The 63235-nt window shown below is 39.8% G+C and overlaps 1 protein-coding gene, 1 long non-coding RNA gene and 1 pseudogene across 2 annotated transcripts; all 3 read left to right on the plus strand.

Annotated features, from left to right (window-relative positions):
* Nucleotides 1-7204: 7204 nt before the first annotated feature.
* On the plus strand, nucleotides 7205-9306 carry LOC122043583 (heat shock protein 83-like). Its single transcript, XM_042604199.1, has 6 exons — nucleotides 7205-7342; nucleotides 7424-7624; nucleotides 7690-7763; nucleotides 7868-7874; nucleotides 8348-8427; nucleotides 8739-9306. Exons 1-6 carry the CDS (start codon nucleotides 7205-7207, stop codon nucleotides 9304-9306), a joined length of 1068 nt encoding a protein of 355 aa, XP_042460133.1.
* Nucleotides 9307-19033: 9727 nt separating this feature from the next.
* Nucleotides 19034-20451, plus strand: LOC122043584 (annotated as a pseudogene).
* A 12138-nt stretch (nucleotides 20452-32589) lies between these two features.
* Nucleotides 32590-33783, plus strand: LOC122040936. Its single transcript, XR_006128753.1, has 3 exons — nucleotides 32590-33133; nucleotides 33193-33316; nucleotides 33723-33783. It is a non-coding gene; the product is annotated as an uncharacterized LOC122040936 (long non-coding RNA).
* Nucleotides 33784-63235: the final 29452 nt, after the last annotated feature.

The following is a 63235-nucleotide window of genomic DNA, read 5'->3' on the forward strand; positions in this document are numbered from 1 at the left end:
TAAGGATTTGACTCTAGAGTCTAGGGGTCAAAAACCCAAGTCCAAGGACAAGAAAGGTTTGGGTCACAAACCTAAGTCCCAAGTGGTCAAGCCCACTTATCACAATGTTCCATTAGATTATGGAACAAAATCTAGGGCAAGGAAGACCATCACCAAGGTCACAAGGGGAGTCACCCCTAGAGTTGATCTTGATGAGTCCCAAATGACCAAGGCTTCAAAGCCTAGGAGGGTCATTAGAAGGGTTGCTAGGGAAGTCATCCCTAGTGAATACTTAGTGAACCCAATGAGCTCCAATAGGTATTGGGTTCCTAGGAGCATGATTCCATCACACTAGATGGTTTAGGGTGTGCCAACCTTACTTGAATTGGTAGTTAACCTAATCATGGCAAAAGGTGGCACCTTAGGAATTTTCAAGGTCTAATCAAGCCTTGAAAATGAAAGTGAAAATTATTCCTAAGATAATTAAGATGTGCCAATCACATTTGAGGAATTTTTCTAGAGTCAATCTAGTTGGCACATAGTGATATAAAAGTCTTGAGGATATGATTTTAGGTCTATTACACTTAGGAATATAGAATTTATGGCAAAATGATCAAAACTATCAAAAATGGCAAATAAGGCTAGAATTAGGTATCTTCTATACCTTTACATGTTATTTGCCATATATTGTTTGCCATATGCCATGTCATGACATCATATTTAATTTAGTATCATTTGAAATGTCATGATAATGCTTAGGTTATTTAGATGGCATCCCTTATTTAAGTTTCATACTTTATGCCATGACATCATGACATTGGCACATGTTTTTACTTATGATATCATTATATGCCATGTCATCATCTTTTGCATTTATAATCAATTAATTTGATTTAAGGACAAAAACATAATTTGATACGGAAATCAAATTGTTGTTTAGAAAATGCATGAGAACTTAGCTTAAGATGACCTAAACTCATATCTCACATCAAAATTGACTTGGATGTGTTTGATACACCTTAGATGTGTGTGAGATATTAGGATTATGAGTTAGGATCAAGGTGCATAGTTCTTGTACCTAGATGAGCCTAATTCGAAATTGAGGATCATAGGGAAAGCTTGTGTATAAGTCATGTACATTTAGCCCTAAGATTGTGATCTTAAATTAAAGGGTTTAAAATCATTTTAAAATTGATTTGAAAAACCTTGATGAAGCTTTTCTAGTGATAGCATTCATCATTGAACAAGGTGATACAAAGATGAGTTAACTTTGAGCTATTTCAAAGACTTGTGAACTTTGTATCAAGATTGAAAAATGGAAGCTATTTTCATAGAAAACTATTTTTCCATGATAGTATATGTTATGAGGAATGTATCCTCAAAATTTTACAATTTTTGAAATTTTCTGTGATTTTCTAGAGGTTTCTGAATTTCGGGAGAAGAAAAATTCAGAAATCAGAAATCAGAGGTCGTGGACCGATCAGGAGGTTCCCTGATCGGTCCAGGTCTATGTGGATCGGTCACTGGACCGATCCAGAGGGAGCCTGATCGGTCTGGTGACCGATCAGGGCGTGCCAAATTGCTAAAATTCGACTGGTTGTCTGAAATTTCAGCTCGGGAGTTGGTATTTTGAAGGTTTGAAACTCTCCAAGACATTGTTGGTGCAATGGTCAAGGGGGAGTTGACTTTTAGGGGGAGTTGACTTTTAGGGGGAGTTTTTACTCCTAAAGACTTGAGTGATATGGGATTATCACTAAGTTAATTGTTGACCTTAGTATCAAGGGAGAAATTAAGGGTTTCAATGAAAGGTATGAGACCTTCATTAGAAAGAAACTCTTGACCTTGATTCACTCTTTTTGATGTGTGTCAAAAAGGGGGAGAGTGTAGGTTTGGGGAGAATGTTCAAGGAAGAACATTAGAAAACCTAAGTTTGATTATGAGTTTTGTCAAACATCAAAAAGGGGGAGATTGTTGGTGCAACCTTAGGTCAAGGTTGACCTAGTTGACCAGACTCGAGTTGTGTTTTGATGTTTGACGAGTTATGTTTGACAATGTTTGACGTGAACAGAAAAGTTGTATCTTGATGTTTTACAAGGATACAAGCTTGGGAGATTGTGGGTGCAACCCGTGGTCAAGGTTGACCTGGTTGACCCGAGGTGAGTTGACCTGACTCGGAAAAGTCCAAGCAGGGAGCTTGGCACGGGAAAAGTCCAAGCAGGGAGTTTGGCATGGTGAAAAGTCCAAGCAGGGAGTTTTGGCATGGTGAAAAGTCCAAGCAGGGAGCTTGGCACGGGAAAAGTCCAAGTATGGAGACTTGGCACAGAGAAGTCCAAGTATGGAAGCTTGGCACATGGGAAGTCGGAGAGGGCTCGGTAGCTCGTTCTCCGGACTGTGGTCAGAGAGGGCTCGGGAGCTCGTTCTCTGGACCGGATGGAAGTCGGAGAGGGCTCGGTAGCTCGTTCTCCGAACTGTGGTCAGAGAGGGCTCGGTAGCTCGTTCTCTGGACCGGATGTGGAAAGTCCTGGTGAGTGAAGCCAGGCAGACGGATAAGTCCTGGTGAGTGAAGCCAGGCAGTGGGAAAGTGTTGGTGAGTGAAGCCAAAGGAAAAGTCCCGGTGAGTGAAGCCAAGTGAGAAACCCTAGTGAGTGAAGCTAGGTGAAAGTCCCGTGAGTGAAGCTAGGCGGTGGGAAAGTCACGGTGAGTGAAGCTGGGGGAAAGTCCGGTGAGTGAAGCCGGGCATTGGAAAGTCCCGTGAGTGAAGCCAAGAATCCATGTGAGTGAAGTCAGGTGAAAACCCTAGTGAGTGAAGCTAGGTGAAAGTCCTGGTGAGTGAAGCCGGGCAAGGGAAAATCCAGATGGATCAAGGGTGATCGGACATCTGGTGTTGAGAAGGTCAAGTAGGTCAAGGGAGTGACCGGATACTTGACACGAAGAGAAAAGTCCAAGTGGGTCAAAGGGATTGACCGGACACTTGGTGGGGAGTCTTAGCAGGTCAAGGGAGTGACCGGATGCTAAGCATGATGTACCAAGAGGTCAAGGTTGACCGGATATTGGTTTAGACTTGGTTTGGGCAAAAACTAAGACCTGGATCGGTCTGGTGACCGATCCACTGATACTGTGGTTTCCTGATCGGTCTGGAGACCGATCAGAAAGCGATCAGTGTGCCTCTGTGAGCTTACTGATCGGTCTGGGGACCGATCAGCAGGAAGCCTGATCGGTCCATGCAACTCTCTCTGAAAGCATTCTGATCGGTCTGGGGATCGATCAGCATAGAGCCTGATCAGTCTCCATGACCGATCAGAAGAACCCTGGACCGATCAGGGTGGAGCCTGATCGGTCCAGGACTAGCCATTGCGACTCAACGGCTAGGTTATTTCGGGCTTCTGTGTTCTGGCCTTTTTGCTTGCAGGTTCGCAGATTGGCTCAGGATATCAGAGGTTATAAAAGGAGATCGAGGGCTGCTACAATTATCTTCTTCTGCTTCTCCGAAGCTTCTGCTTCTTCTTGTTCCTGCCTCTTCTTCTTGATGCTTCAAGTTCTTCTGCGAGCTTTGCTGAGCTCTTCGTTCCTGAAGCTTTTTGTGAGCTTCCACTCGGCTGGGACCAACTGATCAGTTGCTGTTGTGGTTGGATCCGAGAAGCTGCTGCTTCATCCAGTCGAAGAGAAGGCAAGTAAGCGAAGGTGTTTCATACATTTGTATTGTATTTTGCTTCTTGCTGCTTTCTACTCCTGTATTGCTTTTGCAAAACATTGTGGCGAGGTTTCTCCACCCAGAAGGAGTGATTATTAGCCGGGTTTCTGGGGACTCATCCACCGACGGATTGATAGGCTTCGTCCACCTTACGGACACGCCGAGGAGTAGGAGTATATCTCCGAACCTCGTTACATCGACACGTTTTGAGGTTTGATTTCTCCGCTTTCGTTTCTATTATTTTTATTTCTGCTGCGCTAACCTAGATTTGTAGAAAGAAACGAAGATTTGGGGTCGGCTATTCACACCCCCCCTCTCTAGCCGAGTACGACGATCCTAACTGTATCCTCCCCATCAGAGTCACTGCTATTATTTGTGTGACCGAAGGAAAACCAACTATTAATTTGTCAAAAAGATAAGTTGACAGGATAATAAAATTAAAACCCCCTCTTACAAATGTTTGGTTTTGTATACGTCTACACTATCGTGGCATACAAAATTCACGGTGTATGAGGTAATTTTATTTGTCAGGTTGACAAGAAAATAAAATTAATGGAAAAAACCCCTCTTACAAATGTTTGGTTTTGTATACGTTCACACTATCGTGGCATACAAAATTCACGGTGTTTGAGGTAATTTTATTTGTCATAATGATTTATTGACAAGAAATTAATGGGTAAAACACTCCTCTTACAAATGTTTAAATTTGTATACGTCCACACTATCGTGGCATGCATAATTCCCGGTGTTTGAGGTGTTGGTGAATTTAAATAATATTATTTGAGAAATCAATATTATTTTAAATTTAAATATTTGACCAAATATTTGATCAAAGATAGACCAACTATTAATTTTATTTGTCATAAAGTTAGGTTGACAAGATAATAAAATTAATGGATAAAATCTCCTCTTTGTTTTTGTATACATCCACACTATCGTGGCATACAAAATTCATGGGGATTTTAAGGTGTTAGGTATTGACCAAATATTTTTATGATTCATAGGATTCATATGTTTGTCAATCCCCTAATTGTTATACTATAGAATAGACTTAGTAGTCCCAATTATAATGATTGAAATTGGACTTGGACATTAAGGTAGACTGTTCTCTTAGAATTTAGAACAATATAGGTGTATTTTATTCATTAGTTGATACAAGATTAGTGGTGTTATCTACCGGTACCTGGTGTGTAGATATGAGAGCCACTGATCATGTCTGCAATTCATTGTAGGGGTTCCAGGAAACCCGACAACTATATGAAGGGAAAATACCGTCTGCATGGGCACTGCTGCAAAAGTAACAGCTGTTGCAGTGGGAGATGTTTATCCTTTTGATAGGAATAAAATATGGATTTTCAGAAATTGTCTTTATGTATAAGTTTAGAAAGAACCTTATTTCAGTTTCTAAACTATTAAAGAATTGATGTTGCGTCTATTTTGATAACAAAGTTGTTATCGAGAAAATAGAAAAAAATATCTATTCTGATACGTTGGTTGGCAATTTATAAATCCAATAACTCCCACGATGCAATAAATGGAAATTAATAACACATCTTCTAACTTTAATAAAAGAAAGCAACCTTCGAAAATGAACCAATCACATCTTTGGCAGTCTAAGGCTAGGTTATATTAGCTTGAGTTTGATTCAAAGGATAATAACCAATGAACTCTTGGGTTCATTGGTAGTGGAAATTTTTTCAACCTGCGGGTCTTACTTGGGAGAAAAAATAACCAAGAAGCTTTTAAATCTAAGGGGTATAGAGCCGAAGATGTGTTGGAATTGGTTCATTCTGATTTGTGTGGTCCTATGACTATCTAGACAAGAGGTAGTTTCGAATATTTCGTCTATTTTATAGACAACTATTCGAGATATAGATAGATTTACTTGATGCACCGCAAGTCTAAGTGCTTTGATTAGTTCAAAGAGTACGAGGCTGATGCGGAGAAACGTCAAAGTAATAGTATCAAGACACTATGGTGAGATCGTAGTGACGAGCACCTCTTAGGAGAGTTTAGAAATTGCTTATCAGAAGTTGGGATTCAATCCCAACTAACTGCACCTAGTACACCACAACAGATGGTATAGTAGAACGAAGGAATATGACTCTTATGGAAATAGTTAGATCAATGATGAGTTATTCAGAATTACCAAAAATTTATTTTGAGGATATACATTGGAAACAGAAGTGAACATAGTACCTTCTAAGTCAGAACTCTCTACTCCCATAGAATTGCAGAATGGGTGTAAGCCTAGTCTGAAGCATATTCGGATTTGGGGTGGTCTAGCACATGAGAGACATTGATAAGTTGGACAGGAGTTTACTTATTTGCAGGTTATCCTAGAGAAACGAAAGGAAGTTTATAGTACTTAAAATCAGAAGGTCATTGTTAGCACCAATGTCCAATTTTAGAAGAGGACTATACTATGAACCACAAGCCTATGAGTAAAAAATTGTTCTTAAGAAATAATAAAGGACACGTCTAATCTAGTACCAACTGTACAAGATAAAATATCACAAGAAACTGCAACATGTATCACAAATGATACACAATTACAGACAGTGCCTCATTGTAGTGGGAGGGTTGTTAGGCAACCTGAAAAATTCATATTTTGTGAGAGTCTTTGGACTTAATCCCTAGCGAACATGAACCTGATCTCCGGACATATGATGAAGCGCTCCAAGATAAGGATGCAGCATCTTGGCAAAGAGCAATGAATACAAAATTAGAATATATGTATTCTAATAAAGTCTAGGAGCTTGTAGAACCACCAGATGGTGCAAAAGTCATTGGGTGTTAAAAGGTCTTCAATAGGAAAAGAGGGATAGACGGGAAGGCGGAAAGTTTCAAAGCATGGCTTGTTGAAAAAGGAAACTTTTTCACCGATAGTCATGCTTAAGTCTATCCGGATTCTTTCACTACAAGAAAAACCCTCATAGACATCTGTGGAACAACAACAGTTTTAAGCAAAAACTGATATTTTTGAGTATTTTACATCGATTTTTTCAAAAATCGGTGTCTATGAGCGCAAATTTTCGCTCATAGACATCGGTTGTTTAGCCGATGTCTATGAGCGCCTTTTTTTGTTAATAGACACCGATTTTAACAGCGGTTTTTAAAACCCTGTGTTAATGAACCAAAAAATAATAATTTAATTTTTCCACCAGCCAAAATTTACAACACTTCACAAAGTTCCCTCCAAACCTAAACCAATATCGCGCCCCTTCTCTCACCCTAAACCTAAACCTTAACCTAAACCTCCGACCATCTCTCTCAGCCTCATCTCCCTCTTCCCCTTCCTGGATCGACGCCCCTTTCTCTCCCGATTAGGATCAAAACCACCTGCTTCAGTCCTAAGCAAAATCGCAGCATAAATCGTTCCATTCTGCCTCCTCGTCCGATCCTCTCTTCCTTCTCCTCCTTCCTCTCTTCGCTCTTCCCGGCTAAGGTAGGGGCCGACGAGATCACATCAAAGCACTTGATTCATTCGATTCCGGTTCCCGTTCGCGAAACCAGTTTCTTTCGATCAAGGTGATGGGGGATGTGCAGATGGGGGAGACGGAGACCTTCGCGTTCCAGGCGGAGATCAACCAGTTGCTGAGTCTCATCATCAACACCTTCTACTCCAACAAGGAGATCTTCCTGCGCAAGCTGATTAGCAACGCCTCGGATGTGAGACATCGCTGCTTTCCATGTTGCTGCTCTCGTTTTTTTCCCGTGTTGTCGTTGCTGAAGCAAATCGTGTGACTGCAGGCACTCGATAAGATCCGGTTCGAGGGTCTCACCGACAAGAGCAAGCTGGATGCCCAGCCGGAGCTCTTCATCCGCCTCGTGCCTGACAAGGCGAACAAGACACTTTCCATCATCGACAGCGGCATCAGCATGACCAAAGCTAGTAATTTCTCTTCTCTGCACCTTGTCGGGATGACGCCGCCGTCCCGACGAACGCTCAAGGTAATGTAGTCCGAGAAATGCCCTAATTTTTGGCTCCTCACGCTTACAATCACTTTTCCTGGCAGCCCATAGGCGGCATTAGCCCCGTGATGTTTGGAGCGCAGCTGTCGGCAGAAGAGGCGGAGAGCTTGAGCGAGAGGTAGGGAATGGCTTATATAGTGACGTCTGTTCTTTCTTCTTCTTATTTTCTTGTTAAGGTTTATTTCTGATCTTGTTTTCGCCTCTCACTCGGTTTGATTCAAGTTCCATGGTGAGAAAATTGTTGTTTTGTTTTCCTCCCATTATCGACTTCCTTGATATGATGAGAAGAAAGGGTTTTTTTTCTTAACAGTAGGAAGCATGTAGTAGTGTAATAGTTCCGAATGTTGCTGATCTCCTTGCTTTATAACCCACAGCTTCATTTTCCCCTGTTTTCCTCCAGTTCTTGTGTTCTTCTATTTTATTTATCAATTTTTCTAAATTTTGTTTATGCCACCTCAGTTGACCTAGATTCTCCTTTGTATCACAGACTCGAGTTCTGCATATATCTTCAAGATTGTTACTCTGCCTTGTGTGTATCATCATTATCATATGTTCTGCACATGCTGTGTTTGTCAAAATTCCACACTCGTCGGTAACTTTGATTTGCTCTTCAGTTAAATCGGATGGATTGTTCATTTAGTCGATGGATTCTTCCCCTTTTTGCCTCATTGGATTGCTAAGGCTTGTAATGTTGTTTTGCAGCATGGGCATTTAGGATTTATGCTCTCATGTTATGATGCTGAAGTTAGCTACGATGACTGCACTGACACTTTTCTGGCAAGGTATGCGGACAATTTCTCTCATTTGAATTCAAAATATGTTCTCCTTTTGTTGAAAAGTTAAGTTGTGTCTGTCAAAGTTATCGCACTGGCTTCATATAACATGGCGTGCGTATTCATTCTTCTCGACTTGTAGATATCCACCACATGGAAGAAGAACTGTGGTCATAGAAGAAGTTGACCAAAATATATATATACTCTATGATCATATGTATAAGAGACTTTCTTTAATGTATATGAAAATGCATATTATAAACGTTACAGTCTTTGTTCAAATTAGTGCCTCTTTTACATTCTCAAAAAGACTCTTTCAGGCACAAGGAAGAAGAAGAGCTTCTGAATCTTTGTTCCTTCGAGGTTCAGACAGCTATGGAATCAGCTTTGGTAACTGCTATGGCTCGCATCATGGGCGAGAAGGTGGCAATTCTCATCCGACGCAACAAGAACGTCAAGGAAATAACTGATATTGAAGAGAAGATGGAGAAGCTCAAGGAGTTGTTGCTAATTGTTAACATGGTGATCCAAGATGTCGAGTCCCGCCCTTTCACTTATGATATGAAGATCTTGTCAAGGAAGCTCAGGTACTTGGTCTACGATCTCGAGGATGTTGTGGATTGCTATGACACTGAAGTCTTGCGCAAGCAGAGATCAAGAGCTTCTTTTAGGTCGGTGAATGATTTCTTCTCTTCTAATAACCAAATTTTGTTTAAGAGTAGGCTAGGCAGCATGATAAAAGCTGTAACAGATAGTCTGGATTCAATTTTACTGCAAAAGTCAAAGCTTTTGAATTTGTCACAAGGCAATTTTGTGATGGAAAATCGACATTTCTGTTGTTGTCATCTTAGTGGTAAGTATTTTGTTCTTCATTTAGTGGATATGTGAAAAGGTAGTAGGGCTTGTAAAATGCATTGTTTGAGCATCATCAAGTCATGAGGTGCAATGAAATGTTGCATGTTCATATCTAACTAAAGGTGAACTAAATGTGTTTATTATATTTTGCAGGATGGTGGTATGGAGGAATAGGTCAATTGGAATCTTGTGATGGAAATCGACATTTCTGTTGTTGTCATCTTAGTGGTAAGTATTTTGTTCTTCGTTTAGTGGATATGTGAAAAGGTAGTAGGGCTTGTAAAATGCATTGTTTGAGCATCATCAAGTCATGAGGTGCAATGAAATGTTGCATAGCATACTAGAGTTCATTTTCCTGGTACGTTCATTATGTTATAACTGATTTCTTTGTGTCATTTTGGCGAGGCAAAGTAACCATATCGTGGCATTGAAAGTTCTTTTCAAGAGCCAGCTCAAACAATCTCAAGTTGAGCATCAACTGTGACGTGAAGTTGAGATACAAAGCCACCTCCGACATCCAAACATATTACGCCTATATGGTTACTTCTATGATCAGGTTCGGCTCTATCTTGACTTATAAAGATTGTAGGCATATTGAACCTGAATTTTGTTTATGCCACCTTAGTTGACCTAGATTTTGTATCACAGACTCGAGTTTACTTGATACTGGAATATGCAGCTAAAGGTGAACTCTACAAGGAACTATAGAAGTCCAAATGCTTCAATGAGAGGCGAACTGCTACAGTGAGTTCTTTGCAAACACACACTAACGGTTATCAGTGTGTGAGCTTTTATCTATTATTGCCAATGAAGGACTAACACTCTAATCATGTACCCATAGAATTTGCAGTTCCTTTCTCACTGTATGTACAAGTGTTGTGCATTTGCAAATTTAATGAGGCTAGTGTGTCTGCAAACTTGAACAAACGTTCTGATAATTTATAAGCTTTATGTGTTTTTTTAGAAATGCCTTAAGATACTTCTTAATGAATTTTCCCATGTTGTCCAGGTACTTCTATAGATTCTTCCTCATGATATTTTTGTTTATCATGGCAACGTCCAGAAGTCTATGGCAGCCGCTTCTGCTGAGGGTGGCCTCGATCCCATACTTGCCTACACTGTCGGAGTAGAGATCGAGCAACTGCAGTGGTCTTCCTCCCAGCCCGACTGGATTGCCAATGCCTACTCCACTAAGCTTCAGATTCTGAGAGTTTAATGGAAAGCAAATGGATATTAGAGCAGTAAACAATGAACAATAAGATTTTGTTCAGAATTCAAGTCTATGAACCCAAATTATTCAGAATTCAAATTTCCATGCATGAAAGGTCACCCTTGGCATAAGGTAGCTAAACCTGTAATATAATGATGATCCTCCTAGTAATCCACACAATAACACACCATGTCTACAACATGCAGTTTTTTTGCAAATTTTGTACCCCCTGAGGCAATTGATCTTGTGTCAACACTACTTCAATACTCACCTAATTTGCGTCTTACAACGGTAAGTATATGATACATCCAAATAAAAATAAAGTTTTTCTGTTTCACTTTCATAATGTCTTCTCTACATCTTGCTAGTTTCTATTTTGATCATTAATGGTTTGCCATTGGTATGTATTCCAAGTGACATAAACATGTTTGTCATCATTGATACAGTTGGAGGCCTGCTCTCATCCATTCTTTGATGAATTGAGAGATCCTAACACATGTTTGCTTAGTGGCAAACCTCTTCCTCCTTTATTCAACTTCACATCTAAAGGTAATGCCTTGTTCACCTTCCTGTCTAATCGTCGTCCGTCCGTCGATGGTCCTTTAAATGAGATTTAAACATGTTTGCAGAGCTTGAAAGCGCTTCTCCTGAACTAGTTCGACGCCTCCTACCCGAGCATTGAACTAAACTCGAGGTCAAGAAGTTTAGGCTGAGTTTGGTAGAGAGCTTCTTTTTCCAGTTTTCCTGATGTGGTCAATGGTTGGAATTCAAGATGATAAACAAGAACCATTTCAGTTTTAAGGTTGCTGTGTGTGCTTGAAGTGTAAGATTTTGCGGAGACTTGAAGAGATAGGGAAAGAGAAAGGATTCCTTCTGCAGCAAACAATCTTGAATTATATCTGACACTACTGATGGACATCTTATAATTGATCGGAGACATGAGGGGGCAGAGTAAGAGAAAGGTTCCTTCTTCAGCAGTCAGTTTTCTGTTGCATTACCATTGACCATTTCTTGAACGTACGTAGCCTCGTTGTACAACCCCAACAAAATCTTATTATTCATTGTATTATTGTAAGAAGAATATTTATGTAATTTGTGAATATTTGTGTATTTTATGGATACTGTTGAATGAAGAATATTTGTGTATTTTTTTTGTTACTGTTTCAAAAATCAAATTTGTATTGTTACAAAATACTGATATTACATTGGTTTTCCACCGTTGTAAAACTGGTGTTATTAACTAATATTACATCGATCGTATACCGCTGCCAAAACAAGTGTTATTAACATACAATATTACATCGGTTTTACACCGTTGATGAAATAGTGTGGTTAAGTGATACTACACCGGTTAATAACCAATTCGAACACCGGTGTCGTTAAGTGATACTACACCGGTTTTAAACCGATGTCTAAAATGGTAGACTTTTTACATCGCCTTCAAAGACATCGGTCGAAAATGTAATAGACACCGGTGGAAAACCGATGTCTATGAGGGTTTTTGTTGTAGTGTTTTATCTATTGCTGCTCATATGGACTATGAGATTTGGCAAGTGGATGTCAAGACAACATCCCTTAATAAAAGTCTTGAAGAAAACATCCATATAAAGCAACCAGAAGGGTTCATTGCAAAGGGCAAAGAGCATCTTGTGTGCAAGCTCAATCAGTCTATGGACTGAAGCAAAGCTTCAAGGTCTTGGACATCTGGTCTAATGAAGTAATCCAGACCTATGGATTTATTCAGTGACCTGATGAGTATTGTATATACAAGAAGTGTGATGGAAACGTGGTGGTATTTCTTGTACCATACGTAGATGACATTTTTGGTAGTTGGAAACAATATCAAAGTGTTGTCGGAAGTAAGGGTATGGTTGTCCAAACAATTCGATATGAAGGACTTAGGAGAATGTGCACACATTCTTAGGATCAAATTCATAAGGGATCACAAGAAAAAAAAGGATGTTGTGCCTATCTCAAGCTTCATATATAAATACAATCCTTGCTCGTTTTAGCATGCAAAACTCCAAGAAAGGTTTCTTACCTTTTAGGCATGGAGTAGCTTTATCTAAAGAGATGTCTCCGAACATCAAAGGAGATAGAGGACATGAAGGCAGTTCTTTACGCTTCGGCTGTCGGAAGCCTAATGTATGTTATGTTGTGAACGAGACCAGATATTTATTTTGCCCAGGGCATAGTTAACAGATATTGAAGTAACCCAGGATCTGGATGTTAGACTACCGTAATGCATATATTAAAGTACCTTAGAGGGACTAGAGATTATATGCTAGTTTACAAGGTAGATAATTTGCTTCCTGTGGGTTACACGGATTTTGACTTCAAATTAGAAGGGACAATAGTAAACCAACCTCGGGGTTTTGTGTTTACTTTAGGAGGTGAAGTCATAACTAAGGAGGAGTGTTAAGCATAGGTGTTTTTCGTACTCCACCATAGAAGCTGAGAATATGGCAGCCTCTGAGGTATCCATAGAAGTTGGATGACTCAAAAACTTCATGATGGGCTTAGACATGATTTTTGGTTTGCCCAAAGATTATTACAATTTATTGTAATAATAGTGGCGCAGTAGCAAACTCGAAGAAATCATAAGTTCATAAGGCAAGTAAACACAATAGAGTGCAAGTACCACCCAATACGAGACATCATATAACGAGGAGAAGTTGTTGCCGCCTAGATTGCATCAAGTGATAACCTGGAATATCCATTCACAAAAGCCCTTCCAGCGAAAGCTTTTGATCGGCATGTGGAGGGGATGAGAATCAGATGTATGGCAGCAGATATGGTAGCTTAGTCTTTTAGTATAAGTGGGAGATTGTTAGAGTGTATACTAAAAGCCTAGCTTTTGTAAACATTTATTTTTGAAATAAAAGAATCACATTGGTTAAATGTCTACATTTTATTTGTTAAGTGTAGTTGTTCAATTAATTTATATTGTAGATAACATGGTGTGTGGTGTCACACACAAAAGATCATGTTATCAATTCTTTATAAATTATAAACAGTTGCTCACGACTAAGATGGAAAGGAACAAACCATTGGAATAGTCGTAGTGTAATTAGGTATTAGTTTATCTTGACTAATAAATTACGCTAGTACACTCTAAGTGTATTGAGTAGGACCATTTTAGGTAAGTTCTTTTTGTTGGTGCAACCTTAGGTCAAGGTTGACCTGGGTGACCCGACTCGAGTTGACTGACTCGAGGTATATTTTGATGTTTGACAAGAATAGAGAAGTTATATTTTGATGTTTGACAAGAATAGGAACTTGGGGATTGTGGGTGCAACCTTTGGTCAAGGTTGACCTGGTTGACCCGACTTATGTTGACCTGATTCGGGAAAAGTCCAAGTATGGAGACTTGGCACGGAAAGGTCTAAGCAGGGAGCTTGGCACGGGAAAAGTCCAAGTATGGAGACTTGGCACGGGAAAAGTCCAAGCAGGGAGCTTGGCACGGGAAAAGTCCAAGGATGGAGACTTGGCACGGAAAAATCCAAGCAGGGAGCTTGGCACGGGAAAAGTCCAAGCAGGGAGCTTGGCACGGGGAAAAGTCCAAGTATGGAAGCTTGGCATGGGAGGTCGGAGAGGGCTCGGTAGCTCGTTCTCTGGACTAGGTCAGAGAGGGCTCAGTAGCTCGTTCTCTGGACCGGACGTGGAAGTCGGAGAGGGCTCGGTAGCTCGTTCTCCGGACTAGGTCAGAGAGGGCTCGGTAGCTCGTTCTCTAGATCAGGAAGGCTTTAGGTTTAAGGCTGGGAAATTGGATCGGTCTGCTGACCGATCCAGTGATACACTGGGTCATCTGATCGATCTGGTGACCGATCAGAAACCAAATAGATTGGGAAAAGGAATGACATGATCGGTCCCGACCGATCAGGCTCGCAACCAACTCTCGTGAGAGTTGGGATCGCCTGGGGACCGATCATCTAGGGCCTGATCGGTCCACCGTCGGGCACAACCAACTCTGTGAGTTGGGATCCTGAGGACCGATCGATCGGTCCTGGGTGGACGATCAGATCATCGGACCGATGGGGTGGGCCCATCGGTCCAGTCCGCAGCACCTAGATCTCTATCGTGTCTTCTTCTTCGCAGTTCATATAAGAGGGCTACAGGGAAGAGCGACTTCTTCTTCTTCCTTGCGATCCGAGCTTTGCTTCTCCATTCACAAGCTTCGTGTGAGCTTCCTCTCGGTTTCAAGCGATCGATTCTTCTTTGTGGTTGGCACCCGTGAAGTTTCTGCTTCATCAACGAGAAGGCAAGCAAGGTGTTTTACATTCATATTGTTCTTGGCTTCTTCTTTTATTTTGTACTCCGATCTCTTTTGCAAGAGAGATTGTGCGAGGTTTCTCCACCTAGAAGGAGTTTTTATTAGCGGTTTTCCGGGTCTCATCCACTGATGGATTGATAGGATTCGTCCACCTTACGGACACACCGAGGAGTAGGAGTATCATCTCCGAACCTCGTTATATCATCGCGTTTGAGGTTTGATATTCTCCTGTTTCGTTTCTATCTTTTATTTCCGCTGCGCTAACTCAAATTGTAGGAAGAAACGAGTATTTGGGGTCGGTTATTCACACCCCCCCTCTCTAGCCGCGATCCAAAGATCCTAACAAGTGGTATCAGAGCGAGGTCGCTCTTCGTCGGATTAACACCCGGGGGAGCACGAGCTAGAGAATGGATCAACTTGTAGAAGACGTCATGATAACACCCTTCTACGATCGCGACGACTTAGCGTATTGGAAGGTAAGAATAAAGTATTTTCTTATGACTAACCTAGTAAATTGGAATTGTGTACAAGTAGGTTTTATTCCTCCGGTGGATAAAGAAGGAGAACCTCTCGAGAAGAAGTAGTGGACGAAGGAACAAATCCACCAATCCATAATCAACGACGAGGTAACGAAAATCTTTGAATTTTCATTACCTAATGATATCTTGTGTAAGATAGGTGGATACAACAATGCCAAGGAGTTGTGGAACAACTTGGCTAAGTTCCATGAGGAGAGCTCCAATTCAAGTCGTGAAAAGGAGTCAAGTGAGCCAAGTAGCTCACATCATGGAGATATGGAATTAGAAGTTGAGGGCTACTCAACATCTAAGGAAGAAGAGGAGGAGAGTTCTTCTTCAAGATTGGAGCAAGAAGAAGAAGCCTCTACCTCCGGAAGGGATGAAGGAGAGAGCTTATATCCATCCTCAACCCTAGGTAACTCAAGCAACTTAATTTCAAGTAAATTACATATAATGTGCTTTGAGTGTAGGGAATATGGGCATTACAAAAGTAAATGTCCAAAGAGGATTAGGAAGACTCCACCGGCACCAAAAGTCAAGGAAGCCGGAGTCCCGATACGCAAGGGCAAGGAGCACGTGGTGTGCTTCCAATGCAAGCAAAGGGGACATTATAGGAGTCAATGTCCAAGGGGGAGGCAACCTCACAAGGACAAGAGACCAAGCACATCTATGGGGGGAGCTAAGGCAAACCCTAAGGTATCCTTTAAGGCACATTCTTGCAATTCTAATAAGACACATGCTAGTAGTTTTATTGCAATTGTCAATAATGATAAGCATGATAACCATAGAAACCGATACATGTGCTTAGGTGCCAAACATGTTAGCCTAGATAAGGACAATACTAGAAATGCCAACCCTAGAGTTAACTCATCTAAGGTTAAGGAAAACCTAGATAGGAATCCCAAAACAACTTGACATATGCCTAGGAATACCTCAAAGAAAAATGGAAAATTAAAGCTTGAGGTACTAAAGAAGGAAAATCAAGTCTTGAGGTCAAGACTTGACACTTTAGAAAAGGCTCTTAAGAATTTGGAGAAGTCAACTCTAGGGTCTAAGGGTCAAAAATCAAAGCCCAAGGACATGAGAGGTTTGGGTCACAAACCTAAGTCTCAAGTGGTCAAGCCCGCTTATCATAATGTTCCATTCGATTATGGAACAAGACCTAGGGCTAAGAAGACCATCACCAAGGTCACAAGGGGAGTCATCCCTAGAGTTGATCTTGATGAGTCCCAAATGACCAAGGCTTTAAAGCCTAGGAGGGTCATTAGGAGGGTTGCTAGGGAAGTCATCCCTAGTGAATATTTAGTGAACCCAATGAGCTCAAATAAGTATTGGGTTCCTAGGAGCGTGATTCCTTCACGCTAGATGGTTTAGGGTGTGCCAACCTTAATTGGATAGGTAGTTAACCTACTCATGGCAAAAGGTGGCATTTTAGGAATTTTCAAGGTGTAATCAAGCCTTGAAAATGAAATTAAAAATTATTCCTAAGGTGATTAGGATGTGCCAACCACATTTGAGGAGTTTTCTAGGGTCAATCTAATTGGCACATAGTGATCTAAAAATCTTTAGTATATGATTTAGGTCTATTATACTTAGAAATATAGAATTTATGGTAAAATGATCAAAATTATCAAAAATGGCAACTAAGGCTAGAATTAGGTATTTTCTATATATGTTATTTGCCATACATTGTTTGTCATATGCCATGTCATGACATCATATTTATTTTATTATCATTTGAAATGTCATGATAATGCTTAGGTTAGTTATATGTCATGCCTTATTTAAGTTTCATACTTGAAATTAATCATCAAACATAGAATCCATCATCAAATTGTAATCACATGTAATCCAAGAATCTAATCATGACAATAAATCATCAAACTTGACAATCAAATTTAACTAACTTTCACAATTTCTAAGATGGTAAAAAGAATGCATAGAGAATTTTATTATGAAAGCTGACTAGACAAGCTAAAAATAAACTATCAAGCAGCAAACAAAGCAAAGACATATATACAAGCAGAAAGAAAAAGTAAAGTGAGATAGAACCAACTCCCCTGAATTTCTGGTGGTCGGAGTCGATTCCACTTCCAGAATCCCAAAATTTGATAAGATGATTCTGTCACATCCGCTAATCAAATTGTACAAATATATTTTCCACTGAACCCCTTAATTAAACAATAATGTTGTAGTAACGAGCCCAGGATCGATCCGAGGAACCAACGGTAGAATGTAATTTAGGATTGTCTTTTATTCCTATTTTTTGGGGGTTTTCGATATAAAAATGGAGTTGGGGGTTTAAAAGCTTTAAATCTAAATCTAACAGAGGAAAACACAACAATTAAGAAATTAATCTAAAGCAAGAGTGAAACATAACTATGTGCCAATGAACAAATCATTACGCATTGTCACACTACGTTTATGATAAATCCATCAACACACATCAAACTAAGGATGAAATTACGAGACTCAAATAAATCTGATCTAAAGCAAGATGTAAACCTAATTTAGCACCAAACACTAAACAATTAACCAAGCATAATAAAACTTAAAATTATATATAAAGAGTTTTATTACTTTCACATACACAATAAAAAACATAAACTAATAAAATATTTTATGGAGATGCGGGATATCGATCCCCATACCTCTCGCATGCTAAGCGAGCGCTGTACCATCTGAGCTACATCCCCATTAATAGATTTTAATGTATATTCTCAAATATCATTACAAAATTAGTTCGTCTCGTAGATTGATGCATTTAGTGAACGACACCTCGGACTCTCACTGTTATGGCGATTCTTCGGTTCCAACGGCACCTCGTCATATAACTCTTCCTCATCTCTGCCGCTGCCCTCGCGCTCCTCTGGGTTGCCTTCTCCTCTGCGATCCCTGCTTCCTCCGCGTCGTCGAGGGAAGCCGCCAAGGCGGTGGTGGAGAGCAAGTACTTGTATTGGGGCGACCGCATTGATTGCCCCGGAAAGCACTGCGACACCAAGAGTCCAGCCTCCGATGCACCCTCCAAGAAGCCCTCTTCCTCGGAAGGTCCCATCAATTTCTCTTCTGGTCTACTACCTTGATTTAATATTCCATCACTATTGTGGATGATCTTCTTTGATTCGTTGAATTGGAATTAAGAACACTCCAAGTTTCTGGGATTATGAAGATTTGCCTTTGAGCATTTGATTTGGGTGTTAAAGTTCACTCCTTGCGTATAAAAAATTTGTAGGAAGAATTCTAGATGGAGGAATTAATTAATAGTTGTTTTGTACTGACATTATGCTTGTTTAAAAAATTTGCAGAGTATTTGTGATGCCTTCTAGAATGTGCCTCAATCCAACACATAACAAGAAGGGGATCCTGCACCAAAGCGGAAATCCAAATACAGATGGAATGTACAATTACTCAACTCCTGTTACATTATTTGAAGTCAATAGAAACTAATTTACTTCATGATTGAATCTCAACTCATTTTTAGCAAACTCGTTGAATTTGGTGCCTTGTTGTTCCATGTATAGGGCATTCTTTTTTGTGATTATGTGAATTTAAATGTTTGATGTTGATTAAAGATTTTCATCTCAATCAAATTCATTGAAACAAATCAAGACATTCAACCTCTTGAGTATAATGAAGTAATCCACACATGAAATTTTCTTTATTTCCCACGATGTCGCCATGGTTAAATGGTCTGTTACTTTGCTAGGTGATCTTTGAATCTTCAAGCTCTAGTCTTGACCATGATGAACATCCAGGTCTATGGAGTGCAAGGATCGAACCAATCACAGCTCTGTTTTGCTACCACATGATTTTCTTCCTATGATGGCTGCCAAAAGACTAAGGAATGTAGCAGATAAGGTATTGGTTCTCCAAATGTGTTATTTGACTTGCAAAATAGCTATGATAACTATCTCATAATACAAGTAAAATATCTTTCAAGAGAAATTCACTTTTTGTGAGGGTTGTGATGTTTCTATGACACAAACCCTTCAAGAGAAATTCACTTTTTTTCATGAGCTCTGATGTTTCTATGACATTCAAATGAATAATTGGTGTTGGACTCGTGTGACTCTTTCTTAGTTTCATTGCTCTACTTGCACAAAAGTCTTGCAAACGTGTGACATGAGAACATTTGATGAATTTGTTCTTGTGACAGACAAAGGATGCATATTGAGATACCACTGGAGAATTTCTCCAACGCAATAAGATTTAGTAGATTCATAAAATATGACAAGAATGAACTTTGTAGGTTATTCGCGTAAGAGGCCTGCCTGGCTTATAATGCTTCTTATGTTTCTATGCAGTCTTTTTATTTGGGAATATTTCTTGGCTTAGTCTTGAAAGTTTCTCATAATTCTGATATTGGTTTTAAATACAAATGCTTTTGCAGATCAAACACCTACTTGGTGATTATGATGCTATTCACGTGCGACGAGGGGATATTTTAAAGACTAGAAAAGACCGATTTGGAATTGAGAGGAGCCTTCATCCCCATCTTGACAAAGATACCCATCTTGAATTCATCTAGCGGAGGATCGCGAAGTGGATCCCCCCAGGATGAACACTTTTTATCGCTTCAAATGAGATAACGCCTGGTTTTTTTGCACCATTATCATCTAGGTATATCTACAACATCCACTTGTTGTGCACGTGCAAAAGTCGTTCTCCTAGATGACTTATTCAGAACCTCAATGAACATCTCCTAGATGACTTTTATAGTTTAGCAATTTGATTACGACCCTCCTACTTCATGTGTCTATCAATCTCTTAATCTATTTTCAAAGTGTTGTTTCTGTCATTCATAAGTATCTCTCTGTTCTTTAAATTTAGAGTTTGTGGAATTTATGCTTTGTCTATCGAAACAAATAAACTTCTTTGCTTCATCTATTCGTGCGCTTTTGCACTGGATAATATTGGTTTTTGTATTTAAATGAAAACTTTGTAACAGGTACAAATTGGCATGCTCATTGAACTTTACAAACATATTCGACTCAGTGGTCAAGAACAATTATCAGCTTTTTATGGTAGAAAATTTGATTTTGGCAGGTGTCAGAACATATGTGAAAATTTACAAGGAAGATGCAGATAATCTGAATCCTAGAGATGACCCAAAGAGGAACATTAAGAACAGTCAAATCCCTGTTTATACCATGGACAATGAGGGAACTAATCGATAGATTCAAAATTTGGCAAATATTCAGATATATGGTCAACAATAAGCGCATGGAAATGGAGCTGCTTCGAACATCTATCAAATTGAGTTTGCATGTAGATTTCTTATCATTTTTATGCGGTTAGAGAAGATTTCTTGCGATTGACTTGTATCCAAAATGTTTTTGTTTTAGGGTGATATTGATCGGGCGGCTACGAAGATGCCGACCAAGCGACCGAAAGAATGTTGAGCGGGAGACCGAGCTAATGCCGCGTGGATGGAAAGAGGAAGGGTAAGCAGAGCCGAGCGCGTGAATGAGAAAGTGCCATCTAGGCAACAGAGACAATGTCAATCTAAACCAAGAGGTCAATGGCGAATGGGAGCGAAACCCGTGAGGTGAGTGGGAGCGAATCTCGTGAATGGAGCGGGCGTGGAGCCCGTGAGATCGAAGGTGAATGAGAGTAGAGCCCTTGATCCGAGCAGTGAGTGGGCGAGTGTTGACTGAACGACGAGTGAGATGAGTTTCAACCGAGCCACGAAAAATAATGTCGAGCGGATGACAAGCTGGCGATCGAGTGAATGCCGAGGGAGACCGAGTGATATCGAGAAGACGGTCGGACGATACTTGATAAGCCGAAAAATTGAGTGTCACGAATAGGCTTATCAACTTAACAAATGATTTTCACTAAATCCCTTAACTACACAATGATGTTGTAATAACGAGCTCAGGATCGATCTCTCGAGGAACTATGGGTAGGATGTAATCTTAGGATTGTATGTTATTTCTATTTTTGGGGTTTTAATATAAAAATGGGGGGGGGGGGGGGGGTTTAAGCTTTGAATCTAAATCTAAATAAATGAAAAGCAAGCGGATAAGAAACTAATCTAAAGCAATAGTAAAATCTAACTAAGTATGTCCGATTAATCCATACGCATCATCACACTACATCATGAATTCATCATTAATACCGTTAACTCTAAATATGAAATAGCAAGACAGAAATAAATTTAACCTACAGCATACTTTAAACCCTAACTTAATTCTAACCAACTTAACAATTAACCAAGCACAAATTAAACACAAATTAAGCTTCAACAAGGTAATGAAATGCTAAATTACTTGCATAAAAATATAACAAACATAAAAGGAATCTGTTCTAAGCTATAAAACAGTAACAAAATGAAATAAAATGGAAAACTGATCCAATTTCACAACCAATCTAACAATCTTCACTCTCTTGCCATCACACAAGAGGCCGAAGATGAGAACGCCCAACTCCGGTCATCAGTGAAGAATCTCAGCGGTAAATCAGCTCTAGGGATGCTCAACATCGTCGGATGAACGCCCCCGACAAGCTGGAACCAATAATCGGCCCGAAATCTGGATTTCTGTAGCCCACAAACTCTAAATCTGGAATGAAGCTGTGAATGATGGATTGCCGTCGGATGTGGTTTAGTAACAATGGAGGAACGCCGCCAATGCTCTCTAGTCGGAAGGGAATCACAAATCTGAGGGAACGCCCAACAGATCCGTGGAAGCAGAGTATCGCTGGAAGCAAAATCGCGCCGGAGGGAACGCCCACCGAAGGCTCCAGATGATCGGAATCCAGTTGCCGTGAAGCTCTTCACTGATGTCGAAGCTTGAGAGATCATCGAAGAAGGAATCGGGGTCGGAACTCGCTGGAGAAGAACAGACGATGCAAAGCTGTGTGGAGGAGTCGACGAAGCACGAAGCTACTGTAGCTTCCCTTTTAAATCTGATCTAGATCTGAACAGACGGCTGAAATTGATTTGTAGCTTGATCAACGGTGGAAAGTCACTTAAAATCCGATCTGAAGGTGTTGATCTTAATCTAGCGTCTGGATCTACTCTCTCTTAGGTCGGATAGACAAGATATTCAATGGATGACTCAGATCTCTCTGATCTTTGATGAACGGTCCATAATGCTCCGCAGCTTAATCTTCTCGTTTAAACTCCGATTCGAGCACAAATTCGGTTCGAATAGATCCACATTCAAGATCCTTTGATGCATACAAAATAAGAATAAAATATTAGTATCAAATAACACAAAAATAAGATAATTTACAATTAAGTCCAAGTATAAAAACAATGCATGAAATGTGATGCATATATAGGTTTCATCTATGAATATATCATCAAACCATGCATGTATGAATCAAAATGATACAGTAAAATTATGGTTATCAAATCCCCCACATTTAATCTTGAACGTCCCGTGCAAGTAAAGAAAACCAAAAAAATCATCTCCACACAAATTCCCTAGTAATATCTTAAAGATAGTAAAAGGAATTTAACTAAGACCATCTAAAGATCGCAAACAATCATGAATATAATCCAAACAAAAATCAGTAGGTATAGTAGTTTCAATCCAATTCAAAAATTAAGCAAGATGCAATCTCACAAGGGATTTACCTATTCTATCTCTCACACTCAAACATGTATAAGTGGAGCTCACTCAATGCAACTCACAACATTTCACTACCATAAGTTTGCTTATTTTCTAATTCTCCACCACTATAAGACATAGCATACATGAATCAAAAGGATTTATCAACAAGAATTGAAATGAAAGCAAGAAGAACAATTAAAGTGAATGAAATAGGCAAAAGAAAAGAATTCAATGAAAAATTGAGAAGATAAGAGTATTGGAGGAATATACTTGATGAGTTGATCCATTTTGATGTTAAAAGAGATGAATATCATTTGTCATTACCACTTCAAAGTATCAAGCTAACCTCTCCTTCAATTTGATGAGAATTCAAGATTCTTGATACTCTATCTCCACACTTGATACTCTCTTGATTTGCCAAAATAAAAATTTCTTCACTATTTTTTTTTTCACTTGAATTCCATCACTTTTAAACTCAAAAATAATCTCAAATCACCTCATGGAGAAGAGCTTCCTCCCCCACACTTAAAGTATTGTCCGTCTCGGACAATTAAACATAACATGTACCCATGCTATTGCCACTTTTCCATCTTCTTCTTTACTGTTTTGCTATCCTAACAGCCAATGTACCATATCCAATTGACCTCCCAAAGATTTACTTCTGTTTTTAGCAAAAGTATCAAATCAGATAACTGACTTTAAGGTTTCAATTTCAGCATTTAAGAAATATACTTTTTATACACTCTAATTCAATCTATCCTCCGAAAGACAATCCATTTGAATCCCTACTAAACAATCCAACATACTGATTTCAGCACTGTAATGCAGCTGGAAAAATCAGCAACTTCAACAATCTACAGTTCCAGTAAAATCAGATTTAAAGCAATTAAAAAATCTTCACCATTGCACCAATTCAGTCACTCCCAGCAGTTGCAAGAAAGCTTTTAGGTCTGAATTCATCCTTATAATTCCTAATTCAAAAACAAAATCGGAAATCTATATTGTTAAAACTCATTACTGAAATTCTCAAGTTACAGAATTGAAGCTTTAAAGTCACTTCAATATGAAATAAGGCATCCTTTAACACAAACTTGATATTAGAAAAGATTCAAACTGTTTCTGGTTAGAAATGGCTTGAATGTTTGGCACAACAACAAAGTCACAGTTTTGAACATTCAAAGTTACAATGAATTCTGTTTCATTGCAATTCAGTTCTGAACATTCAATTAGTTTGCTAAATAAGCTTGGATTCTGAAATTACTGCACATATGCAAGAAGCAAAGCACATTTTATGTCACAATGTAGCTCCGAAAATCAAAGTTCTGCACAACATTGATACCATCAACAGCAACAATCAGAATTCCAGCCTCTCAATTCTATTCATGAAGATTTCCAGAATTAAGCAATCTGAAATTGTGCTAAAGATTTCATCTCACAAAGAAGTATAGTGCTAATTGCTGTATAGGACTTTCAGTTTGATTCATCAAGAATTCAGCCTCTCCTGCAGCTTGATTACAGAATTTAACCTTCAATCAACACATCTCCAAAACCAGTAATTCAAATCTTTATCTGCATTCACAATTTTTCGGAGTTTATCTACTGCAGAAACCAGCTGAAACATTTCAAAAATTCAGACCCTAGTCTTAAGTTTCGGAATTGTTACATAATTAGTTTGGAAAAAGGAATCATTTGGCACTGACTTGCTCATTTCCTGAATATTTCTCACTATAGCAACTAATAGCATTCTTCAGTCCCAGAAATAATTTCTACTTCAGGATTCTATACTACATCAGCAGTCAATGATTTAAACACTCATCACAAATAGATTTAAAATTTCCATACAGGCTTTAGAATCTAATTCAAAATATTGCAGGTTCTGAATTTTGTTCCTCAGCATTATGTATTACTGATCCAGCTCTTCAGGTTCTTTGCAACTTATGAATTCATATCTCAATTAAAATTCATATTTCGGTCAGAAGTAACATGAACATTTGCTTCAAACAAATTTAAGATGCCAAGTTGCAGAATTTCCTGAATTTTTGTCAATTTCTGTTTCCTACTTATGCTCCATATTTCTTCTTTGTCTCCACAATAGCTCACTGATGACAACTATACTTCTATGACCCGCTAATTTCGAGATGCATCTCAAATATAAAAATTCTCATATGACACAAAAACAATGTTGTTAGTCTGAAATCATAATACAGTTTGTGGCCAACAGATTGTTTCAGATTCTTGTTTCTTTCATACCTCTACTTTTCCAATTCAAGCAGCCTGAATCAATGGAGTTTCCACTTCTTACAATGGTCGGAACCCCTCTGTTTTTGTTTTCTCTTTTCCTTTTCCTATTCTTTCATAACTGAAACAACCAAGAAACTTGATTAAGAACCTTAAATCCAGCAAGAACTCAGATCATTACAACTTTTCCTGATCAACAAATGAATTTAAAGGTTGGCACAAATTCATTACTGCACTTCATTAATTCCAGAAATAACAAAGGATTCACTTCTCCATCTGTAATTCAACAACAATATTTCAGAACACCATTTGATCCAACTATAGCTTTTGATATCAGATTCCAGCTTATCAAGTAAACAATTCTGATACCATTCAGCATTTGATTGTTTAGTATATCAATCCTATGAGGTAACAACTTAGATGGAATTCAAAGTAATCCCAACTTGTATCAGAATTTCAGGACAATTGCAAAATTTAATGTCTGATGATACCTTCCTAATTGGTGAAGTTCCAAATCAAACTTCATACACTTGCAAAAAGTTATTTAGATAAAGAAATCACCATTTCTTGCTTGATTTGCAATGATATTCAGTTGCAGCTTCTGAATTTCAGCTCCAGCACTTCAATTCAGTTGTATTTTTCATATTTTCAGGATTTTGATTGATTCAAGAAAAACCATTTGTCAATGAGTGAGCAAGAATTTAGCTTGAATCTTTCACTAATTAGGGAATTGCACAAGAACTTGGCACAAACTGCACTGACACTCATTTTGTAGACTTCTTGCTGCTGTAAAAGTCCACTGCTGTAACTTCAACAACTTCCATAATCCAGTTCTTGGTCAGCTTCTAGAGATTCAATTCTTGGTCAGCTTCTAGGGATTCAATTTTCATCTCAAAACTTCTTCAACTGCAAGGATAAAAATAGAATTCCATAGCTTAGTTTGATGAGAAGGCTGTCCAGAGATTTTGATACCAACTTGACAAACTGCAGACTTGGTTTCCAGTTTCATTTCCTACACAGAACAAGACTGTACTTGAGCTCATGACTCTGGTTTGCTCTTGGATACTAATGGGTAGACAACCAAGATTATTTCAGCTATCCAGCAACTCCAAGAATTCAACCAATTCAGAAACCAAATCTGTATTCGGAAATCAGAATGCTAAAGCTGAAAACAACAACTCCACAAACTAAATTCAGAATACATGGTTGGATTCAGGAATTTGTAGCTCAGTTCTTAGTTTTAGAGTCAGAAATGTAGAGAGATCCTAGCTGGATTCATGAAAATTTAGGCTTGAAAACAAAATTAATCTTGGTTAGCTAGGATAGCACACTCATTTCGTGTGTTTTCAAATCCATACAAAATCTATGTCCAGCAGTTTTCATTTCTATTACAGTTTCAGATCTTTAGATCTTCTAAATTTAAATTCCTAAGAACTTCAAGACTTTTGAGTGAATGAAGGATGGTTTGCTGAAGGATTTAACAAAATTTCAGCAGCTTCTAGCTCCTTACAGATTTGCAACAGCACAATTTCAGAATTCTGAAATTACTAGTTTCAGTTTCTGCATTTCAGCAATTTTTTAGTCATTTCTATCCTTCTGAACTAACTCCCTATAATAGCTTCTAAAATTGTTTCTTCATCTGTAGATAGAACACATTACTAGTTAAACTAGAAAACCCCTTTAGTTATGATTCAGATCCCATGAATTAATTCCAAAAGTATTTGCACCAATCTGATTCCAGCTTCTTTCTCTATACTGCTTTTAGTATCAATTACTACCCTTTCTTTCCTTATTTTCAGATTCAATGATACTGTCTTCAAGTGCTTAATAAGTAAAATGGTGCTCACTAATTCAATTCTGAATTTTAACCGTAATGGTCAAATAACTAGCAAATCAGCATCACTGTTTTCCAGTTTTCCTCATTGTTTGAGCAACTTGATACTTCAAGACTCTGTAAAATTCAGTTTGAAAAGAAACATGGAATGAGATGAGAAACATTTTTCACATAAAGTGCAGGATCTTCACTAACTTTCTCAATAAATTGAGAACTGGTTATAATAGATTGATACAACTCTCAAGCTAAATCCTATTGTTTTGCTGTTGTCTTTACTACATTTACTCCTATCCTGGCAGCAATCATTCTCCTTGTCTTCATTTGTTCCATTTCAAAGTTTAGATTACAATCCTTGAATTAAGTATCACTTCACAACTTGAAATTCATCACCGTCTGCCTTCATTTCTGCCTCTACAACTTGAAATCAGAATCTGATTTGTTAAGACATTTCATCTAAAATCTCAGCTTTTGTGAATCTAATCATGACAACTTAGTATCTGATTTCCCACATAATAATGATGCATTACACTACTTCTTCCAAAGCTTTGAATCAATTGAAAATAGACTTCATAGAGAAAATTGGAATATCAAATGATCAATTAAAGAACAAATTCTGCACTCAAAATGCCCACTGATCAGTTTCTGAAATTTCAGAACTTGTATTCCTGCACCTCAAAGCAATGTTTAAATTTCTGCAATTCTGTTCCAGATTTTTTTAAGGATTAATGATAAACAAATTCCCTAAAAGCTATAGCACAGCTCTTGGACAGCAACACCATCAGAATAGTCAGATTCTAGTTTCTTCAACATATGTCTCCTAGAGTCTTGAATGTATCAACATAGTATCATGTCTCAAAATTCAAAACCATTGGAGCTTACTCTTTGACATTATAAACTCAAGATATGGATACATTTAGCATACAATCTAAAGAGTACTTAATTCATAACAGCATTCTTCCAAAACTCCATCATTGGCTTGAATTTTCCCAACCATTAACAAGTGCATCTAAAAATTCAAAAACACTACACACCTCCCCCACACTTAATCCTTTATCATCTTGTAAAATCTAACTCATCAAATATTTCAACCAAAGCTCTCAATTAAAGAATGACAAGAAAAGATGATCAAGGATTAAAGTGCTAGATGAGAATGTTTAAAGAAAATTGTGAGGAAAGAAATTAGAATTTATGAAGGAACAAAAAAAAAAGACAAATATCCTTCATCTCCATGCACACATATGCTATTATGACTTTGAAAAGAAACTAAGCAAGTTCTAGAGTTTCAATTGCTATGAGTGCATGTCACACAAAAATATAATAGTGATTAGGCTTAGCGTGGTCCTCTCTAGGTAATTTTTTAATGCAATCAAGCTCAATTAATCAAAATGGAATTTACCACCATTTTAACCAATATCATGTAAGTAGAAATCCAATCATGTCACATGACCTAAAATTGATGATCAAATTTAAGACACTTTTACCATCTTAAAAATATTACTAGAAAAATTCATGGAGAATTTTATTCGAAATTGAAATGCTATGTATACTAAACAAAATGCAATGTATGGAAACAAAATGCAAATGTAAAATATGAAACTATGGACAGTAGCACACAAAGAATTTATTAACAAAGCATGAATTAAAATGCAAAAGAAACAAAATTGAAACCAACTCCCCTTTCATTTCCCGGTGGTTGAAGAAGGTTCAAAAGGAGTATCCATGCCGGTAGTGGAGTAATCATGGTTCCACTCAAATTCTTCTTATTAATCATTTTTCCTTTCACCATTCTTTATGGAGGTCGAAGGCGGTTCAGTGTAAGCATTCACTCCGGAAGCTTATGTTCTCCTACAACATCAATCAAAGAAAACACCTCCTACACGCATGTGGGAAAAGAAGAAAATAGGAGAATATTAGTGTGGGTAGAAAATATATCGAGAAATGAATCACATCTAATAAAATCAATGAATGGTACCTCTATTAAATTTTCTAAAAAATCACAAAAAATACTCACCTTGTCATCTTGAAAGGTACCTAAAGTGGTGATTGTTACCTCTTTCCACCAAGTAAATGCTCAGACTCTAGTTATGATAAGTGTATAACTTCATGTAGTGATTCTTGGGTGCTTGGCTCCATAGCACAAGTCCCTACACTTACATCCTCTATTCTTGGTGATTCTTGGGGTAATGCTTCCAGTAAGCAATCCCCTACACTTAAATTATCTTCAATAACAATACCTATCTAAAGCAACACTATTAGTAGAATCAGAAATTTGAACAACTACATCATCATCACAAATAATACTAGAAAATTCTTGTGAAGAAATGGAAGTAGGGTCAGGCCCGACAGAATCTCTACTATCCATCTCCTCGTTGGAGTTTTGTGTTTGCAAATGATTGATGGATAATGAAATTTGATCTAACTAACTCTATATGTTCTATATCCTTGCAAATTGTTGCTCTTGATGCTCTCTCATTTGTTGCATAAGTTCATTGAATTTCCAAATTGACTTTGCAAATTGTCCTTGTACATCCTCATATTCCGCTGCTCCATAGGTAGGTAGTACTGAGATTCAAACTGATAGAACTGAGTCTGAGGCTGATCGTAATAACTCTCCCTCTAATCTCCAAAATGCTGATAATATGGATCCATGAAAGGAATTTCCTATTCTTACACTGACAATTAGCAAATAAAATTAGAAGACTCAGGAACATATAAAATCAAATACATGGATATATGAACATAAAAGCAATCAAAACAACAAAATTTTAAAGTTTTCCAAAATAATGAACAATCCTAAGATTATCAAACACCGTATCCCCGGCAACGGCGCCAAAATTTGATAAGCCAAAAAATTGAGTGTCACGAATAGGCTTATCAAATTAACAAATGATTTCCACCGAACCCCTTAACTACACAATGATGTTGTAATAACAAGCCCAGGATCAATCTCTCGAGGAACTACGGGTATGATGTAATCTTAGGATCATATGTTATTTCTATTTTTGGGGTTTTAATATAAAAATGGGGGGGGGGGGGGGTTAAGCTTTGAATCTAAATCTAAATAAATGAAAAGCAAGCGGATAAGAAACTAATCTAAATCAATAGTAAAATCTAACTAAGTATCTCCGATTAATCCATACGCATCGTCACACTACATAATGAATTCATCATTAATACCGTTAACTCTAAATATGAAATAGCGAGACAGAAATAAATCCAACCTATAGCATACTTTAAACCCTAACTTAATTCTAACCAACTTAACAATTAACCAAGCACAAATTAAACACAAATTAAGATTCAACAAGGTAATGAAATGCTAAATTACTTGCATAAAAACATAACAAACATAAAAGGAATCTGTTCTAAGCTATAAAACAGTAACAAAATGAAATAAAATGGTAAACCGATCCAATTTCACAACCAATCTAACAATCTTCACACTCTTGCCGTCACACAAGAGGCCGGAGACGAGAACGCCCAACTCCGGTTATCAACGAAGAATCTCAGCGGCAAATCAGCTCCAGGTATGCTCAATATCGCCGGAGGAATGCCCCCGACAAGCTGGAAACACCCCAAAACCAATACCTGGCCTGAAAGATGGATTTCTGCAGCCCACAAACTCTGAATCTGGAATGAAGCTATGGATGATGGATTGTCGTCGGATGCGGTTTAGTAGCAATGGAGGAACGCCGCCAATGCTCTCTAGTCGGAAGGGAATCACAAATCTGAGGGAATGCCCAACAGATCCGTGGAAGCAGAGTATCGTCGGAAGCAAAATCGTGTCGGAGGGAATGCCCACCGAAGGCTCCAGATGATCGGAATCCACTTGCCGTGAAGCTCTTCACTGATGTCGAAGCTTGAGAGATGATCAGAGAAGGGGTCGGAACTCACTAGAGAAGAACGCGTGACACAAAGTTGTGCGGAGGAGTCGACGAAGCACGAAGCTACTGTAGCTTCTCTTTTAAATCTGATACAGATCTGAACGGACGCCTAAAATTGAATTGGAGCTTGATCAACGGTGGAAAGTCACTTAAAATCTTATCTGAAGGTGCTGATCTTAAGCTAGGGTCTGGATCTACTCTCCCTTAGGTCGGATGGACTAGATCTTTAACGGATGGCTCAGATCTGTAACACCCATGAAATCTAGTAGTTATATATATGTGAGTATCCTTTTTTTTTTGTAGAATAAAAAAGGGAGATAGAACCAAAAAGATATAAAAAGAAAAGAGGTGAGGTCAAGGATTGAACCTTGAACCTTTTAATTAAATGGCAAACTTTAGGAGTTATGGAATGACCAATAGGCCATCATGAATTATTGTTGAAAGGGGGATGGAAATTTTAGATAAAGTAAGAGTATGGTTAAGAGAAGGAAACAAGAAAATATCATGTAGCTTTCTTCCTCCTTCTCTTGATTAAGAAAAGAACAAGCAAAAGACAAATTGTCTTTCCCTTCTTTCTTCCTTTCATTTTTCGTGAGGATGAAGGAGGAGATGGGATTAGAAGAATTAAGGGGATGAATGGGGACATGTTTCTCATTAGGGAAAAATATAAATGAGTTAAGGAGAAAGGGAAGGCAAAGTTCATCTTTGCTTCTTCCTCCCACTTAGCATAAGGAGGAAAGAAAGAAAGGGATTTCATTTTTCTTCCTTCTTTTTCCTCTTCCTCACCATTGCCGAAACCTAAAGCTCTCCCTCTCCTAATTCCGAAATCCACCTAAGGTTTTTCTTCCTAAGAATACTAATCCACAAGAAGGAGACTTCAAGATCTACCCCTTCCAAGCAAGAGAAGAAAAAGGGAGTGCTAGAAGGAGAAGCTCTCTTCTTCCTCCTCACAAGGGTACCATTTTCTTTAGGAACCACAAGCGAAAGGATGTGAGTATTCCCTCACCTGTGGCACAAGTAGCTCATGGTTTTCCATAAATTTAAATGGCTTAAAATCCTAGGAAGGTTCTTGCAACTTTCGGCCATGCCAAGTTTAAAAGCTTAGGAAAGTTTAAACTCAAATCTAACATGTTTATGATCTTTCTTATGACATGATATGAATATTTCCTTGGTGTTTCATGCTTGTATGTTACTTAGAATGAGATGAACCCCACCTTAGGGTTTCGACCATGAGGAGACTAAATGCCTAGGAAAGCTTAAACTCAAATCTAACATGTTTATGATCTTTCTTATGACATGATATGAATATTTCCTTGGTGTTTCATGCTTGTATGTTACTTAGAATGAGATGAACCCCACCTTAGGGTTTTGGCCATGAGGAGACTAAATGCCTAGGAAAGCTTAAACTCAAATCTAACATGTTTAAGATCTTTCTTATGACATGATATGAATATTTCCTTGGTGTTTCATGCTTGTATGTTACTTAGAATGAGATGAACCCCACCTTAGGGTTTCGGCCATGAGGAGACTAAATGCCTAGGAAAGCTTAAACTCAAATCTAACATGTTTATGATCTTTCTTATGACATGATATGAATATTTCCTGTAAAATACCGAAAAATAGAGAATAATAATAAGGGAATTTTTCAGAATTTTTGGAAATTTTTCAGGAATTTTTCGGAGCTCGTACGGACGAGTTAACGGAGATAAAAATGGGGCCCGGAAAAGCCTGTTTAGGCTACCCCATTTTAACGAGGAAAAGTTTTCTTTTCCTTTTTATTTCTTTTTCTTCTTTTCTTATTTCTTTTCTTTATTTTCCTCGCCGTTTCCCTCTTCCCCGAGACCTTCTCCTCCCTCGCGCCCACAAACCTTCTGCCCTAACCGGCCACGGCGGCTTTCCTCCTCTCCCTCGCGTGCATAAGGCCGGGATCAAGAGAAGACGGTGTTCTCTTCTCCCTCTCCGCAGCCGACGCCTTCTTCTTACTATTTTCCCCAGCGCCGGCGACGATCTGTCACTGCCGATCCACTGTCGCCTTCCATCTTCCTCGTGTCTTCCTCGCCGACCGCGGCCATGCCCTAATTGGCTGAGCCGTTTCTCCTCAGCCCTAGTTCTTCGGCCGATTCCTCCTCCCCTCTGGGCTCACGACACCGCCGACCTTCCTTTTTGCCCTAGCCGACGCTGTGCTCTAGTTTGTGTTCACCGCCGAGACTCCTCTCTGCCCTAGCCGAGCCCTAGGTACCGAGTTCTTTCTTCCCTTGTCACGCTGCCCTCTTCATCTTCTGCCGACGCCATCTGTGCCTAAATCCCCTCTGCCCTAGTTCCTTACTGCTGAGCCAACAAGGTGAGTGGGTTGTAACACTTGGTTGCACTCTTGATTTCCCCTTCTGACCTAATCTGCAGGTGTAGGGTTTAGCGGATCACTGATTACGAGGGTAATCTTGTGCTGTTGATTGTTCTTGGGTCCGGCAGCCACTTTCCAGCAGCTATTTCTTTTGGCAGCAACCAGTTTTAGCTATGATTTGAGGTAAGGATTAGGTGTATTTGAATACTTGTTGCAGAGCATGTTTTGAATTGGAGGATTTGGTTAGATGATCATGCGAATCTAGGTAAGGAACATGATTATGATACATGTTGTTTTAGGTACGTTTTGATACATGGTAAATTATAGTTCATGTTTCAAATTTGATATTAGTTAGGTATGATTATTTTGTTGTAAATAAATTATACTCGATGGTTGTGTTGATTAGGGTTAAGGAACTATCCCTAGGGGACCCACTGATTTTATTTAATTAGGGTTCGTTAATTGTGTTGGGTTGATTAGGTTTATGTGTTTTTGGAATTAGGGTTTTTGCCCTAATTTAGGGTTAAAGAACTTATTTAGCTATTTATAGGAATTTAGCTAAATAATTGTATATATGTTGGTGACACAGGACTTGACGCGAGACGAGTATCTCGGAGTCAGATTTGGACCAGTTTGGACTTTTCGATTGGAGGCGGGTACTTTTGAGTTATTGTCTTTGATATGCATAGTAATGAAATTAACAAGTTGCATTAATTATGTTCCTCATTTGTTTCGATTAATCACTACCCGATTACCTGTTACCTGCTTGATTGATTGTTTGTTTTGCATTTCGTGTGGTTATGTACCTGATTACACATGCTCATAGGGGTAGTGATATAACCATGTTTCACCATGTTCAGGACCTAAGTTTGATACCTTATTTGATCAGTGTACTTTGATATGATTTGTTCACTATGGTGCACATCATTATATGTCCATAGATTTGGTTCAGTATATTACCATGCTTAGTGTCATGCACCATTCGCATGATTGCATGTTGTGTGATAGATTGCTCCATTATTGTCGATCACATTACCAGTTTCATTACTGTTCGGTGCTCCGTTGTGACGCTCATGGGTAGCATGACGTAGCGTGGTAGCACGTCAGTTTGCTCTTCCGGTGCTCCGTTGGTCCGCTCAGGGGTAGTGTGACGCAGCATGTAGCACGTTAGAGATCCCTCCCCGTCATAGTGTACCGGGAGATGAGAGCATTGCGCTCCCCCATTTATGATTTGGGGTAGGAGTATGTGTGTACTCCGACAGCATCCCGTCCACTCGGTCACTCATCAGGAGTAATGATGCAGAGTGCACGGTCGTCACAGCCCTACCCACTCGGTCCCACTTTTGGTTGTGAGTTGGCTGACTGGCGTCAGGGGTGACCATGACATGGGCATCATATGCATGATGTATTTATTGCTTGTGTTTGTGTTTGCTGCATTTATATGCTGCATATTGTTTGGATACCTATGTTTGACATGCATACAGGTCTTCTATACCTTTCGGACTGTTTGTCCTTATATCCAGGTCCTGGTTAGTACAGTTTCTCTCCTGTTTACTTCGGTTTGCATTTACCTTTATTTTTATCAGGAGACTGTATGCATGATTAGTGCTAGGTGTTATTTCCTTACTTTGCATATCAGTTGTACCTGCTGAGTGTTGGACTCACCCCGCCTTCATTGTTGTATTTTTTCCAGGTTGATGCTGTCAGAAGAGAGTTCCAGTCGCTAGTCCCCTACTGACCACGAGGGCTTAGTAATCTTTTGGTTTTCTTCTTATTTAGTCTATGTTCAGACTTATTCTATTTTTGATACTATGGATTTTTGATACTATGGATCTGGTGTGAATTTTATGTGTTGATGGATTTTATTTCGATATGTTTTACTACATGCCTGCCTGGATGGCAGAAGAGGTGAGTAAATCGGATTTGAGTTTTACGAGTGTAGTGGAGTAGGGTGGATTTCGAGTCATGGTATTATTCTTTGTTTGCATGTTTTATATACTGCGTGGTTGTGTCAGCCAGAGGCTGAAATTTATATTAACTGCGTGTGATGATTATGTATATGTTTGTTTTATTTCTGTTATTATTCCAGCCGCATGTGGCTGAGGTATATGGGATGTAGAAAGTTTCAGATTGTCCGCCGTACAGGGGAGATGCTGTCGAAATTTCTTCTGATAGGGACTCCTCCGGGGTGTGACATTTCCTAGGTGTTTCATGCTTGTATGTTACTTAGAATGAAATGAACCCCACATTAGGGTTTCGGCCATGAGGAGACTAAATGCCTAGGAAAGCTTAAACTCAAATCTAACATGTTTATGATCTTTCTTATGACATGATATGAATATTTCCTTGGTGTTTCATGCTTGTATGTTACTTAGAATTAGATGAACCCCACCTTAGGGTTTCGGCCATGACAAGTTTAAAAAGCCTAGGAAAACTTAAACAGAAATCCAACTACTTATGATCTTCCTCATGATATGGTATGAAGATAACTTGATGTACTTATGATTTCATGTTGGTTAGAACTAGGTACTCATGCTTTGAACTTTCGGCCAAGATAGAATTAAAAAGGGCTAGGCAAGCTTAAACTCAACCTAACATGCTCATGTTTTTCCCTATGATATGATATGAAGTTAACATGATATTCTTATGCTTGTCTTTGGTTTAGAACTTAGTTTCACACTTCATGACTTTCGGCCACATCATGATTTGTAGACCTAGGAAGCTTAGAACCTAAACTAAATATGCCCATGATGTTCCTTATGATAAATGATATGAAATTGGTTTGGGGTTCACATGTTTATATGCTATTTGTAACCTAGGTTTAGGCTTTGCATGTTTCGGCTACAACATGATTTGTAGACCTAGGAAGCTTAGAACCTAAACTAAATATATGCTCATAATGTTCCTTATGATAAATGTCATGAAATTGGTTTAGGGTTCATATGCTTGTATGTTGCTTTCAACCTAGGTGATCCCTTGCATGTTTCGGCCACCTATGATAGGTTGATGATTGAGACCCAATTATGACTCTTTATGTGCTTCACATGCCATGATATGAATTAGGAGATGTTAACTTATGTTCCATGCATGATTATGTTCCCATGATATGATATATGTTCATTTATGTATGCTTATGAATCATGCATTTAAAATGTCTCCTATGATGTGCTATATGCTCAAGTACGTATGCTTATGAAATGACAAGTAAAGGCCTAAGAGTTGCTTCCCTATTTGTTGGGACTAAGAGCACTTTTTATGATATGCTAAGTGAAAGGCCTAAGAGTTGCTTCCCTATCAAGTGGGACTAAGAGCACTCTTCATGCTAAGTTAAGTTATGAATGACATGAACATGATGAATTATGAATGACATGAACATTATATGCTATGAATGACATGAACATGATATACTATGATTATATGACATGTTATTTTACTTTGTATGACTTGTACCAACGGTGGGCTCCATAAGCGCCCCTAGGCCGACGGACTATGAACGGGTCTAGTAAAAAGGGATGGGCTCCTTAGTACGCCCCTAGGTCGACGGTCGTAGTACGGACCTAGTTCCCTAGTAGGTTTGGGGCTAGCTACCTTATCCTAGGGATTGCATGCATTTATGTATGTATGTGGTACAAGCCGGACCCTCATGATGATATTATGTTCAAGTATTATATGATATGTTTTTTTTAAAGCATCTTGCACATGATATTACCCATGTTTTAAAGGACATCTTGCATATATGTTTATGCTATGATATGATGTTCTTTATACTATGATATGATGTTTTTTTTATGCTATGATATGATATGTCATGATGCTTACTTTTACGTTATGATATGTTATGACATGATGCTTTCTTTTATGTTATGATATGATATGACATGATGTTATTTTATGCTATGATATGGTATGATATGATGTTCTCTTTTATGCTATGTTAAAATGTGATATGATACTCTTGCATGATATGTTGTTTAGATGTTTTATGTGTCCATGCTATATGTTGTATGATTTTGTAATGACATGTGTTTTTTTGTGTGAGTAGGAAAGAATCTCACTAAGCCTTGTGTGCTTATAGTTACTTCCTTGTACCACAGATAAAGGTAAAGGATGGATAAACTAAAGGAGCAGTAGGAGGGGCAGGAGATGTGTGTGGTGATGGCTTGGCTAAGAAAGAAAGACCTGCTTACGTTGATTTAGGATTGATATGAACTATGCCTAATTTATATTGATGACTTGCATGATCACTTTACTTATGCTTATGTTAGAAATGGATATTATGACTCTTTAAGTTCATAACTATGGTAAGCATGCTCGTATGATTAGTTGTGATTTAAATGAAAGTAAAAGAAAAAAAAATTATTACTTCCGCTGTTTTTGAAATTCATGTACGTATGTTATGTATGTAGAAAGTAACCCCGCCTCCACTAGCAGGAGGGGCGAGCGATACAGGTTGGTATCAGAGCCAAGTTAGCCTTCCCGCTACACACACACCAAGCCTCCATCCTTCCGCTCCAAGTAATACTTTCTGTACTTACTCTATGTTATTTATGCATGATAAGAAATGTTATAGTGTCCATAAACCTAAGTATGACTAATATGTATTTCCTTTATGTATGATAAGCGACATTTAATATGCACGAATATAAGTAGGGATGACTCTAGACTTATGTTAGCCTTATTGTTATTTATGAAAATAGATATGGCTAGAAGACGCGGTAACAGGGCCGATGAGACAGTGACCCCAATAGATCTGACCCAGGTAGTCACAGATCTCCAGCGTCAGATCACGGAACAACAACAAGTAATCACTGCTCTAATGAATCAGCAAGGAAATCAGAATGCAGTGCCCGTCACACCAATAGCTGCACCAGTACCCCCAGTAGCCCCTGCCCCAGTGGTCCGACAGGAGACCTACTTGATACAGTGGCTAAGGCTGAAGCCGGAGAACTTCTCGGGTACTTGTGAGCCATGGGACGCCCAGGCCTGGTTCAAGACGATGGAAAGTATAGTGGAATTGCTGGACTGACCCATATCGGAAAAGATCAAATGCGTGTCTTTCTATTTTTCCGGAGACGCAAGAATGTGGTGGGAAAGAGTTAAGGCTAAGAGACAAGTTAATCTGATGAATTGGACAGACTTCGAGACAGAGTTCTTCGAAGAATTCTTCCATATGCAAGTGACGAACCGGCATTACGACGAGTTCACCGAGTTCCGGCAAGGTGACTTATCAGTAAACGAAGCAGTGAAGTGCTTCAATCGTCTTGCACGCCTCTGCCCAGAGTTAGTCAGCACGGAAAGAGAAAGGGTTAGACTGATGCTGAAGATGCTCCGACTCGAGATAGCACTGGATGTGGCCGGTGGAATTAATGGACCGCAGACTACAGAAGAACTGGTCAGCAGTGCCCTGATCACCGAGCATTATCAGAAGGCGATGAATGAGAATAAGAATCAGGCACAGACGGAAGGACAGAAATCTCAGGGTACCAAAATGAGCTGGAAAGGAAACTCTAATGGAAAAAGGAAACAATGGAACAACACTAAAGGAGGACCAACAAATAAGCAACCTAAGTACCCTCAGTGTACCATTTATGGGAAGCAGCATTCCGGAGTATGCCACAAGGGTACGAGAAAGTGTTACAGCTACGGACGGGAAGGACATATGGCCAGAGACTGCACTACCCAGTCCCAGACACCATCTCAGCAGAATAACCAGAGCAGGAGTACCCCCTCACAGCTACACCTGATGCAGGCTGCCATTGAAGGAACTCCGATTAGCCAAGGGAGATTGGAAGCCCCACCAGCTACGACGAACGCCAGGGTTTTCTCTCTTACAAAAGATGATGTGGCGAGTGCCTCTACAGTTGTCACAGGTCAACTGTCTATTTTCAGTAAATATGCTAATGTGTTATTTGATACTGGGGCGACGCACTCGTTTGTCTCTACACCCTTTATGAAGAAGTTAGAGATACCACCACAAGCTTTAAATGGCAAATTCTTAACATCCTTACCCTCGGGGGAAGTAATGCCATCTACTCATATGTTGCGAGCCGCACCTATCAGAATCGCAGACAGAGAACTCTACTGTGACTTGATAGTGCTTGACATGCAAGATTATGACAGTATATTGGGCATGGATTTCCTGAGCAAGTACGGCGCTTCAATCGAGTGCTGTCAAAGAAAAGTGATTTTCCGACCTGAAGCTGAACCAATATTTGAGTTCATTGGAGAACCCAGAGAAAATTGGTGCTACGGGGTTGAAGATGTGACCGGATAACTCTCGACCTTGACTATAGCACTGACGCTATTCGATGATGTATTGGAGAAGCAAACTCGTGACCTAAGCATCCAGCGGATAAAGCAAGAAGTATTAGAGGGAAAGAATGACGGATTCTGCATCGCTGACAGTGGAATATTATACCTCAAGGATCATTTATGTGTTCCCGACGACCCGGAATTGCGAAGGAAGATACTAGAAGAAGCTCACTCAACGCCCTATGCAATGCATCCGGGATCCACCAAAATGTACTGAGATTTGAAAAAGAAATTCTGGTGGTTCGGTATGAAAAGAGATGTGGCTCAGTACGTCAGTACCTGCCTAACCTATCAGAGGGTTAAAGCAGAACACCAGAGGCCTGGAGGATTACTACAGCCTGTCCAAATTCCAGAATGGAAATGGGAAGATATCTCTATGGACTTTATTTCAGGATTACCCAAGACAACAAACGGCTATGACGCTATATGGGTAATCGTGGATAGATTAACCAAATCCGCCCATTTTCTAGCAATCAGGATGACTTATTCAATTGAGCAACTGACTCAATTATATGTCAAGGAAATTATTAGACTACATGGGATTCCTAAGACCATCATTTCAAACAGAGATGGTCGCTTTGTTTCACACTTTTGGGAATGTGTTCAGAAGGCTCTTGGCACAAAACTACTATTCAGTACTGCTTTCCACCCTCAGACCGACGGACAAACAGAAAGGGTGAACCAAGTACTAGAAGACATGCTACGGGCTTGCGCCTTAGATTTCAAGGGAAGCTGGTGCCGATACTTATGCTTAGAGGAATTTGCTTACAACAATAGTTACTAGGCTACTATTGGAATGGCGCCCTACGAGGCCATGTATGGGAGAAAATGTAGATCCCCTATATGCTGGTACGAAGGCGGTGAAAAGAAAGAGATGGGATTCCAAACAGAGTTCATCGATAACACCACCCGTGCTATACAGAACATCCGCCAAAGAATATAAACTACTCCGAGTCGACAGAAGAATTACACGGATAAGTGACGAAGGCCATTGGAATTTAGTGTCGGAGACTCAGTATTTCTCAAGGTAGCTCCTATGAAAGGAGTAATGCGGTTTAGTAAGAAGGGAAAGCTAAGCCCGCGCTATGTGGGGCCATATCAAGTTCTGAAAAGAATCGACAAAGTAGTTTATGAAATAGAGCTGCCTCAGGAAATGTCAGCCATTCACAACGTGTTCCATGTTTCGATGCTAAAGAAACATATTCCGAGTACAGACCAAGTGATCGAACCACGGACAGTACAAGTGCAAGAGGACCTAACCTACGAGAGCCGACCGGTTCAGATATTGGATCGAGATGTCAAAAGGCTAAGGAACAAAGAAGTGCCCTTAGTAAAGATCCTGTGGCAAAATCAACGGTTCGAAGAAGCCACTTGGGAACGAGAGGATGATATGAAACGGAAGTATCCGGAGCTAATTTAGGTTCGAGGATGAACTTTCTATGAGGTATGGGGTACTGTAACACCCACGAAATCTAGTAGTTATATATATGTGAGTATCATTTTTTTTTGTAGAATAAAAAAGGGAGATAAAACCAAAAATATATAAAAAGAAAAGAGGTGAGGTCAAGGATTGAACCTTGAACCTTTTAATTAAATGGCAAACTTTAGGAGTTATGGAATGACCAATAGGCCATCATGAATTATTGTTGAAAGGGGGATGGAAATTTTAGATAAAGTAAGAGTATGGTTAAGAGAAGGAAACAAGAAAATATCAAGTAGCTTTCTTCCTCCTTCTCTTGATTAAGAAAAGAACAAGCAAAAGACAAATTGTCTTTCCCTTCTTTCTTCCTTTCATTTTCGTGAGGATGAAGGAGGAGATGGGATTAGAAGAATTAAGGGGATGAATGGGGACATGTTTCTCATTAGGGAAAAATATAAATGAGTTAAGGAGAAAGGGAAGGCAAAGTTCATCTTTGCTTCTTCTTCCCACTTAGCATAAGGAGGAAAGAAAGAAAGGGATTTCATTTTTCTTCCTTCTTTTTCCTCTTTCTCACCATTGCCAAAACCTAAAGTTCTCCCTCTCCTAATTCCGAAATCCACCTAAGGTTTTTCTTCCTAAAAATAATAATCCACAAGAAGGAGCCTTCAAGATCTACCCCTTCCAAGCAAGAGAAGAAAAAGGGAGTGCTAGAAGGAGAAGGTCTCTTCTTCCTCCTCACAAGGGTACCATTTTCTTTAGGAACCACAAGCGAAAGGATGTGAGTATTCCCTCACCTGTGGTACAAGTAGCTCATGGTTTTCCATAAATTTAAATGGCTTAAAATCCTAGGAAGGTTCTTGCAACTTTAGGCCATGCCAAGTTTAAAAGCCTAGGAAAGTTTAAACTCAAATCTAACATGTTTATGATCTTTCTTATGGCATGATATGAATATTTCCTTGGTGTTTCATGCTTGTATGTTACTTAGAATAAGATGAACCCCACCTTAGGGTTTTGTCCATGAGGAGACTAAATGCCTAGGAAAGCTTAAAACTCAAATCTAACATGTTTATGATCTTTCTTATGACATGATATGAATATTTCCTTGGTGTTTCATGCTTGTATGTTACTTAGAATGAGATGAACCCCACCTTAGGGTTTCGGCCATGAGGAGACTAAATGCCTAGGAAAGCTTAAACTCAAATCTAACATGTTTATGATCTTTCTTATGACATGATATGAATATTTCCTTGGTGTTTCATGCTTGTATGTTACTTAGAATGAGATGAACCCCACCTTAGGGTTTCGGCCATGAGGAGACTAAATGCCTAGGAAAGCTTAAACTCAAATCTAACATGTTTATGATCTTTCTTATGACATGATATGAATATTTCCTTGGTGTTTCATGCTTGTATGTTACTTAGAATGAAATGAACCCCACCTTAGGGTTTCGTCCATGAGGAGACTAAACGCCTAGGAAAGCTTAAACTCAAATCTAACATGTTTATGATCTTTCTTATGACATGATATGAATATTTCCTTGGTGTTTCATGCTTGTATGTTACTTAGAATTAGATGAACCCCACCTTAGGGTTTCGTCCATGACAAGTTTAAAAAGCCTAGGAAAACTTAAACACAAATCCAACTACTTATGATCTTCCTCATGATATGGTATGAAGATAACTTGATGTACTTATGATTTCATGTTGGTTAGAACTAGGTACTCATGCTTTGAACTTTCGGCCAAGATAGGATTAAAAAGGGCTAGGCAAGCTTAAACTCAACCCTAACATGCTCATGTTTTTCTCTATGATATGATATGAAGTTAACATGATATTCTTATGCTTGTCTTTGGTTTAGAACTTAGTTTCACACTTCATGACTTTCGGCCACATCATGATTTGTAGACCTAGGAAGCTTAGAACCTAAACTAAATATGCTCATGATATTCCTTATGATAAATGATATGAAATTGGTTTAGGGTTCACATGTTTATATGCTATTTGTAACCTAGGTTTAGGCTTTGCATGTTTCGGCTACAACATGATTTGTAGACCTAGGAAGCTTAGAACCTAAACTAAATATATGCTCATAATGTTCCTTATGATAAATGTCATGAAATTGGTTTAGGGTTCATATGCTTGTATGTTGCTTTCAACCTAGGTGATCCCTTGCATGTTTCGGCCACCTATGATAGGTTGATGATTGAGACCCAATTATGACTCTTTATGTGCTTCACATGCCATGATACGAATTAGGAGATATTAACTTATGTTCCATGCATGATTATGTTCCCATGATATGATATATGCTCATTTATGTATGCTTATGAATCATGCATTTAAAATGTCTCCTATGATGTGTTATATGCTCAAGTATGTATGCTTATGAAATGACAAGTAAAGGCCTTAGAGTTGCTTCGCTTGTAAAATACCGGAAAATAGGCGAATATTAATAAGGAAATTTTCCGGAATTTTTGGAAATTTTTCGGGAATTTTTCGGAGCTCGTATGGACGAGTTAACGGGGACAAAAACGAGGCCCGGAAAAGCCTGTTTAGGCTACCCCATTTAAGTGAGGAAAAGTTGAATTTATTTATTCATTTTCCTATTTTCTTTTTCTTTCTCCCTACACGCCGTTTCCCTTTTCCCCCACAAACCTGCGCGTGCCCAGCTTCTTCTCTTTCCCTCACTCGATCCCTAACCGGCGCCGCAAACCGCCGGTTACTCCTCTCCTCTGCCGACGCCGACGACGCCAGGGACCAGAGAGCCGCCTCTCCTCTTCGCTGGCCGACGCAGACCCGGACTCCTATCTTCTGCCTTAGCATCGTCTGGCATTCTCCCATCTCTGCCGACGACGCCACTTCCGCTGAGCACCGCCGGTTGCCGCTGTCTGTGAGCCCTAGCCTGTGTCCAGGCACGACCATCCCGCGGCCACTACAGCCTGTCCTCGTGCGCTGCCCTGTTGATCACCGCCGACACCTTGTTCTTGAGCCGTGCCCTAGACCCGAGCCAACAAGGTGAGATTGTGCCGAAGGATTTGGATTGGTGGAGCACCCGATTGTTTGATCTCAGGCTGTGGTGTTGTTTCTTGTTTCCAGCAGGACCTCTAGCTTGTTCCGGCAGCCAACATCTTTGACTTTGGATCAACAGTGATACATTCACATTGAGGTGAGGTTTGTTTTGTTTTCGGGTTGATGCAGAGTGATAATATTGTAGTAATGGATTGTTTTAATTTGTTGAGGAGAAGGAGGTTGGATGTTTGTTTGGGTAAGGAACTGAATCCGATTAGACATCTAGTTAATAATCTTTAATTGATTTTTGAATTCATTAATCTGTTGAGATTGGAGATTTGATTTCATTTCCAGTTGTGGATTTAACTAGAGTTTAGTTACAGATTTAGATTCATTAGCAATCATTTATTTGAGGAATTGTTAAGGTGGATTATGTTAATAGAAAATGATTATCAGGTGTTGGACGAGTTTTGGAAGAAAAGGGTGAGGTCATAAGATTGGATTTATTGAGGTTTCGGCTTGCATTATCCTATCTACGATAAACCTAAGTGTTGATTGTATATTTATTTCAGGGTTTTGATTTGAGACAAGAGCTCTGATTAGAGGACATACAACACGATCTACATTGGAGGCGGGTACCTCTTGACTTATCTTTTATGATATTGTCATTGGATATGCATAGTATTTTATAACTACAAGCAATGAATATGTTTGCCTTTGGTATGTCACTGTTTGATATCCATAGCATGTTAGATTTGTCACATGTGAAGTATCCGTACTTATATCTCATGATTTGTTGCCATGAGTACCTTATTGCCATGAGTATCTTAGTTTCTAGAGTGACATACCATGCTTTACTGAGGTTAGGGTTAGACTCTGGATTTTTGTTTCTGACATGTATATCCAAATTATCTGATACTTAGGTTTTTATGTCATGCTTGGATTGTGTATTTCTATTGGTATATCATATATGATTCGTGTACCTAGATCTTGTGGTTTTGATCTGTGCATATTGTAGGTACATATGCTATGGAAGGGGAATATGTTTAGGATCTAGGTTGTTATACCATAGAGGACCAGTATACCCTAGATCCGTGGATTTGACATACTGATACTGTGGTACCCATATTATGTATATATGGATTTTTCTTTATGCTGATCAGGACATTCCATACTTATTATGTTCAGGACATAGGTTTTTGATATTCTATCTGACCTGTGTACTCTAGATCTTGGTATGTGACCATCGATTTTACCGTACTCATTTTATACATATGGATATGGTTATGTTGATCAGTTTATGACCATGCTTAGTGTCATGCATCATGATTGCATGCTGCGCGATTGTCGGCTCTACTATGGTTGAGCACATCGCCAGTTACATGTACTGCACACACCACCACTCATGGATTAATGGTATATCAGACAGGTGTGTGGCGGTTCTGCTGTTTGGCTCCGTTGGTCTGAGAACTCAGCGTGGTAGCCGGCCGCCAGTTCCGCTCTGTTTGGCTCCGCTGACATTTAGTGTAGCAGCGTAGTAGCCGGCAGACGGTGGACTCTGTTTGGCTCCGTTGGTCGCGCAGCGTGGTAGCCGGCAGAGATACCTCCTCGATCGTCTCGGAGATGAGAGCATTGAGCTCCCATTTATGATTTGGGGTCAGGAGGAAGGAGTACTCCGACAGCATCCCGTCCACTCGGTCACTCATCGGGAGTAGTGACGACAGAGTGCACGGTTGTCACCGCCCTACCCACTCGGTCTCACCGTGTGAGATGACTGACTGGCGTCAGGGGTGACCAGGACGCATCATTAGCATCATATGCATTGATGCATTTATATTTTTATGATTGTGTTTGCTGCATTTGGTTGCTGCATTTTGGTTGGATACATACTTTTGACCTGCATACAGGATTATTGACACTTTCGGTTTGACGACCCTTTTGTCTGGATAAGAGTTCCTGGTGAGTATAGCTTCCTAAGTTACCTTTCAGTTTTGCGTATTTCCCTATATATGATTAGGAAGCTGTATTTCATGTTTGTTGCTGTTAGATATATCTTACTACTTATGTCCATTGGTATTCGCTGAGTTGTTGAACTCACCCCCGTTGATACTATCTTTGTCAGGTACCAGGTTGGTTTTGGTGTCGTTTGGAATATCCTGTCTGCTGGTCTCCACGTCACATCAGAAGACTTATCAGTTTCACGTATGTTTTGTTTGTTTATGTATCAGTTTGTTTAGCTCTGTACTCCGGTTTTATTTTTGGAGTGTTGATGTTGATATGTGGTATTTTGTATTTGTTATTGGTTGTGTAAGCCTAGCCGGCTAGCAGTCTTTGTGTTTTGGTTTTGTTCCAGCCGAGTGGGCTGATGATATATATATAACTGCGTGGTTGTGTGTATATATTCCAGCCGCCTGTGGCTGATGTATATTGTGTATGTAGAAAGTTTCAGATGGTCCGCCGTACAGGGGAGGTACTGCCGAAATTTTTTCGGACAGGGACTCCTCCGGGGCGTGACATCCCTATTTGTTGGGACTAAGAGCACTCTTTATGATATGCTAAGTGAAAGGCCTAAGAGTTGCTTCCCTATCAAGTGGGACTAAGAGCACTCTTCATGCTAAGTTAAGTTATGAATGACATGAACATGATGAATTATGAATGACATGAACATTATATGCTATGAATGACATGAACATGATATACTATGATTATATGACATGTTATTTTACTTTGTATGACTTGTACCAAGGGTGGGCTCCATAAGCACCCCTAGGCCGACGAACTATGAACGAGTCTAGTAAAAAGGGATGAGCTCCTTAGTACATCCCTAGGTCGATGGTCGTAGTATGAACCTAGTTCCCTAGTAGGTTCGGGGCTAGCTACCCTGTCCTAGGGATTGCGCGCATTTATGTATGTATGTGGTACAAGTCGGGCCCTCATGATGATATTATGTTCAAGTATTATATGATATGTTTTTTCTAAAGCATCTTGCACATGATATTACCCATGTTTTAAAGGACATCTTGCATATATGTTTATGCTATGATATGATGTTCTTTATGATATGATATGATGTTTTTTTTATGCTATGATATGATATGTCATGATGCTTACTTTTACGTTATGATATGTTATGACATGATGCTTTATTTTATGTTATGATATGATATGACATGATGTTCTTTTATGCTATGATATGGTATGATATGATGTTCTCTTTTATGCTATGTTAAAATGTGATATGATACTCTTGCATGATATGTTGTTTAGATGTTTTATGTGTCCATGCTATATGTTGTATGATTTTGCTATGACATGTGTTTTTTTGTGTGAGTAGGAAAGAATCTCACTAAGCCTTGTGTGCTTATAGTTACTTTCCTTTTACCACAAATAAAGGTAAAGGATGGATAAACTAAAGGAGCAGCAGGATGGGCAGGAGATGGTTGTGGTGGTGGCTTGGCTAAGAAAGAAAGACCTGCTTACGTTGATTTAAGATTGATATGAACTATGCCTAATTTATGTTGATGACTTGCATGATCACTTTACTTATGCTTATATTAGAAATGGATATTATAACTCTTTAAGTTCATAACTATGCTAAGCATGCTCGTATGATTAGCTGTGATTTAAATGAAAGTAAAAGAAAAAAAAATGATTACTTCCGCTGTTTTTGAAATTCATGTACGTATGTTATGTATGTAGAAAGTAACCCCGCCTCCACTAGGAGGAGGGGTGGGCATTACAAGATCTCTCCGATCTTTGATGAACGATCCATAATGCTCTGTTACTTGATCTTCTCATTTAAACTCCGATTTGAGCACAAATTCAGTTCGAATAGATCTAAATCCAAGATCCTTTGATGCCTACAAAATAAGAATCAAATATTAGCATCAAATAACACATAAATAATATAATTTGCAATTAAGTCCAAGTATAAAGACAATGCATGAAATGTGATGCATATATAGGTTTCATCTATGAATATATCATCAAACCATGCATGTATGAATCAAAATGATACAGTAAAATCATGGTTATCAATACTGAGCAGAGTGATTGGGCGATTATGCAAATGCCAAGCAAGAAGTAAAAACATGTGTCGATAGGGCGGCGAATGAGGGGCAGAGCGACGAGTGAGATGCGAGCGGTGATTGAGACGGGAGTGCTGAGTGAGACGCGAATGGTGAGTGTTGGGCAGAGCGACGAGTGAGGTGTGAGTGATGACTGAGATGAATGTCGACTGGGCGATGAGTATCGAATAGAGCGGCAAGTGTGACCAACACCTGATCATGGAGAGAACCCGACCGACTAGTTGTTATGCCCGATCGAGAGGTCACTGGCCATGAGAGTTTTGCTCGCTTATAACTCGCTCTCAGGTGAGTGTCTGGAAAGCCAACCAAGAGAATTCGATCAAACGACTGAATGGTACCCATCTAATGCCAAGCGAATGGAAAATGCTGAACGTGCGTATAAATGAGACAAAGAGAAAGATCGAGTAGTGCCGAGCGAGAAATTGAAGAAATGCCGACCGAGAACTCGAGAGAATGCCAAGTGGGTGGAAAGATGATGGGCGAGTGGTGTCAAGCGCGCGAACGAGAAAATGTCGATTGAGCGACAATAAACTGCGTTCGAGCGACCAAAAATGGCGACAGGGCAATATGAAGAATGTCGAGCGGGTGGATAGATGACGGACGAGCGATTCCGACCAGTCGCTAAGAGAATGCTGACTGGGCACCCGAAAGAATGTCGAGTGGGCATGAAGCCTGTGTGCTCTGTGAGCTGAGTTAGGAACGGATCCCGAGAGATCGAAAGGCGAATGTGAGTGGGGGCAAAGATGGGGAGTCGAGTGGGTGCGAAGCTCGTGAACCTAGTGTAGAGTGGGACGAGTGCCAACTAAGAGACAAGTGTCAGGCAGAGCGGCGAGTGAAACATGAACGATGAGTGCCAAGCAGAATGGCGAGTGAAACAAGTGTGAGTGTCGGGCTGAGCGGCTAATGAGACTAGACTAGTGAGTGTCAAGCAGAGAGGCGAGTGAAACGAGTGTGACTGTCAGGCAGAGTGGCAAGTAAAATGTGAATGGTGAGTGCTGGGTAGAGCTGCGAGTGAAACGAGTGTGAGTGTCGGGCAAAGTGGCGAGTTAAACGAGTGTGAGTGTCGGGCAGAGGAGCAAACCTGACCGACTAGTCATTGTGCCCCGACCGAGAGGCAGTTCATCACGAGAGCCTGACTGAGTCGTTGGTCATGAGAGCCCGACCGAGAGATAGTTGGTCGCGAGAGTTATGCTCGCTTATAACTCGCACAAGAGCGAAAGTCTGTAAAGCCGACCAGGAGGTCATTGGTCGTGAGATTCATACTTGCTTATAACTCGCAATGGGGCAAGACTCTGGAAGCTAACCGGGAGGTCATTGGTTGCGAGAGCCATGCTTGTTTATAACTCGCACTGGGGCTAGAGTCTGGAAAGCCGACTGGAAGGTTGTTAGTTGCGAGAGTCATGCTTGCTTATAACTTGATGTGCGTAGATTATATACTCTTTTATGCATGTTTTTACGCACATTTACATATTTTGAGCATGCTTGATCTATGCATTTTTATACTTCCAGCTTTCCTTTTAGCATATTTACTCTTTTGGTTCGGAGATCTGCTTTTTGTGCATTTTCTGTACACAGGAGTCGATTTGGTGAAGAATCTACATCTTTGGGCATGCATTGGAGGAAACAAAGGGAGAAAGCACCGGGCCGTGTGCCTCACACGGCCATGCACTGGTATGGAGCTCGGGCCGTGTGGAGTTTGGCACCAACAGAAGAGGAAGATGACATGGCCGTGTCAAGATTTGAAGCCAACCAGAGAAGAAGCCTTACATGGCCGTGTGGATCTACACGGCCGTGTGAAATTTCCAGAGACCAAGCAGGCTTCGGCCGTGTGCACCACACGGCCGTGTAGCATTTCCAGAGACTAAGCAGGCTGTGGCCGTGTGCACCACACAGCCGTGTAGCATTTCCAGAGAGCAGAAGAGTTCTGGCCGTGTGGAGTCACACAGCCGTGCAGCTTTGGCAGAGAGGGAACTGGACATGGCCGTGTGAATCTCACACGGCCGTGTCACGGGGCCGTGTGGCGCCCGATTCCCTCCTCTATTTAAACCCTTCTTCATGAATTGAAAGGGGATCTCTCCCCCTTTGGGAGAAGGCAAGATTTGGTGGTTTCCTCCCATTCTTGGGAGGATTTCTGGGCGATTCTAAGGGAGATCTCGACGATTTCGACTCCGGAGCGAGGATTGGATCCGAAGACGAGGCTTCTTCGTAGATAAGTTTTCTCTTTCCCCCTCTTCTTGATTTCTTGGATTGGGGATTTAAGAAATGCTTGTAATCTCTATTTCTTCGGGTTTTCTTCCTCGATTCATGGAGTAGATCTTGTATTCTAGGATTAAGGGAGTATTTGTATGGTGGATTGATGTAATCTCTTATGGATTTGCCATTTTCTTGTTTCAATGACATTGTCTTGCTTGTATCAATTAGATCTTGAATGATTAATGGTGATTTGTGCTTAATTCTCATTCTTGATTGATTGTTTGAATTTCTTGTGGACTTTGTAAAGATAAACTCTCACTCGATCATCCGAGGGATCCACGTGACAGGTGCAAGCCCGTGTAAGGACGTTTGAGAGATAATCTTGAAGAGGAAATGGGAATATTCAAGAGAGTAGGATGGATCTTGTGATTAGTTTCTTGTATCTTGATAGATTAATAAGTTGTGGGCTTCTATGTTGATATCCGAGGAAGGCATAGTAATAGGTGCGCTTCTGTGTAAGGACAACGTAGGTTCATGTCTAATTAATCCTATTTAGATACATTTCTCAGTCCTTAGCCGGTTGTCTATTGCAAGAGAGAACCGGCAACTTTCTACATGTTTGGCAATTGAGGGATAAGAATTGGTGAACCATTTACATTCAAGAAATCTTACAAAGAAACCGAAACTCCTAGAATCTCCCTTTATCATAACCCAAAACACTAAACTCTTGTTTGTTGATCTTTAAGATTAGATTTGTTTACCTTTACTTTGCTTTTGAAACGATTGGATAGTTGTTTAGCTAATTCGCATTGAGACATTTCTAGTGCTTATTCCAGTCCCTGTGGATACGATAATCTTTTATATTACTTGCGACATTTCCGTACACTTGCGGAGCGTAACATAACTCGCACTGAGGCGAGAGTTTGGAAAGCTGACCGGGAGATCGATAGTCGTGAGAGCCCTACCTGCTTATAACTTGGGCTGAGCCGAGAGTCTGGAAAGCCAACCGGAAGGTTGATGGTGATACTCCGATCTGAGATCGATGTCGATACTCAGGTCCATGACCAGTGGTGATACTCCGATTTGAGACCAGTGGCGATAGTCTGGTCTGAGACAAGTGGCAATACTCCGATCTAAGACCAGTGGTGATACTCCGATCTGAACCCGGTGGCGATACTCTAGTCCAAGACTAGTGGTGATACTCCAGTCTGAAACTAGTGACAATACTCTGATCCAAGACTGGTGGTGATACTCTTGTCCGAGACTAGTGGCGTTACTTCCAACGTCATCCATTTTCACGTTCCAAAATAGGCGGAGGAGATTCCCAGATATGGTGCCAAATTGATCCTGTCCGGAAGCTGAATCGGATGAAGGTCGACCAAGGTGGCGTCGGAGTTGAAGGAGCGGCGACTTTGACACACCCTATATGTGTGCGTTAGAAACTTGGACCCCCACATGAAATCAGGGGCCAGTGATAACGAAACTGGTGGTACTTGGGTCCTACACACACCCAGACAAGCACACGGAGTGTTAGAGACCCAAAAACTAAGGAAGGGGTCTCTGGCATAATCCCTTCGATGCTCAAGTTAGGTCCTTTTTCCGACGAAGCATTGTACGAAGGAAGGAAGAAAAAGGAACTACTAAAGTTGCGTGCGGATGTGCGCGTACCTAGCCAATGAAGAGGACCCCATTTTTACACAACTTTGCCTGCCTTTTAAGCCTGTACGTTGCCAAAGAATGTAGGGTGTCAGGATGTGTCGAGTGAGGGAGGATGTCTTGTAGCCTCCCACTGGTAGGAGGAAGGTTCCGCTCTTAGTGTGTGGCAAAACACTAGAATATTTCCTAACTCACGGTAGTTATTCTTTGATAGGAGGTTATGATTCTCTGACACTGTTGTCGCTTAGTGTTATCCGTCCTACATAGGTTTTGCAACGACCCGACCCCTCGGCCCCTTGGGAGGCCCAACTGGCAGCCCATTTGGCGGCCCTTGGGCGGCCCAACTGGCGACCCCTTATGTCGTCGACCGACGACCCTCGGCTCGGCCGTGTCGTTACTCACTAGGACTTTCCACCCCTGGCCAGTGGATTTTTGCCTTCTCCATGATTCAAACTCTAGTCCTCCAGGCTAAGTACTAGAGTTTATGAATCCTGGTAGCCAAGTGAGCGGTAGATAGCTTGAGATGATTGCTCAAATGCGGTGCAAGGACAGAGTCTTGATGCCCTAGCTTGTGTACAACCGGCCTGGGGCTATCAAGGGACTACGCCTGATCGAGATGAAGAGAATGAGCTGTGCAGAATCGGCCAAGAATCATCTGAGACTATAACTGAGGACTAAGCCTGCATGACCCGATTGGCGCAGAATTGGTCGGGGATTATATTGTCTGGTATATGTGCTAAGGCCATATGTAGAAACTGAGCTTGGATAACCTGAGCAGTAGGTAGCCGGCCGAGAATTAGTTAAAACCCCAGCCCGGGTCTTAACCCTGAGGACCCGACCTGTCTATGACCAACTGGGAATTATACGGAGGGTGAAGCGGGGAAGTTGAACCGCCACCTCCCCTTGCCCGTTGACTGCCATGTCCTCTTGACCATTGACTTTTTGACATTATCGGGCCCCTCATTTACACACCGTATCACCGATCATGAGAGTAATTATGGTCCTTCATTTGAGGGGAGGATTGTTCGGTATTTAATCAAAGTCCTACATTGGAAAAATTTGAAAAAGATCATGAGTTTAAAAGGATAAAAGATATCTTTATTGACATGAAGCCTTTTGAAGACAACCTAAAAGTAAAGTCATGAGGGCTTAGGCCTAAAGTGGATAATATCACACTATTATATAGATATATGAACATCTTATCGGCACAACAGTTGCTTTGCAAGTAATGGCCCATCAGGTAATTCAATATTGATCGGGAATTTGTGTGTGTGTGATTTTATTTTTGTTGTTATATGCTTGTGTTTATCTCATGTCTATAAGCACACATTTTCTACCACCTCTCAACTGGTCAGTAGTCATCATCTCTATGTTATCTTACTAATTTAGTAATGAGTGATTTTCTTGTCGAAATAGTAATTGGTATATGTATCTAATGTCTTTGTTATTTCTCTCCTGTATCTGGATGAGTGTGAGCAAACTCATGGCAAGTGAAAAGATAACAGGTCAAGTTGATAATGGTCATAAATGAGTTAGATCCAATATCATCTAATCCTTCGAATAGACAGCATAATGAAACAACTCTTATTAAAGCTAAATATTATTAGTAAATTTCAAATTTGGACTAAAGTATGTCCCTTAAAATAGTCATAACATTGTATGTTTTGACCATTAAGGGATGTGTGCAAGAGCTGGTTCAGAGAAGCTTCTTTGAGTCTAATTTTTCATCTCACTCCTTTCCCATGGTTATATTTCAACTACTCAATGAACCTGAGTGATATTTTTTCCTCATGACTTTTGTTTATTATTAACAATATTTAGGTTGAACATATTCATTCTTTCTAATGAAAATTATGTTTCCTTCTATTTTAATATCCTTTACAAAATTTCTTTGTGCTTAATTTATGTTGAGAATAGTATACCTATTTTTTGGTTTGTTGTATTAAACCTATTGCCTCATTCTCAAAATAAAACATGTGTCACGGACAGTGAACAAAATCTTCAGACTACATGAACCAATACTTTCGAGTAATGATGCCACTATATTTACATGTATACTTGTTTTCCAAAAAGTATCTAAACCTATTACAATAAAAACATGTTCCTTATACAATCCATATATTTTCATTGATCTGTCTTTTGCTTCACATTTTCAAAACCTGTTATTTATGTTCATGGTGCTTCAAGAATCCATTCATGGTGATTGTTGTGAAATGGTAGGATTTTTCATCTATCTCGTAAATACATCTTTTCAACATCAGCACTCACACGTAAAAATTTGTGGAGACAATTGTGTTACATATTTTGGATTCTCATTCATTACCGTAACTTGCTCTCAGGTCTGAGTAGTATAATTGTCATGTATCCTTCAGAAAATATTATTAATAGCATAAAACAAGGAATGATTAAAATAGAGGAGCTTATATACTCTTATGTGATTGTTGAGATATGTCTCTCGATAACCATGTGACACACTATACTTCACTATGGACATACAATCTGAATGTACATTGATCACATGCAAATTTTTTTACTCGAGATATGCATGTGTCACGAACAATCATAACAAACAAGAAAAAAGTCACTTAGCAATGATAACAATGTTCAATGATCATGGGAGATTACTAGAAAAGATGAACTAAAAGTATTACTATCTAAATCAACACATTAACATATTTTTCACTGCTTGTTCTCAGGGGAGGCTCATGTGATTTTTCTTGCTGAATAGATGAATGTAGTTTTTTGTCTTGTATAATGTAAACAAACCATCATGAGCTTTTCATATGTCCTCTAAGACTATAGAGATCATCTGAGCAAACCAACCAACGAATATCATTTGATATCGAACCTTGTGGAAGACACCTCGGTACAGGAGAGGTATTCTTTATATGTTCACAAGGATTATGTAGCCTATAAAATCCAAATAATAAAGGAAATTTCCATTTCTTCTTCTTGAAGTTTACCTTCCTTTTCAAAATGCTCTGGGAGTATCTAAGGGTGGGTTTTCAAACTCCTGGCATTTCACACTAGTCATTAACATCATCAATGGAAAAGAGGCGTGGCACACACATGGCATGTCAGCCAAGATAAAGTGATGGTGGTAATGATTAAGGAATGAATCAATAAGAGTTTGAAAATCTCTAAGATATTTTGAAACTATAAGGGGGATTTCAATTCCTTCTCATGTTATTATGAAGCACTCCGTATCTCATGATATTGGCAAAGTTGCTAACTTACAGGGATCATCGTACTATCAAATATTTTGAGGAGGAAGTCTTAATTCATGCATCTAACTCTTGCAGTTTTGGCGGTTCTCATATGATATGCATCTTACTCTTGAAATTTTGGTGATTTGTCCTATTGAACTCATTTCATTTCTTTTATATCTACCTGCAATAACCGGAAGAGAAGAGGTGTAGAAAGCCGATCTTACTTTGGCCTTTGTGCTTTCTTCTCCCATTGCAAAATATATTAAAGAACTTTGTTGCCTACTTTCCCAACTCTGTTGCTTCTTGGTTTGAAATTGCCTTAACATGTTAGTTAATCTAATCCACAAGCTAATCACCCCTCAAGTTATTCTTCTATAGTTTTGGGCCTCCGTAGACCCTAGGGTTAGGGTTTTCCCTTGGTCTTTCATTTGGCCAGTTCTTTTGGTGTGATCGAACAATCTACTTATCAATTTGACTCAGTGAGTATGTTTATCCAAAGAATTGGTCTGGAGTTGGTTCAAGATCATCGAGATGGTAACAACATTGTGCTCTCGGTACATATCCCAAGAGTATCGGATAGGGCGGTAAATGAACCAATGGTTCAGAAATAAGTTTAGTGTTCTACTAGATACAGAACTATTTATATTCATGCAATACACACGATTTTAATTAATTGGACAAGCTGGAACAACTTATGAATAAACTTGAACATGTATATTGGTGAATAATAATCATCAATAAATTTTTTATAAACTTGTAAAATAAATAAATAAAATAAGTTTAAATTATTAAATTTAATAACTAGTTGAATAAGTTTTAAACAATCAAATAAGGTTGTTCTCGTTGTAATGGTACAACTGTAGGGTACTTTTTTTGTTTCCCAAATATTTAAGGGTCGAGTTTCAATTTTGACAAATTAACGGATGAATTATCTCTAATAGACGGTTGATTTAAGAACGCTGGACTGATGGACCGATGGGAAATTTTCATGGGCCGGATTGGCCATCCCAGGATTAGTAGTAGAAAGTTGAATACTTTGTACCAACTAAATTGAAAACTTGATAACATCTAAATGCACCAACCTCAAGCTAAAATTGAACCAAACTCTACCCCTACAGTGTAGCCAAATTGGTATTCTGGTAATATAGGTGTTTCATTCTCCGGGGTTCATTCACTAAGGATTAAATATCCTCCCTCTTAGAAAGTTGTTCGATATGTGATTTACCTTTCTTTTTCTGGTTCTGGAGCTGGCGATGATGTTGGTGCAATATCCCTGAGTTAAGGTTGACCAAGTTGACTAAGTTTGAGTTGGCTCAAGCTTGAGTCTTGATGTTTGAGTTTTGATATTTGACAATATATGAAAATTATAGGTGCAATCATCCGATTGGGGAGATTGTTGGTGCAAATCCCCTCTGGTCAAAGCTTGACAAGTTTGATGTGAAGAAGAGTCAAGTAGGTCAAGGTTGACTGGTTACTTGACTGGGAAAGTTCTAACTGGAGGTTAGGCAATGACAAGTCCAACAGGAAGGTTGGTAGAAAGGAAAATCCAAGTGAGTCAGTGTTGACCGGGCACTTGGTGGTGAAAGTCCTGGTGCGTGAAGCTAGGCAGTTGAAAGTCCTGGTGAGTGAAACCAGGCAGGTGAAAGAACCGGTGAGTGAAGACGGGAAGTGGAAAAATCCTGGTGAGTGAAACCAGGTGAAAATCCTAGTGGGTGAAGCTAGGTGAAAATCCTGGTAAGTGCAGTTAGGCAGATGAAAAGTCCTAGTGAGTGAAGCTAGGCAGATGGAAGGACTTGGTGAGTGAAGCCAGGCACGTAGAAATCTAGGTGGGTCAAGGTTGACCGGACACCTGGTGTTGGGAAGTCCAAGTAGGTCAAAGGAGTGATCGAATACTTGACACAAGGAAATCCAGATGGGTCAAGGGTGATCGGAAATCTGGTGGAAGGAAGTCCAAGTGGGTCTTGGGGGATCGGACACTTGGCACGAGACGGTAAGTCCAAGTGGGTCAAGGTTGACCGGTCACTTGCACGAGGAGAAAAGTTCAAGTGGGTCAAAGGATTGACATGACACTTGGTGAAGAAGTCCCAGCCGGTTAAGGTTGATAGAATGCTAGGCATGAGGTGTCCCAACAGGTCACAGTTGACCGGACATTGGATTTGGGCACCCTTGAGCTTGAGTTAAGCGAGTCAAGGGTGGTTAATCGATTAGCCAATCGATTGAACCGAAGCCCAATCGATCAACCGATCGATTGGGAGAGTGTTGTGATAAACAACATCCCAACCGATCAACCGATCAATTGGGAGCTTGAATCATGAGTATAGAAGCGTCCCTAATCGATCAACCGATCGATTGGGCCCCACCAATCGATCGATCGATCGATTGGGGTTGGAAATCTCGCATGACGTGAGAAAGGATAAATCGATCAACCGATCGATTCAAGCCTTTTCCAGCGAGAGCACAAAGACGCTCTAAATCAATCAGCCGATTGATTCAAGTCTCCCCAATCGATTGGGATATGACTGTTGCACAGGTAGCAAGCTTTGGAAAGCTGGGATGGCGCGGATCTCACATGGCAATCGATTAGGAGCAAGCCTAATCGATTGGGAGCCCTAGAGGCGTAGTGTATAAAGTTGTGGCGAGCTTTCTTCTCAGTAGTTCTACTCGAGCCTTCTTCCAGTGCTCACGCGATATTCTTCACTACTCATCGCCGGACTTAGAGCTTGGAAGAGAGGTGTTGTTGCACTTTCCAAAGGGTCCAGAGGCGTCTTCATCAACAAGAGATCAAGCAAGAAGAAGTTTTTCATTTGTATTCTTATAGTTACTTCTTGCTTAGAGTTGTATCTTGCTGTGTGAGTTTGTACGAGTTTCTCCACCTCCGGTAGTTACCAAGAAGGAGTATTTTTCATAGTGGAGAGCGTGTTGTGTGTGGATTCTTGGATTAGTCACCTCTTCTTGAGGTGGATACCAAGTAAATCCTTGTGTTTGTGTTGTGAGTTTTGCTTCGAGTTCTATCCGCTGCATATCCTCATCACGAAGTAAGCCAATGAAGCGCGAAGAGCTATTCACCCCCTTCCCCTAGCTATAAATCGACCCTAACAGATGAGAGATGTTTGGGTGGAGTAAAATCACTTTTTCTAACCAAATTCAAAAAATAAACCACCCTAATTGAATAAACTAATCAAATTTAAAATTTTGATTAAGTTATTTCAAAATTTCATTAAAAAACAATGATTTATTCTATTTATTCAATTCTAAAAATAAATGGAAAAAAATTAAATCAGTTAAAAAATTTGATTATTTAAACTGTAAAATACCAAAAATTTGCGAATAATGATAAGGGAATTTTTCGAAATTTTTGGAGATTTTTCTGGAATTTTTCGGAGACTGTATGGTGTAGGTTACGGGGATCAATTATGGGTCCCGGGAAAGTCTCTTTAGGCTACCCCATTTAAAATGAGGAAAAGTTACATTTTCCTTTTTCTTTTCTTTTATCTATTTGTTTTTTTTATTTCCTTCGATCCGTTCCTTCTTCCCCCGCCGAAACCTCACGCCCGATTCTTCCCTCTGCCCTAATCGCTTCTTTCCTTGTGCTGCCACCAAACCTCAACAACCGACGCCACTGCCGCTGCCCTCTCCAACCACTCCTTCCGTCTGCCCTAGATCCACCGCCGGCAACAGGAACCCCGGAGCCGATCGCTCCTCTTCTCGCCGACACTCAAGTTGTCGTGTGACCTAGACTCTCCATCGTCGCATACTTTCCTTTCCTCTCTTCCCCTCTGCCCTAGCCTCCAGGCCGTGCCCTAGTTCCTGGTGCCGCCCCTCTTCAGAGCCGCCGGCCATAGAGCTCCGACGCCAACAGCAGGTGCATCCAGCAGAGGGGTTGAAGGTGAAGGCTTAAGGTTTGGGTTTTCAAATTTGGTACTCTGATTCTTGTCTTGCCGTGAGCAGCACTTGGGTTGGGTGGAAGGTTATGCTAACTACGGATTATGGTTTCTAATTATAGATTCATTGCGACGGTGGTGTATTTGGTTTCAGCGGCTGCCCTTATTCCGACAGGAACCACCTGTTGTGGACCAACAGAAGAGACTTTGGTGTTGAGGTAAGGAATAGGGTTTTGATTTTAGTTATAGATCATGATGTAATCTAGATTATATGATTACATTGTTGTGAGGGATTATAATTGTTGCAAGTTCTAATTTGTATTAATTAGTTATGAAATGATTGAGGAGTTGATGATCCAATTTAAGGTTTAAAATTGGATTTGGGTTTAGGTTAGCTTCTCGGGAATTTGATTTATCTAATTAATTAATATGTAATTAGATAAATCTGTATATCGTGTTGTTACAGGACTGTGATTCGAGACGGGCGACTCGACATCGGATTGGTTCGATACGATTTACATTGGAGGCGGGTACCTCTTGACTTATCTTTTATGATATTGTCATTTGGATATGCATAGTATTTTATAACTACAAGCAATGAACATGTTTGCCTTTGGTATGTCACTGTTTGATATCCATAGCATGTTAGGTTTGTCGCCCGTGATGTATCCGTGCTTATATCTCGTGATTTGTTGCCATGAGTATCTTAGTTTCTGGAGTGACATACTATGCTTTACTGAGGTTAGGGTTAGGCTCTGGATTTTTGTTTCTGGCATGTGTATCCAAATTATCTGATATTTAGGTTTTTATGCCATGCTTGGATTGTGTATTTCTATTGGTATATCATATATGATTCGTGTACTTAGACCTTGTGGTTTTGATCTGTGCATATTGTTGGTACATGTGCTATGGAAGGGGGATATGTTTAGGACCTAGGTTGTTATACCAAAGAGGACCTGTATACCCTAGATTCGTGGATTTGACCTACTGATACTATGGTACCCATATTATGTATATATGGATTTTTCTATGCTGATCAGGATATTCCATACTTATTATGTTCAGGACATAGGTTTTTGATATTCTATCTGACCTGTGTACTCTAGATCTTGGTATGTGACCATCGATTTTACAGTACTCATTTTATATATATGGATATGGTTATGTTGATCAGTTTTGCTATGCTTAGTGTCATGCATCATGATTGCATGCTGTGCGATTGTCGGCTCCACTTTAGTTGAGCCCATCGCCAGTTACATGTACTGCACACACCACCACTCATGGATTAGTGGTTTATCAGGCAGGTGTGTGGCGGTTCTGCTGTTTGGCTCCGTTGGTCAGGTGACTCAGCGTGGTAGCCGGCAGACAGTTCCGATCTGTTTGGCTCCGCTGGCATTTAGTGTAGTAGAGTGGTAGCCGGCAGACGGTGGACTCTGTTTGGCTCCGTTGGTTAGGTGACTCAGCGTGGTAGCCGGCAGAGATACCTCCCCGTTATCGTGTACCGGGAGATGAGAGCATTGAGCTCCCCCATTTATGATTTGGGGTCAGGACAGGAGTACTCCGACAGCATCCCGTCCACTCGGTCACTCATCAAGAGTAGTGACGACAGAGTGCACGGTTGTCACAGCCCTACCCACTCGGTCTCACCATTTGTGTGTGAGATGACTGACTGGCGTCAGGGGTGACCAGGATGCATCATTAGCATCATATGCATTGATGCATTTATATTCTTATGATTGTGTTTGCTGCATTTGGTTGCTGCATTTTGGTTGGATGCATACTTTGACCTGCATACAGGATTATTGACACTTTTGGTTTGACGACCCTTTTGTCTGGATAGGAGTTCCTGGTGAGTACAGCTTCCTCAGTTACCTTTCAGTTTTGCATATTCCCTATATATGATTAGGAAGCTGTATTCCATGTTTGTTGCTGTTAGATATATCTTACTACTCATGTTCATTGGTATTCGCTGAGTTGTTGAACTCACCCCCGTTGACACTATCTTTTCAGGTACCAGGTTATTTATGATGTCGCTTGGAGCATCCTGTCTGCTGGTCCCCACGTCACATCAGAAGACATACCTCCGCCTGTTTGTTATTTTATCTTGGTATATGAGATGTATGTATTTGACTTTGTGTGTTCCGGTTTTGTGTTCGGAGTGTTGTTTTGGTTGTGTGGTGTAAGCCTAGCCGGCTAGCAGTGTGTTTTTCGTTGTATGGGCTTGTCTTTATGTATGTTTCGCTGTGTTGTTTTTTTTTATTTCAGCCGAGTGGGCTAATAGAAATATATATATAACTGCGTGGTTGTGGATATATTTGTCCAGCCGTGTAGGCTGAGATTATTAACTGCGTGGTTGTGTGTATATTCCAGCCGCCTGTGGCTGTTGTATATTATGCCTGTAGAAATGCTTCAGATTGTCACCTATACAGGGGAGGTGCTGCCGAAATTTCTTCGGACAGGGACTCCTCTGGGGCGTGACAATTAAGTGGTATCAGAGCAGGTATACGATACTTGCTATATGTTCTGGATTTTTGAGATGTATCTGATACCAATTTATTTGATATCAGAGATCGACTTACGAGTCATATTCTCCTTGCGTTTCGGATTTCGTGTTTTGGTCTTCTCGATGTGACTTTTCGGGTTTTGAGACCTGACAGCAGTAGGACATCTCCAAGCTATAGGAGGTATGTTGGTATATACTGTTATCCTACCTTTCTGTTAGTATATGCCCTATATTACAGTTTATCATCTGTATTAGCATTCTTTATTAGTATTTCTCTGGTTGTTGTAGCACATATTATATGTGATGGGATAGCCATTGATCTTGATCGACCTTAATAGAGATTAAGGAATATAGTCTCTGCTGATTTTTCATATCATATCATTAGTAGTATTAGCTTCTGTTACTACTAATTGGTTAGGAGATGGAGACACATATCAGACTCTGTTATTATTAGTGTGTAGTAGATAGTACCTTCATATTCATGTTGACTGGTCAGTAGAATACCGATATACTTTAGTTAGTTTTCGTCGGTAGATGATTATTGTACTCTGGTTAGATCGGTCAATAGAAAACTGATTTACACATATTGACTTGGGGTAGTCGTGGGTTGATTTACCTTAGACGCTTGTAGAGGCTTTATTTGTTCTTGATTAGTTAGTTGATGACCGATTAGTTTTGTTGATCCGATCAGTAGGGGATTGACCTACTTTACTTTTAGATGTTTGAATCTTGGGTTATTCGTGCTTAGTTGGATATCTTGAGCACATCGAGTACCTAACTTATACTGACGTGGGAAAGGACTGAATTAGCCATATACTATTGTCGGTTTGGTCAGTCGATAGAGGATCGATGTATCTTATTCCATGTGTACTTTAATTTTAGACTGTATGTACCTAATGGGATAACTTAGAAGGTGGCATAGGATTTGTGTGGTAGATTGGATTAAATATGCTGATTCTGCATATCTATGTAGTGTGTACAGGCGATTATTACGGGTTGTAGGAGCATTTTGATGGACGATCTAATTGTATGTAGTGGGTGCATACTTTTTCGGTTATGATTGTTGTGGGTTTCTAGTAGATTATACCCGAGTGGTCTGGTTGGTTTATTGAAGATATCTTATCGATTTAATCTGAGTTGTGATATGAGCAGATGTGTTTGGTGTGGTATCTGAGGTATATTATTGCTTATGTTTGATATGTGAGTGCACCTGGGTTTAGTATGCTTTATTGGTAGTTGATGTTGATTATACTCTTGGCATAGGCGGATATATGTCATGTGAGTGTTGTTTGAAGTGTATTATCGAATATACCTACGATGATTATGCACACGGGTTCGATATGTAATGTTGAGGGTATTAAACTGATTTTTACTTGTGTTATGAGTATGTTGGTGTGTACTAATTGGAGGATTATGTCGATCATACATGTGTTGAGTGTGCCAGGTGTATGGTGGGTAGTATCATGATGATTCTACCTATGTTGAATGTAGAATGCTTGGTGTCTACATTATGTTATTGTTTGTATTACCCTGTCAACTACTTCTCCTATTAGTGGGTGACTGACCCACTAGGATGATGATAGAGTTGACTATGAATTTGATTTGCTTACTAGGTTGCTATACCCTAGGCTAACCACAGTGATCTGTGGTAGAGAAATTTCGTGCAGTCTCAAACTGGATAGTTAGGTGCTTGGGCACTTATGTATTGTTGTGGTAGAGCGTAGCTCCCACATGTTATGGATCGTTTGTGGTAGAGCGTAGCTTCCACATATTCTGGATTCCCACATATTTAGGTATTGTTTTGTAGTGGAGCGTTGCTCCTACATATTACA

Source organism: Zingiber officinale, chromosome 2A (genome assembly GCF_018446385.1).
Source record: "Zingiber officinale cultivar Zhangliang chromosome 2A, Zo_v1.1, whole genome shotgun sequence".
Lineage (NCBI taxonomy): Eukaryota > Viridiplantae > Streptophyta > Magnoliopsida > Zingiberales > Zingiberaceae > Zingiber > Zingiber officinale.

Excerpts from the sequence above, each read along its gene's own strand:
- LOC122043583 (XM_042604199.1), top strand. The coding sequence starts at position 7,205 with ATGGGGGATGTGCAGATGGGGGAGACGGAGACCTTCGCGTTCCAGGCG. Across the intron at positions 7,343-7,423 it reads TGATTAGCAACGCCTCGGAT|GCACTCGATAAGATCCGGTT; the intron begins GTGAGACATCGC and ends GTGTGACTGCAG. Across the intron at positions 7,625-7,689 it reads CGTCCCGACGAACGCTCAAG|CCCATAGGCGGCATTAGCCC; the intron begins GTAATGTAGTCC and ends TTTTCCTGGCAG.